The sequence below is a fragment of the Mus caroli genome, unplaced genomic scaffold (assembly GCF_978045245.1).
Source record: "Mus caroli unplaced genomic scaffold, Mus_caroli_1 scaffold_5, whole genome shotgun sequence".
Classification (NCBI taxonomy): domain Eukaryota; kingdom Metazoa; phylum Chordata; class Mammalia; order Rodentia; family Muridae; genus Mus; species Mus caroli.
In genome coordinates this window covers 36,555,088-36,625,951 of record NW_028227260.1, presented here as the reverse complement: position 1 = coordinate 36,625,951, position 70,864 = coordinate 36,555,088, and the positions used below count along the sequence as shown (strand labels likewise).

The 70,864-nt window shown below is 42.1% G+C and overlaps 4 protein-coding genes across 11 annotated transcripts; 3 read left to right on the top strand and 1 right to left on the bottom strand.

Moving 5' to 3' along the window:
• Positions 1–23,083: 23,083 nt before the first annotated feature.
• Positions 23,084–27,087, top strand: Armcx1 (armadillo repeat containing X-linked 1). Of its 5 annotated transcripts, none has more exons than XM_029472946.2 (6): positions 23,107–23,212; positions 23,513–23,565; positions 23,865–23,951; positions 24,072–24,152; positions 24,815–24,913; positions 25,200–27,087. In XM_029472946.2, exon 6 carries the CDS (start codon positions 25,332–25,334, stop codon positions 26,691–26,693), a length of 1,362 nt encoding a protein of 453 aa, XP_029328806.1. In that variant the 5' UTR covers positions 23,107–23,212; positions 23,513–23,565; positions 23,865–23,951; positions 24,072–24,152; positions 24,815–24,913; positions 25,200–25,331; the 3' UTR covers positions 26,694–27,087. The 5 variants fall into 5 exon arrangements, with proteins under 5 accessions (XP_021009281.1, XP_029328806.1, XP_029328805.1 ...); XM_029472945.2 differs by having other exon boundaries at positions 23,513–23,607; XM_029472951.2 differs by lacking the exon at positions 23,865–23,951.
• A 9,672-nt stretch (positions 27,088–36,759) lies between these two features.
• LOC110286170 (protein ARMCX6-like) lies at positions 36,760–37,948 on the top strand. The gene has a single exon (XM_021152639.3). It carries the CDS (start codon positions 36,760–36,762, stop codon positions 37,252–37,254), a length of 495 nt encoding a protein of 164 aa, XP_021008298.1. The 3' UTR covers positions 37,255–37,948.
• A 15,841-nt stretch (positions 37,949–53,789) lies between these two features.
• On the bottom strand, positions 53,790–56,755 carry Armcx6 (armadillo repeat containing X-linked 6). 4 transcript variants are annotated; one of them, XM_021154063.2, is made up of 4 exons: positions 56,637–56,755; positions 56,243–56,335; positions 55,854–55,933; positions 53,790–55,534 (listed from the first exon to the last, which is right to left on the bottom strand). In XM_021154063.2, exon 4 carries the CDS (start codon positions 55,387–55,389, stop codon positions 54,484–54,486), a length of 906 nt encoding a protein of 301 aa, XP_021009722.1. In that variant the 5' UTR covers positions 55,390–55,534; positions 55,854–55,933; positions 56,243–56,335; positions 56,637–56,755; the 3' UTR covers positions 53,790–54,483. The 4 variants fall into 4 exon arrangements, with proteins under 4 accessions (XP_021009722.1, XP_029329222.1, XP_029329223.1 ...); XM_029473362.2 differs by having other exon boundaries at positions 53,790–55,440; XM_029473363.2 differs by lacking the exons at positions 55,854–55,933; positions 56,243–56,335; positions 56,637–56,755 and adding an exon at positions 55,662–55,813.
• Positions 56,756–61,879: 5,124 nt separating this feature from the next.
• Armcx3 (armadillo repeat containing X-linked 3) lies at positions 61,880–66,023 on the top strand. The gene is made up of 5 exons (XM_021153230.3): positions 61,880–62,038; positions 62,571–62,649; positions 63,013–63,074; positions 63,360–63,429; positions 63,714–66,023. The coding sequence occupies exon 5, from the start codon at positions 63,861–63,863 to the stop codon at positions 64,998–65,000; it is 1,140 nt and encodes a 379-aa protein (XP_021008889.1). The 5' UTR covers positions 61,880–62,038; positions 62,571–62,649; positions 63,013–63,074; positions 63,360–63,429; positions 63,714–63,860; the 3' UTR covers positions 65,001–66,023.
• Positions 66,024–70,864: the final 4,841 nt, after the last annotated feature.

Sequence of the window (70,864 nt, the reverse complement as noted above, 5' to 3'; positions counted from 1 at the left end):
ACAAATCTTCTATGTTAGACCACAGCCCTGGGCCCTTGTGACCCATAAGATGGAACCTCTTGATTGTTATTCATAAATATTTTGTTTCTCCTACATTGCTCTGAATCTTTTAAGTATTCAAAACTATCCCACTTTTGACTATTGAAGGTTTGAATTCTACATTTCTTGGAGATTCAAGCATGCCTTTCCTCGTTAAGATGACATGGATTGACCTTGACTCTGGAATCTGTTCTTGTGTCTCATCTTGGCCACTAGGCCTATCAGTAGGTTGAGACCATAGTATAACCTGTCTGGGGCATATTGAATGTAGTGAGAAAAGAAAGGGAATATACAGGTAAGTTGCGGTAGGATCTGACTAGCTATCAGTACCAGCAGGCACTGATCTGCACAGGAGTGGTTAGTGGCTCTAGGGCACAAAAGGGACTATAGGAGAATAAATCAATTTGAGAGTGTTTACAAGATTTAAAATCCTAGCAAATACCCAGGAAGTGATGTAAATTAATGACTCAGATGGTACCTCAAAGTATGGGAAATTGAAAGCTCATATTTAGACATAAATGCCATTAAGGATGCTGGAAGAAGGGATTAAAGGCTCAGATAAGGGACTGCAGAGATGGCTCAGTGGCTAAGAGCATTGCTGGCTCCTCCAGAGGATCCAGGTCCAATTACCAGCAACCACATGGTGGTTCACAACTGTCTATAGTTCCATGGGATTCGACACAGTTTTATAGCCTCTCCCAGCCTTACAAAACACCCGTATACACAAAATAAAAAAATTAAAAACAATAAGTCAAATGATAGAATACATATATAATGTAAGAAAATTTTCCCAAGGACTATTTTGTTTTGGAATACTCCAAGGTCACACTAGTTAATAAAGTTATAAGGATTATACTGGTGAGAGGGGTACCATCTTCATTCATTTTGGACGGGTTGCTTTCTGGAGGTCCAGAGTAGAAGAGTGAGTGGAGGGGTAACAATAGACATACTGATGACTCTGAGCCAATAGATCCCTCAGGGATGTCCTTAACTGTTGAAGGTCAGGTGGCTGTAAGTAATATCATGTCCTGTAAGATCAGATTTAGGAAATCAGGTAACATAACTTGCAGAGACCCATGGGGATGGTTAATAGAATACAGTGCTACAGGTAGATAAATGGGGAATGAGACATGGCCAGTCAATAGGCAGCTACTAACCCACTCAAGAGAAGTTAAAGGTGGTTGGGAGTCTGAAGGAAGTTGCCTAAAAAAAAAAAGAAAGAAAGAAAGAGAAGAAGAAAAAAGAAAAAGAAAGAAAAAAAAGTTAGTCCTGTGTCCAGCTTGTGGTCCTAAGTCATTGAGAGCTTTTGATCTAGATTATACTATTTGAGGGTCTCTCTCTCTCTCTCTCTCTCTCTCTCTCTCTCTCTCTCTCAGCTTTCTCATACAGTGTTTCTCTGTATAGCCTTGTAGCCTTGGCAATCTTGAAACTCACTCATAGACCAGGCCAACTTTGAACTCACAGAGATCTAACTGCCTCTGCCTCTGTCTCCCAAGTGCTGGGATTAAGGGCATGCACCACTACTGCCTAGCAAAGGACTGGCTCTTGATAGCCAGGATGAAATAATTCATAGGAATGTTTCCTCAGTCTTTCCAATAGCCAGGTAAAGGAAGTGCTAAAGAAAGACAACTTTTTGAAGACAAACATCAGTTCTCAATAGCCATGATACTCAGAGACCTAAAATGTCATTATGGTCCCCAGGATCCCATGGGAATATGAAAGCTAGGTATTAAATGAGATCATGCCCCAGGTACAGCTCACAATAGGTCCACTGAGTCCAGAGCTTGACCCAGTGGTTATTTTCTTGATCTCCGGAAATTTAATTGATCCCAGCCCACTGTTCTTTGGCCTATTGGAGCAGAGCTATTTGTAGAGGAAGACTAAGTGACTGCTTTGGAAATTGTCTATGCCTTCCCTGGCCAACTTAGTATTTATAGTATCCTGGAGAAGGGGGTGGGTCACAAATGAGTGCATCATTTAAAGACTAGAAAATATAGAAACACAGTCTCCATTACACTTTCTTTTAATTCACTAGTTTTGTGGCCTGTGAAATGTGGACTGTACCTGGACAATGATAGTAAACTCCTGTCAAGTCAACCAAGTGGTAAGGCAATTCTAACACCATGTCAGATATACACAGTAGTTTTTTTAGAGTAGACTATCTACTCTATGCATATGGTATTCAGCTTTGGTGAAGAAGGTCCTTGTTTTCTTATCCTTATTAGACTGAGCATCAAAACATGTTTGTACTCACACAGAATGAACAACACCCCCTTTCTCCTTTTTCCTCGAGTCTCTACCAACTCTCATATCTTCTGTTTCAGTAGAGTCAGAAGGGGTCTGGGCAATGCTTCAGAAGTGGTGGTAGTTTATTGAGCAAAAATTACACTGTGTTCAAATATTTGAGGCTTTGGCAAGTTAGCTAGTATTTTCTCTTCCTTAAAATTTTTACTTCTTAAATCTTCCTCTCCTGATGTATGAAGTAATACTTGCCTTTTGTGTGAGGAGGTCTTCATGCCATTTGGACACAGTTGCCTTTTGTTGAGATCGGAAGAGACATTTCTCTAGAGCCCGAGCAGTGTGTCAAAGTGTAGAATGTTTAAGGTTACAAGCTGCACTGTGCCAGCAATGAGCCAATGAGCAACAGAATCCACATGGCACAGGCATCCATGTGTTCCTTAGTGTGTGTGTGTGTGTGTGTGTGTGTGTGTGAGAGAGAGAGAGAGAGAGAGAGAGAGAGACAGAGAGAGAGAGACAGAGAGAGACAGAGACAGAGACAGAGAGGGAGACAGGGAGACAGGGAGAGAGAGAGAATGCATGTGGAGGTCAGAGGACAACTTATGGGAATTGGTTCTCTCCTTCCATTATGTGGGCCTACGGACCTAACTCAGGTCAACTGGCTTAGTGGCAAGCACCTTTGCCTGTTGAGTCATTTTTCTGCCACCACCCCCCATGCAAGTTTTAACATTGAGGTATTACATGTCTAAGATGCTCATAAATAACTCAGTGCAGCACACACTCCATTAGTGCCTTTGCCAGCATCTGGTTATCAATAAAGTATCTATTCATTAAATAGTTATACCTTGCAGCTCTACCTTTTTAAACTTACTTATTTATTAGTTTTTCTTTTGGAGAATTTCATGCATGCATGTAATCTAATCTACTTTGGTCACTTCCTCTCCTCATTATGTTCTCTCATCTCCTTCCTATTGCTGCTGAACCCTTTCTCTTCAACATGCTCCCTCTTTATTTTATTAATGTTGTCTTCTTGTAATCCATTGAGTTTAATTAGGTACTTGCATGTGTGTTGTTATTTACTGGAGGATGAGCAATTTACCTGTGGCTACATTACTGAAGAAAATAATTTCTTCTCTCCCAGCAACCATTAATTACAACAACTCTTCCAGGGGGTTGGGCTCATGAGCCTATTCTATATCCATGATGGAATGCTGACAGGCCTAGTATTCTGCAGATAACAACAGCTGCTGTGAATTCATGAGTGAATTAGTCATGGCATGTCTGAAAGACAGCATTTCAGAGCACTCTTCCCTTATATTTACTTTGCCTTCTTTTTTGTGATGTTTTCCAGGCTTTGGAGGTGTTGATAGATATCACCTTTAAGTCAGAGCACAGTAGCACAGGCCTTTAATCCCAGCTCTTGGCAGAGGCAGGTCAGGGTCAGAGAGGCAGAGAGAGAGAGAGAGAGAGAGAGAGAGAGAGAGAGAGAGAGAGAGAGAGAGAGAGAGAGAGAGAGAGAGAGAGAGAGAGAGAGAGAGAAAGAGAGAGACAGAGACACAGAGAGAGACAGAGAGAGAGACACAGAGAGAGAGACACACAGAGAGAGAGACACAGAGAGAGAGAGACAGAGAGAGAGAGACAGAGAGAGAGAGACACAGAGAGAGACAGAGAGAGAGACAGACACACACACACAGAGACAGAGAGAGAGGCAGAGAGAGACAGAGAGACAGAGACAGACAGAGACAGAGACAGAAGTATAGAGAGAAAGAGAGAGGCGCTAGTGGATTTGACCAGTGCTGCATCTCTGCATCGATCATCACCCACTGCATAAAGAAGTTTCTCTACCCATTGTAGTGAGAATTCTGGAATTTTGGGTTCTTTAGAAAAAAACCAGAAATATTGTTAGAATATGTTTTTGTTTTAATCCCAGGTGTAAGGATGTAAATCTGCTTTAAAGCCTGTGATTTGCCTCGTGCTCTAGCAGAGGCGTGGTTGTGCCAGCTGCAAATAGTTTCTGTGATTGTGTGACATTTGGAATTCTGAGAACTTTTCAGAGGGTACGTAAATGCTAGGGCCCTTAGAGGCTGGGTTGGTGGTTGGTGGTCATTCAGGGAGGTTAGTTGTGGTTTGTTAGTAGTCGAGCTCAAAGAAGAAACAAGAAAAAAGGAATTAGAGTCAAGGATTTCTCTCTCTTCCCTCCATCCTTCTTTCTCTCCTATCTACTGAAACCGAGGGGATAAAGGGTGGAAAAAAGAAGAACCCACAATGCAGCTACAGACCCTGAACAAGAGTGTGGCTGTCCTATCACACGAGTATGGAAGAAATGCATGTGCTTCCACTTATATCCACATTCACAAACAAAATAAAAGTTTTAAATATTCTAAAATGAACAAAGGAGCTGAGTGTTAACAATCATCCTTTTCAAGACACAATGTGACCAGCCACCTTTCTGCTTTTGCCATCAAGCCTTCCTCTCCTAATGATATCTTCTCACACTCTTAAGTGAGAATAAAGCCTTTCTTCATAACATTGCTTCTTGTCTAGTCCTTTGTCACAGCACTGAGACAAGTAACTAATATACCAATTGAAACGTGAGACTTGCAGACACTTCTTTTAGCTTTGTATAATCTCTAAAGACAGCAACAAAGTGGTGTGTTTAATATAATGCAAGTATCCTGTGTGCAATTGAAAGTGCACTGAAGCATTTTCCAGCGTATACAAAGTCCTTGGGCGATCTTTACACTTCTCTTTGATATCCTGTAACCTAAATAGCATGATAGAAAGTTAATAAATCTTGTGTTGCATGATAAGAGAGTAAAGGAGGGAAGAAATCTAGCATATTCGCTCTGTCTATAGTCCTAATAGCGTAAGGAAGCTGCACACATAGAAATCAGGGCCCTCATTCTTGCAATTAGTTGTGGTTTCTCTGAGTTCTATAACTACATTCTTTACTCATTCTTTATTGCCTCTGTTCCTGACAAATACCTCAACTGGTATGAATGATTCTTGGCTGGTTCAGATGACCTAAACCTTCATTCTCCACAGACATTTATTAATACATTTGAATTAGATTGCCTGTAGTTGTTCATTAACTTCCTTGTTAATAAGGATCAAGAACACAAGTTCGATCATTATCTCTTGGTTCAGAGTTACCAGGCGTTCAAGGTAGTAGGTGGCAGTTGTAATTGCTAGTTTACTGGATCACTGTTAAGATTGCTGCTGGAAGCTGTTTTCTATGTGTGACCAAGACTTCTAGACCAGCAGGATATAACATTTAGAAAGTAAAAAAAAATTACTAGAAGATCAACAGAGATGATAGAGTTACCATTCCCTGATTACAGGGCCCATGAATTCTGTGTTTTAGACAAACAGCATCATAAATTCAATACTGATTTGGAGCACATAGATCTTCTTGGATAACATTACTGTTGTATGGAATGACCTTTAGGGAAATGCCACCCAGTTTGTACTGTAATTGAATCCTCAAAAGGCCATTCCACTTTGGCATAAGACCACGAGCCTCTTGCTATTCCTCATCTGCTGTAAAGTGAGTTCCCTGATTAAAAGCAATATTATGTTGGATACTATAATGGTGCATGATGTATTTATACGCCCATATATGATAGTTTTGCAGGAGCATTGAAACCAGGGAAGACAAATTCATACGCAGAGTGATTGTCTACTCTTGTAAGAGTAAGAAAAACAAGCATGGTTTTATTTTCAGAATGATGGATGCATTTCAATGCAATAAACCTGTCACCTGGTATCTGGCTGATTATTGTGAGGGAAGGAGCCATACTTCGGACTCATTGTTTGGATGTAAGGATTGGGAACTGAGTAGTATCTATAGCCAAGCCAATCTTTGTGAATAGAAGCCTATGCTGCTGAGCCCATCTTTACCCCAGTGGCAGCTTTGTGAATGAATCTATTGCAAAACCTAGAGTAGCTATAGAAAGAGGCTGATTGATACCAACAGAACGAGTCAGAAAGTCCACTTGACTATTAAGGTCACAAATAACTTCATATCTCTAGCCCACTGAGAAAGGCCTATATATTTACATGTTCCTCAAAATTCTGTTTTGTTTTGTTTTGTTTCGAGACAGGGTTTCTCTGTGTAGCCCTGGCTGTCCTGGAACTCACTCTGTAGACCAGGCTGGCCTCAAACTCAGAAATCCTCCTGCCTGTGCCTTCTGAGTGCTGGGATTAAAGGTGTGCGCCACCACACCCGGCTCCTCAAAATTCTTAGCCACCGGTTTTCTAATTGTGTGTATTTGAAGTTCCTACTGCTTGGCCAGATCATCACCAAAAGCTCATAAATCATAATGCAACAAGCCACATAGCCATTTTTCTTCTCTCTCTTTAAAGACGTTTCATAATTTATTAAAAAATAGTTTTATTAACACTTTGAGAATTTCATACAACATACCCTGGGTGGGGGAGGTAACAGTCATTCCCCACACTTGCCCAGCTCTTTACAGATCCACTCTCTTCACTCTTACCCCCCTACATACCCAACTTCAGGTTTTCTTCTCTTTTAAACCAATCAAGTACAATTTTTATTGCCATTATTATTTTTTTTTGGTGGGGGGATGGTGCCTACTCTGGATTTTGTTGACCTATTTGGGTGTGTGTGGGGGTGTCACACACTGAAGAAAACTAACTCTCCTTCTCCCAGTGGTTATCAACGGCCAATAGCTTCTCAGCTAGTGGTGGGATTTCCTGCTCACACTCCCCTCATGCTGGGGCTTGTCTTGTTTGAGCTTGCATAGGTCTTGTGTATGTCACCAAGGTTACTAGGAGTTCACACGTGCCACTGTCTTGTTATATCCTGAAATTATTTTTCCCTTGAAGTTATTCAACACTACTGTCTTTTCCAATCTTTCGATCTCGTCTTCTGCAATGATACCTGAACCAGCAGTGAGGAGTGTGATAGAGATATCCCATTTAGGACTGAACACTCCACTGTCCCTTTCTCTCTGCATGTTGACCAGTTGAGAATCTGTACGTTAATTGCCACCCACTGCAAGAAGCTGCTTTGATGAGGGTTGAGAGCTATACTTATCTATGTGTATAGCATTAAGTCATTAGGAGTTGTTTTAATACTGTGCCCCTTGAGCAGAATAACAATATTACGTTCTATCATAAGGTATATGACCTATGTAGCCATAAGTTCTTTCCCCATTAATGACAGAAATGAGCTTCATTTCATTAGATTCAGCAGAAAGTGGTTGGTTAACTTCCATAGCATCCATGCCCCTCCTGAAACAGTACATGTCATTGTAGGTCACAGGATTCGAACCTGGGTGAGATTGCCAACTGCCTTTCCCCCTCTGGCAGCATGTACAGCACCTTCCAGCACTATGCGAGCAAACAAGCAGTGATGAAGCCTTTGGTTGAGTACTTTAATTGATATCTCTATGTTCTATGACTCCAATATGTATTATCTTCAGCAATAAGGTCTTTTTTTAAATATTTTTATTACATATATTCCTCAATTACATTTCCAATACTATCCCAAAAGTCCCCCATAGCGCCCCCCACTTCCCTACCCACCCATTCCCATTCTTTTGGACCTGGCATTCCCATATATTGGGGCATATAAAGTTTGCAAGTCCAATGGGCCTCTCTTTCCATTGATGGCCGACTAGGCCATCTTTCGATACATATGCAGCTAGAGACAAGAGCTCCAGGGTTCTGGTTAGTACATCATGTTGTTCCAACAATAGGGTTGCAGATCCCTTTAGCTCCTTGGGTACTTTCTCTAGCTTCTCCATTGGGAGCCCTGTGATACATCCAATAGCTGACTGTGAACATCCACTCCTGTGTTTGCTAGGCCCCGGCATCGTCTCACAAGAGACAGCTATATTTGGGTCCTTTCAGCAAAATCTTGCTAGTGTATGCAATGGTGTCAGCGTTTAGAAGCTGATTATGGGACGGATCCCTGGATACAGCAGTCTCTAAATGGTCCATCCTTTCATCACAGCTACGAACTTTGTCTCTGTAACTCCTTCCCTGGGTGTTTTGTTCCCAATTCTAAGAAGGTGCACAGTGTCCACACTTTGGTCTTCATTCTTCTTGAGTTTCATGCGTTTATCAAATTGTATCTTATATCTTGGGTATCCTAAGTTTTGGGCTAATATCCACTTATCAATGAATACATATTGTGTGAGTTCTTTTGTGATTGTGTTACTTCACTCAAGATGATGCCCTCCAGGTCCATCCATTTGGCTAGGAATTTCATAAATTCATTCTTTTTAATAGCTGAGTAGTACTCCATTGTGTAAATGTACCATAATTTCTGTATCCATTCCTCTGTTGAGGGACATCTGGGTTCTTTCCAGCTTCTGGCTATTATAAATAGGGCTGCTATGAACATAGTGGAGCATGTGTCCTTTTTACCGGTTGGGACATCTTCTGGATATATGCCCAGGAGAGGTATTGCTGGATCCTCCGGTAGTACTATGTCCAATTTTCTGAGGAACTGCCAGACTGATTTCCAGAGTGGTTGTACAAGCTTGCAATCCCACCAACAATGAAGGAGTGTTCCTCTTTCTCCACATCCTCGCCAGCATCTGCTGTCACCTGAATTTTTGATCTTAGCCATTCTGACTGGTGTGAGGTGGAATCTCAGGGTTGTTTTGATTTGCATTTCCCTGATGATTAAGGATGTTGAACATTTTTTCAGGTGCTTCTCTGCCATTCGGTATTCCTCAGGTGAGAATTCTTTGTTCAGTTCTGAGCCCCATTTTTTAATGGGGTTATTTGACTTTCTGGAGTCCACCTTCTTGAGTTCTTTATATATATTGGATATTAGTCCCTTATCTGATTTAGGATAGGTGAAGATCCTTTCCCAATCTGTTGGTGGTTTTTTTGTCTTATTGATGGTGTCTTTAGCCTTGCAGAAGCTTTGTAGTTTCATGAGGTCCCACTTGTCAATTCTCGATCTTACAGCACAAGCCATTACTGTTCTATTCAGGAATTTTTCCCCTGTGCCCATATCTTCAAGGCTTTTCCCCACTTTCTCCTCTATAAGTTTCAGTGTCTCTGGTTTTATGTGAAGTTCCTTGATCCACTTAGACTTGACCTTAGTACAAGGAGATAGGAATGGATCGATTCGCATTCTTCTACATGTTAACAACCAGTTGTGCCAGCACCATTTGTTGAAAATGCTGTCTTTCTTCCACTGGATGTTTTTAGCTCCCTTGTCGAAGATCAAGTGACCGTAGGTGTGTGGGTTCATTTCTGGGTCTTCAATTCTATTCCATTGGTCTATTTGTCTGTCACTATACCAGTACCATGCAGTTTTTATCACAATTGCTCTGTAGTAGAGCTTTAGGTCCGGCATGGTGATTCCACCAGAGGTTCTTTTATCCTTGAGAAGAGTTTTTGCTATCCTAGGTTTTTTGTTATTCCAGATGAATTTGCAGATTGCACTTTCTAATTCGTTGAAGAATTCATTTGGAATTTTGATGGGGATTGCATTGAATCTGTAGATTGCTTTTGGCAAGATAGCCATTTTTACAATGTTGATCCTGCCAATCCATGAGCATGGGAGATCTTTCCATCTTCTGAGATCTTCTAGAATTTCTTTCTTCAGAGACTTGAAGTTTTTATTATACAGCTCTTTCACTTCCTTAGTTAGAGTCACGCCAAGATATTTTATATTATTTGTGACTATTGAGAAGGGTGTTGTTTCCCTAATTTCTTTCTCAGCCTGTTTATTCTTTGTGTAGAGAAAGGCCATTGATTTGTTTGAGTTAATTTTATATCCCGCTACTTCACCGAAGCTGTTTATCAGGCTTAGGAGTTCTCTGGTGGAATTTTTAGGGTCACTTATATATACTATCATATCATCTGCAAAGAGTGATATTTTGACTTCATCTTTTCCAATTTGTATCCCTTTGATCTCCTTTTGTTGTCGAATTGCTCTGGCTAGGACTTCAAGTACAATGTTGAATAGGTATGGAGAAAGTGGACAGCCTTGTCTAGTCCCTGATTTTAGAGGGATTGCTTCAAGCTTCTCACCATTTACTTTGATGTTGGCTACTGGTTTGCTGTAGATTGCTTTTATCATGTTTAGGTATGGGCCTTGAATTCCTGATCTTTCCAAGACTTTTATCATGAACGGGTGTTGGATCTTGTCAAATGCTTTTTCCGCATCTAAGGAGATGACCATGTGGTTTTTGTCTTTGAGTTTGTTTATATACTGGATTACGTTGATGGATTTCCGTATATTGAACCATCCCTGCATCCCTGGGATGAAACCTACTTGGTCAGGATGGATGATTGTTTTGATGTGTTCTTGGATTCGGTTAGCAAGAACTTTATTGAGGATTTTTGCATCAATATTCATAAGGGATATTGGTCTGAAGTTTTCTATCTTTGTTGGGTCTTTTTGTGGTTTAGGTATCAGAGTAATTGTGGCTTCATAGAATGAGTTGGGTAGAGTACCTTCTGTTTCTATTTTGTGGAATAGTTTGTGAAGAACTGGGATTAGATCTTCTTTGAAGGTCTGATAGAACTCTGCACTAAACCCATCTGGTCCTGGGCTTTTTTTAGTTGGGAGACTATTAATGACTGCTTCTATTTCTTTGGGGGATATAGGGCTGTTTAGATCATTAACCTGATCTTGATTCAACTTTGGTACCTGGTATCTGTCTAGGAACTTCTCCATTTCATCCAGGTTCTCCAGTTTTGTTGAGTATAGCCTTTGGTAGAAGGATCTGATGGTGTTTTGGATGTCTTCAGGATCTGTTGTTATGTCTCCTTTTTCATTTCTGATTTTGTTAATTAGGATGCTTTCCCTGTGCCCTCTAGTGAGTCTGGCTAAGGGTTTATCTATCTTGTTGATTTTCTCAAAGAACCAGCTCCTTGATTGGTTGATTCTTTGAATAGTTTTTCTTGTTTCCACTTGGTTGATTTCACCCCTGAGTTTGATTATTTCCTGCCGTCTACTCCTCTTGGGTGAATTTGCTTCCTTTTGTTCTAGTGCTTTTAGGTGTGTTGTCAAGCTGCTAATGTGTGCTCTCTCTAGTTTCCTTTTGGAGGCACTCAGAGCTATGAGTTTTCCTCTTAGAAATGCTTTCATTGCGTCCCATAAGTTTGGGTATGTTGTGGCTTCATTTTCATTGAACTCTAAAAAGTCCTTAATTTCTTTCTTTATTCCTTCCTTGACCAAGGTATCATTGAGAAGAGTGTTGTTCAGTTTCCACGTGAAGGTTGGCTTTCTATTATTTATTTTGTTATTGAAGATCAGCCTTAGTCCATGGTGATCTGATAGGATGCATGGGACAATTTCAATATTTTTATATCTGTTGAGGCCTGCTTTGTGACCAATTATGTGGTCAATTTTGGAGAAGGTACCATGAGGTGCTGAGAAGAAGGTATATCCTTTTGTTTTAGGATAGAATGTTCTGTAGATATCTGCCAGATCCATTTGATCCATAACTTCTGTTAGTTTCACTGTGTCCCTGTTTAGTTTCTGTTTCCATGATCTGTCCATTGGTGAAAGTGGTGTGTTGAAGTCTCCCACTATTATTGTATGAGGTGCAATGTGTGCTTTGAGATTTACTAAAGTTTCTTTAATGAATGTGGCTGCCTTTGTATTTGGAGCATAGATATTCAGGATTGATAGTTCCTCTTGGAGGATTTTACCTTTGATGAGTATGAAGTGTCCCTCCCTGTCTTTTTTAATGACTTTGGGTTGGAAGTCAATCTTATCAGATATTAGAATGGCTACTCCAGCTTTTTTCTTCATGCCATTTGCTTGGAAAATTGTTTTCCAGCCTTTCATTCTGAGGTAGTGTCTATCCTTTTCTCTGAGATGAGTTTCCTGTAAGCAGCAAAATGTTGGGTCTTGTTTGTGTAGCCAGTTTGTTAGTCTATGTCTTTTTATCGGGGAGTTGAGTCCATTGATATTAAGAGATATTAAGGAAAAGTACTTGTTGTTTCCTGTTATTTTTGTTGTTAAAGTTGGCATTTTGTTCTTGTGGCTGTCTTCTTTTAGGTTTGTTGAGGGATTACCTTCTTGTTGTTTCTAGGGCGTGGTTCCTGTCCTTGTATTGGTTTTTTTCTGTTATTATCCTTTGAAGGGCTGGATTCCTGGAGAGATAATGTGTGAATTTGGTTTTGTCGTGGAATACTTTGGTTTCTCCATCTATGTTAATTGAGAGTTTGGCTGGGTATAGTAGCCTGGGCTGGAATTTGTGTTCTTTTAGTGTCTGTATAACATCCGTCCAGGATCTTCTGGCTTTCATAGTCTCTGGTGAAAAATCTGGTGTAATTCTGATAGGCTTGCCTTTATATGTTACTTGGCCTTTTTCTCTTACTGCTTTTAGTATTCTATCTTTATTTAGAGCATTTGTTGCTCTGATTATTATGTGTCGGGAGGTATTTCTTTTCTGGTCCAGTCTATTTGGAGTTCTGTAGGCTTCTTGTATGTTCATGGGCATCTCTTTCTTTAGATTTGGGAAGTTTTCTTCTATAATTTTGTTGAAGATGTTTGCTGGTCCTTTGAGTTGAAAATCTTCATTCTCATCCACTCCTATTATCCGTAGGTTTGGTCTTCTCATTGTGTCCTGTATTTCTTGGATGTTTTGAGTTAGGATCTTTTTGCATTTTACATTTTCCTTGATTGTTGTGCCGATGTTCTCTATGGAATCTTCTGCACCTGAGATTCTCTCTTCCATCTCTTGTATTCTGTTGCTGATGCTGGTATCTATGGTTCCAGATTTCTTTCCTAGGGTTTCTATCTCCAGTGTTGCCTCATTTTGGGTTTTCTTTATTGTGTCTACTTCCCTTTTTAGGTCTAGTATGGTTTTGTTCATTTCCATCATCTGTTTGGATGTGTTTTCCTGTTTTTCTGTAAGGACTTCTACCTGTTTGATTATGTTATCCTGTTTTTCTTTAAGGATTTGTAACTCTTTAGCAGTGTTCTCCTGCAATTCTTTAAGGGATTTTTGTGCTTCCTCTTTATTGTCTTCTGCCTGTTTAGCAGTGTTCTCCTGCATTTCTTTAAGTGTGTTATTAAAGTCCTTCTTGAAGTCCTCTATCATCATCAGGAGATATGCTTTTAAATCTGTGTCTAGCTTTTCCGGTGTGTTGGGGTGCCCTGGACTGGGCGAAGTGGGGGTGCTGGGTTCTGATGATGGTGAGTGGTCTTGGTTTCTGTTAGTAAGATTATTACGTTTACCTTTCGCCATCTGGTAATCTCTGGGGTTAGTTGTTATCGTTGTCACTGTTTAAAGATTGGAGCAGAAGCTGTGTTCCACTCACCAGCAGTCTCTAAATCCTGCGGCGGGGGTCGTGGGTAGCTGACGGTACACCGGTGCTGGTCCAGCCGGAAGAGGCCTGTGGTCCTACTCAGGCCATTTTTCTGCTTCCCTAACTAATGCAGTCTCTGGTCCCGCGTGCAATTGGATTGGAGCAGAAGCTGTGTTCCACTCACCAGCAGTCCCAAAATCCTGCGGCGGGGGTCGTGGGTAGCTGGCAGGTGTCAGGCAACCCTGCGCTCCCGCTACCCCGGCGCTGATCCAGCCGGATGAGGCCTGTGGTCCTACTCAGGCCGGTTTCTGCTTCCCTAACTAATGCAGTCTCGGGTCCCGCGCAATTGGATTGGAGCAGAAGCTGTGCTCCACTCACCAGAAGTCTTAAGATCCTGTGGCGGGTGTTGTGGGCAGCTGGCGAGTGTCAGCAGACCCTGCACCCCAGCTGCCCTGGTGCTTTTCTGAGGGGAAGAGGGTTGTGGCCCTATGTAGGCCGGATTTCTCTCTCCCCAACCAGAGCAGTCTCAGGTCCCGCGTGATTGGACTGGAGCAGAAGCTGTGTTCCACTCACCAGCAGTCCCAAAATCCTGCGGCGGGGGTCGTGGGTAGCTGGCGGGTGTCAGGCAACCCTGCGCTCCCTCTACCCCGGCGCTGATCCGGCCGGGTGAGGCCTGTGGCCCTACTCAGGCCGGTTTCTGCTTCCCTAACTAATGCAGTCTCAGGTCCCGCGCAATTGGATTGGAGCAGAAGCTGTGTTCCACTCACCAGCAGTCCCAAAATCCTGCGGCGGGGGTCGTGGGTAGCTGGCGGGTGTCAGGCAACCCTGCGCTCCCTCTACCCCGGCGCTGATCCGGCCGGATGAGGCCTGTGGTCCTACTCAGGCCGGTTTCTGCTTCCCTAACTAATGCAGTCTCAGGTCCCGCGCAATTGGATTGGAGCAGAAGCTGTGCTCCACTCACCAGAAGTCTTAAGATCCTGTGGCGGGTGTTGTGGGTAGCTGGCGAGTGTCAGCAGACCCTGCGCCCCAGCTGCCCCGGTGCTTTTCTGACCGGAAGAGAAGCAATAAGGTCTTATTGTTAAGTTCTGGGGGGTAACTGAGAGCACTGGCAATAGCCTATGTTAGTGGCCATTTTTTTTCTTTTTGAGAAAAATAAACAACCACAAGCTCTGCTCAAGTTCTGCCCATGATTTAACTTCACAACTGCTCCTCAGAAACCGTTCAAGAACCGATGTCTTATTTTTTTCCCTGTTGCAGTGACAAAAAATATTCTGACAGAAGCAACCTGCCAATGTCCCTCTATTGGCAATAGATATCAAAGATTGGATGGCAAGCACCACAATCCAGGGCTTGTAGCAACCCAAGGAAGGAAGGGTTCGTTTGGATCATAGTTCCAGGTTACAGTCCATCACATCAAGGAAGTGACAAAAGCAGGAACTTCAGGGAACTGGTCACATCATGTTCACAGTCAAGAATTCAGAACAATGAATGAATATGTATCAGCATTGAAATAGCTTTTTATTCAGTCCAGGAACCTCCTGCTAAGAGAATACTACTACTTACAGTAGGCAGGTCTTCTCACTTCCATTAGTGTGATTAAGATAACCCTGCACAGACATGCCCACAGGCTAACTGGATCTACACAATCTCTTATTGACATACCTTAACAGGTAATTCTAGGTTCTGTTGAGTTGACAATCAACACTGACCACCTCAGGACCATAATGTTCAGGTCTTACAGTTATGGGTGGTACTTCAATATAATGAAGAACTATTTATAAACTACATAAGACTTTACTCTTCCTAAACCAATGAATTGTACAGAAATCTCCATGAGGCCAGGTGCAGATGCACATTAGAGGTGAAGACCATGAATATTTGAACAACTTTCTCACATAACATTTCATTTCAGGATCTGTTGGAGACCAATCCTGATATATATCACCTCAGTACGTCAGAAAACATTCAGTTCACAATGGACAATTCAGGTCGCATTGTAACTTGGTGGTCCATGATTTGGCGCTCCCTTTCCATTAAGGATCAGTGACAAATCAGACTCCATTTCTTTAAAGGAGGGTTGCCATCTGCAGGAGGACAACAGGGTTTTGCCTGAAAGCTGCACTGTTGTACATGGATAAGAGATTGAAACAATAACAAAAACCACCCACAAAACAAAAAGAAACCCGAACCCAAACTCTCCATCTGACACTGAAATTTGCAGCAGGACTCAACCTGCTGGATTGTAGAGTTCAGGTATCAGAGTAGCTTGCATCACACTGTGGACCTGATGTCCATCTTTCTTTTGTGGGCCACACTAAAAATTAACAGCCCTTTAAGGTTAAAGTGACTATGTAACACATCCATATAAGGAATATGCTACATCAATAATAAAAATTAAACCATCAGATGCTGTCCCTCTGTTTCAGTTGTAGAAGCTGCCATGTTCAGAAGCCCATTATTCACCTTAAAGGTGACAATTTCTTATAGTATGTAATGACTGGATCACTAGAAATTTTGCCAAGTTCAGTCCTTCATATGCAAATGCTGTTTCTGCTTTTTTTCTTAAGAGAATTAAACCTTTACTCCCATGTTTCTCAAATTAGTCTGGCTGGGTTGGTTGCTTGAGAGGGTTAACTCCAGCATTCAAGAAGAGGCTGGCAGATCTCTGTGAGTTCGAGGCCAACCTGGTACACAATAGCAAGTTCCAGGTCAGCCAGAGCTACATAAAAAGATCCTGTTTCAAAATCAACCAACCAACCAGTCAATTAAGCAAGCAAGCGAACAAATGGTGCTGGCCAATCTTATGCCAACTTGACACACAAACTAGACTTATGTGAAAGGAGGGAACCTCAACTGAGAAAATGCTTTCATAAGATATGGCTGTGGAGCATTTCCTTAATTAGTAATTGATGGAAGATGTGTGAGCCTATTGTGGGTCGTGTCATCCATGGGCTGGTGGTCCTGGGTTCTATAGGAAAGCAGGCTGAGCAAACCATGGGAAGCAAGCCAGGAAGAAAAACCCCTCTGTGGCTTCTGCGTTAACTCCTAACTCTAGGATCTGTTTGAGTGCTTGTGTTGACTCCCTGAAATGATGAGCAGTGTAATAGAAGTATAAATGAAATATACTCTTTCCTTTTCAACTTATTCTTGGTCATGGTCTTTCATCACAGCAATAGTAACCCTAAATAAGACACAAACAAACAAAAACAAAACAAACAAAAAAAAGCCAGTGCCTTTTCAGTTAAGTCTAGCATCTTTGCTTATTGATTCCTCACTTTGGCTTATCAGCATAATGTCATCAACATGATGAAACACTGTTGTATGTTTTGGAAGAGAAAGGAGACCAAGACCCTTGCAGATTAAATTATGAAACAAAACTGCAGATCTCATCAATCCCTGGAATCAAGCAGCTAAAGTGTATTTCTGTTCTTTGACAGGTAAAAAGATTATTTCTACTAGTCTTTTCAAGCTATCTTAAAAGAAAATACCACTTTCTAGATTAATAGCTACATACAAGTTTCCAAGAGATGTGTTGATGTCCTCAATCTATGTGAGCAAATCTTAAGCAGCTGCTTCATTTGCAATCATCACTTAGTCTAATTTACTAAAATCTACTGTCATTTTCTTGAAGGCATGTTTTCTACATAGGCCAAATAGGTAAGTTAGGTGGAAATGTGTTGGGAACCACTCACTACCCATTCATCATATCTTTGATGGTGGCACTAATTTTTATTTTGGTGTCCTTGTTTGGTGTTCTTCCTTGTTTGTTTGTTTTTTTAAGATTTATTTATTTATTTATTTATTTATTTATTTATTTATTTATTTATTTATTATATGTAAGTACACTGTAGCTGTCTTCAGACACACCAGAAGAGGGCATCAGATCTCATTACGGATGGTTGTGAGCCACCATGTGGTTGCTGGGATTTGAACTCAGGACCTTTGGAAGAGCAGTCAGTGCTCTTAACCGCTGAGCTTGTTTTATTATTTTATTTTAGAAGACTGTTACTACTGAAGGTTGTTTGAGTTTAAAACTTTATTCTATTTATGAATAAATTTTCATGTATTCATCTCAGCTGAAGGTGAAATTGTGCAAAGTCTTGAAGTCATCTATTGTGTTTGAAGGTATTAGAAGTTATACGTCATAGAAAATGTAAGAGAATTAAAAAGAGCTGGTCATTTGTTTTAAAGCATATTTATGATGATGATGATGTGTGTGTGTGTATTATGTGTGTGACTCAGGAGTACATGTGCCACGGCATACATGTGGAGATCAGAGGACCAATCTCAGTTCTCTCCTCCACCTTTACATGAGTTCTGGGATTGAACTCAGTTCACAAGGTGTATGTATGAAGCAAGGACTCTAAGCTATCTACTTTCTGTTTTCTGAGAAACTTGAGGAAACTCTGTAAGTAGTGCAGTAACAGACTGTTCTGAAAACAGAAATTGGACATTAAAAAATTGTTTTGCCTATTTAAAATATGATTTGATTAAAAAAAAACTTCACTAGAAAGACTCACCTCCTTCTTTTGTACATGGCTGAAAATAAAGTTAGTTATTTGGGACTCTTAATCATAAAATTCTTTCTAAATTAAAAGAATAAAAATTCTAAAAGTTGAATGACATGGGTCTTAGTTTCAGTCTATTCAACATTTATCCAAAGCTCATAAAACTTTAAAGAGAAAGTACAAAAGAGTTCTTAAGATCTTGATCTGAAGAACTAAATCAACTACCAGATGCCAAGTAAGGAAATTTTAAAACCACAAATAAAAACGTTGGTTAGATACATCCTAATGAAATTCCTTAGGTTCACAAAAATATAAATCTCTGTTAAGTTTTCAGAGACAGGAAAAAATGCAACTTAAAAAAATAGCAAGTAATTTGTAATTGGGTTTCTTATATAACAAATTTTATGCTGGAAAATAATGAAGCAATTACTCTTATAGTTCTAAAGAACAACAAAAAAGATTGTAAACCAACTATATTGTAAACAGTCATGTTTAATAGTAGTATTCTATGAAGTTTGGTGCAAATTGCTGAGAAAGAACTTCTAGAATTATGGTGACGTTGTTATATTCAAGATAAGTTAGAATTGAAGTTACGGTACAATGGAAATCATATTGGAAGACATGCCTTGGACAGAGAAATGCCTCAGCAATCAAGAACTCCTAATGCTCTTGCAAGGACCTGAGTTTAGTTCCCAGAACCCATATCTGGCCACTCACAATCATTTGTAAATTTAGTTCCAGGGATATCAGAGACCTCTGATCTCTGAAGGCACCTGCAGTAATATATACATGCACATTCATATGCACACATACACGCACACCTGAGCACATACACACATCACACATACACACTTAAAAATAAAAATAAATCTTAAATCATATCTTGCTGTGTGTTGGGGGTAGTTATAGATAGTGATTACATTGTAACATTGGGAAAATATATTTATAATGCTTCATGAAAATATAATTGTAGCTACCAGTAAAATTGCAGTGTAAAATCTTCCAGTGGCAAAATAGAAAAAAAAATATGAGGAAGACCCCAAAAGATGTAACAAAAATTTACACAAAATACAAAACATACAGAAAACACAACATATAAAAGCAGGGATAAGGCTTCAAATATGCAATTATAATTAATGTGCATGACTGAATCCCCCAACTAAAACACAGGACTTTCAGTTTGAGTTTAGAAAAAGCTAAACTTTGTAGTTTTTACAAGACAAATATAAAAAATAGACACAGAAATACAAAAAATGAAGAAATGGAAAAAGACATAAGAAACACGAGAATTTAGTCAGGAACATTAAGTTTAGATAAATTTAAAGCAAAATGCATTAAATGATACAAATAAAGTTGTTTTATACTTAAAATATTACGATTCAATAAGACTATCTAACAGGAAACTTTGTTAAATACCATAACATTGGAATGCACAAAAATAGTTCTTAGGCGCGCAGCAGATAACAACAATCTGGAGTAGTAGCTAATCAGCTATAGAAAAAATGTTAGCTTGGGAGTAAATTATAAAATCTATGTTAGCCATTTTATTTTATTCTGTGATATATAACATTCATAATCATTTGGCCAAATGTGTTTTAAAACTATTTTTTTGTTGTTTTTGTAGTGTAAGTCTTCTGGTCAGCTTCCCACAGTTTTCCTTTTTTTTTTTTTTTTAAAAAGAACTTATTTTATTTATATGGCATACTGTAACAGTCTTCAGACACACTAGAAGAGAGCATCAGATCCCATTACAGATGGTTGTGAACCACCATGTGGTTGCTGGGATTTGAACTCAGGACCTCTGGAAGAGCAGCCAGTGCTCTTAACTGCTGAGCCATCTCTCCAGCCCTATGAAGAACTCCTTTAAAAATTATTTATTATTTTATCTAAGTACACTGTAGCTGTCTTCAGATGCACCAGAAGATGAGTCAGATCTCATTACGGATGGTTGTGAGCCACCATGTGGTTGCTGGGATTTGAACTTGGGACCTTCGGAAGTTGCTCTTAACCACTGAGCCATCTCTGCCCCCCCCCCAAGTCTTCTTGAATAAACTGTTATCCATGATGCATTGTTTTCTGATTTTTCAGTTTTGTTCATTTCTTCACAATGTTGTTCAGCAGATCTCTAAAACTTACTCTTTTTTTTTTTTTTTAACCTATTCAAGAACAATGTTTTCCCTTCCACTTGAGCCCCTGTCAATCTTTTGGTGCCTATGAGTTTGACTATTTTAGACACTGCCTAGTGTGGAATTCCACATCATTTGTACTTTTCAAGGTAGCTTGTTTCACCTAACATGGTCTTCCTAAAAGCCATCTATATCATTATATACGGCAAGAGTTTCTTTTTCTCTGAGGCTAAATACCATTCTCTCGTGTTGTCTATTCTACACTTTCTTGTCTCATTAACCTGTTAGTTGTTTCTATATCTGGGCTAAGGTGAACGATGCTGCAGTGAGCACCAGGGTGCAGCAGGTATCTCTTTGCAATTTCTCTCTCTCTCTCTCTCTCTCTCTCTCTCTCTCTCTCTCTCTGTGTGTATAAAACCACTAGAGCATATGTGTGCTAGTTAGTTTTTATCAACTTGACACAAATCTAGACATATCTGGGGAGAAAGAACCTCAATTGAGAAATGTTCCATCATACTGGTCTATAGGCAAGTCTGTAGGGGGTGTTTTCTTAATTACTGTGTGAGTAATGTAGGGTGAGTGGGGGCATCCAGGGCTCTGTATCTGTGTGTGTGTGTGTGTGTGTGTGTGGGTATTCAACCTACCATGGACCAAGCCAGAAAGCATCACTCCTTTGTGCTCTGATTCAGTTAGTTCTTGCCTCCCAGTTTCTGTTTTGAGCTTCTATCTTGGCTTTCCTCAGTTCCCTGAAAATTCTTCCTCAAGTTAGTTTTATTCAGTGTTTTATCACAACAATAGAAACATAACTAAGACTATATTTACTTGCATTTTGACTGCTGGAATCATCTTTATATGGATTTCCATAATAGTTGTGCCATTTTATATTTATATTTTCCATCATAGTATTGTACGAGGGTTTCAATTTCTCAACATTCTTGCTAAAAGTCGTTTTTGTCTTTTTGATAATAGCCATTCATACTTAAAATGAGATGATGTCTCAGCTTGATATTGAGCATTTTTCATATAATCTGTTGGATATTTCAATCTTTTTAAATAAAAATGTCCATTCAGATCCTTTGTCCATTTAAAAAATTGGATTATTTATTTAAAATTTATTTTTCCTTATTGCTGAATTGTTTGAGTTCCTTATGTTTTCTGGCTATTAATCTCTTATAGAAAGGCTTCATTTTATAAAAGAAATGTCAGTTCTTAAATTAAAGTGCATGCTTATTGAAAATACTGTATCAAATGTCAACTTTTTTCCTTTAGGTTGTTCAATCTTTTATATTTGCGCAAAGAAATTATTAAAAGTGGTTTATGGTAGTAAAGGCATTATATCTTTTATAGCTTCCCTATATTTTTGCACTTTTGTGCATATTTAAAGAAAATTAAATTAATTTACATAGAATGAATGACTATGAGGGGAAATCTATCTGTCTGTTTATATTTTTCTGACTATCTGGGATTTTATAATTTTTTAAGGATCTAGTAAGAGCTCTGATTATTCTCCTTATTAAAATTGAACATATGTATGCATATAGTCTCAACACAATGTCAGGCAACAGTTGGCCAGGTGAAAATGCCCACTCTAGGTTAAGTGTGGTCAGTGTTAATAGGCTGGGGAATACATGTGACTGAGGGGGCATCAGTGTGACTGTGAACTTATCCACAGTGACTGTGAAGTAAGGTTAGGTTCTACTTAGATGTCCTGGGTTTGAGGAGGCCAGAGAGACCCTGCAAGCTATTTTCCTCAGGCACTGAAAACAGCAATATCAGCAGCAGCACGACTAAGGGAAGAGAGGTAGGTGGAAAGAGGAAGTTCTTCTATGCAATGCTTAGATACTTTTTGGGAATTTGGGGAAAGACATGAAGGAACCAAAGATATTTACTTAGGGTTGTTATATGAATAAAGGTAGCATATACTATTGTGGCTATGCGTGTGTGTGTGTGTGTGTGTGTGTGTGTGTGTGTGTGTGTGTGTGTGTGTGTGTTGAGCAAAAAACAGCTGCCTGGATACAGGGATGAGAGGCTGTGGAATGTAGGAGCGAGGCACATTCCTCACTTCTTGGTAGGGCAAGGCAAATGTCTCCTCTCACTCTCAGCTGTCTCCGCTTTAGTAGACTGGAATCTAACCCAGAGGCAGGTGTTTAGAACAGCCATCAAATCTTTCCTGCAGCAATCAGTTAAGATTCTGGGTCTTAACTACGTCTTTTACTTTAATTAAATAAGTTAGGATTAATTGTGTTGCTTCTATTTTACCAAGTTTGCAAGTTAAATCAAAAGTAGGAAAAAAATTGCAGTTTGAATAAAATGGTTCAAATTAGACAACTGGTCATCTTTTTTTAGAGTGTTCATTCATAAAACATGCAAAAACTCCAGCTTTCTATTTTCAAACAAGTTAGTGCGTTATGGTAGCAATTATTTGTCTGTAATCAGTAGAAATTTGTGTGTGTGTGTGTGTGTGTAACTGCAATTACTAAGGTCCACTGGGTTTTCCTTTTCCACTTAAATTTTTCTCCACACAAATGGAAAACATAATTTTATATTCTCAATGTAAAAGCAAGGCTGATTTTTTTTTTCCTTTTTTGAAATCCTGTTTGGTATCAGAGCGCAGGGAAGATGCAGGCTCTTCCCAGCTGAAAGGGAAAGGGGAGAAGAGAAAAGCAGCTGGGGTGGGAATAAAGAACCGCCAGAATTGTTCCTAGAAGAGGAAGAAAGGACCAATGTGGTATCTCTGTTGTTAACCATAGAAAGGCAAATTCCAACCACAAAAGAAGCTCCTTGTGGTTTGGGGATTAACAAAGAGGAAAAAGAATGGCAGGACCTGGTAGTGTAGCGGGGAAGGCAGGGGAAAGGCTGCCTCCTGCCGCAGTGTTGATGGGAGTGGCAGTTGGAATCCTGATCTCACTGGTGACGTGCCCCTCACGTGAGCCGAAGCCTACGTGTGCAGACCTCCTCCTAATTCTGGTCTACCTTAGTGTTTGCTCTCTCTGTTATTGTTGAGAGCAGGCAGGCCTGCTGCGGAAGGAAGAGGAAAAGGTAACGGCCTGGATGCCAGCAAGTCTATGCATGGATGATGCTTGGGGGATCGCTGTTAGCCGAGATATGGGCGACACAGTCTGCTCTCTTCATGCACTTGCAATGCCTTCGGATCCTCTTGGGGGTGGGAGGCGGTGAATCTTGGAGGGGGAGATTCCAGGAGAGACCCCGGATGAGGTTTGGGGCGGGAAGCCTTTGGCATGTAAGGGCCTAGAATCCGGAGGGACAAGTATTATGGGTTGGTGCATGGATCCTATGAAGACAGAATTTTGAGGTAATGAGATATCCTCTGTCATTCAGTAGGGTGCAGCACCTTTTGGAACAAAGAAATAATCAACATCGAATTTCTGCATGTCAGTTTAAAGCTGAGACTGTCTGCGACCTGCATATAAGTGGTAGCTGGGGAATTTATTATAACTCGGGGCCATTATTGACTTTGGCAGTCGACGTGTGCGTCGTTCCCTGCTCCCACCCCAGGAAAAAGGACTGTTCTCAGAGTTGTACAGGAAAAAAAAGGGGGGCTATCATCGGGGGTTGGGCTGGGTTGGGGAGGACGGAAGAGATATGTGGTCTTCTTCCGTAGCTCGAGTTTTCCCGTACTCGCTGGGCCCGCCCCCAGTGCTGCGCTTCCAAAGGGGTGTGGTTTTTGCAGGAAAAATGGCCGACCACCGCAAGAAGGAGTGCCGGGATGTAGCCCTATAGCACCGGGGCGTTGTCAGCTGAGTCCAGAGAACTGGGGGTAGGGTGAGAAACAAAACCATGAAATCCATCTGACCAACCAGGTCCCTGGATTTGGGAAAGCTAGTATTTGGGAAAGTATTTAGGTGGTATATATTTTGTGTTCTGTGTCTCTGCTTAGGTGCCTGTATCTGTGGCTCTCGCTCCCGAAGACCAGACTAAACCGAGAAGCAGGGAAGGGAGGAAAACTTCCCAGAATCAAGTAGGTCCAAGGAAAAAGTGTGATGACACTGTTTGGAGGTCGCTGGGGTAGACGATAATGGTGACTATGAACTCGAGTGGACAGACTCACAGACCTTCTCTGCACCCCCTCTCCTGGTACTGTGTTGGAGATGGGGAGGACATTATTTTAAAATACTGTATGGTGCAGTCTTTGTTGCTTTTAGTCTAATAGGAACCCGATTTGTTGGTCTTTAGGTATGGAGAAGTCAGGGGCTTAGACGAGGGGGTGGGAGGGAGGAAAGAAATTTCTCAGAGCAGTGGAAATTGATGTAATTATTCAATAGATCGTGGAGGCTGTCTTTAAGGTAGTCCAGTGGGCAGAAGTCAGTGAAGATGCACTTAAAAGTCTATCTGATTTCTAGGTACTGCTGTCTATTTCTTTACAAGAAAGGGTGTGTAGTGTCACCTAAAGGGTGTGTAGTGTCACCTTTGGATGAAGTGACAGACAGGGTAGTGGGGGGCAGGAAGACAAGATGAGACAGGGGACTGATCATCCAAGGAGGAAGGCAAATAGAAGGTAAGAAACACTGTAGTGAAGGACAAGTGCCTGGGAATTGAGATGGATATATGTCCTGCCTTGAGGGTGATTTATCTGGTTCTTTTGAATTCTCAGCTCAGACTTCTGTATCCTTTTGTTTGTAGATCTGCAAGAGGCTGGAAAGGAGGAAGAAACTTCTTGGATCTCTGAGGGTATATGTGAGGGTGTCTCTGTGACCCTGACTCAAGACATCTGCTGCAAGGGTAAAGATCAAAGTGTGTGTGTGTATAATAAATTGAATATAATATAAATATATTCAATTGGACATTCTTGGGATGGGTGGAAGAACATAAATTTAGAGAATCTGGCTGTTTGGAAAACTTCCAAAATTGCTTCCAGATAAAGGGCAGGAATAATGATGAGGAGACCAAGCCCCAAATGTTAGCTAATATCTTTGTATGTTTGTAGGCAAGTGATTAAGTCTATTTATGAACAAAAGCACAATTGGAGAAGTCAAAATTTTGTAATCTTCCTTTTTTTTTCTCCTAGGTATCGCTGTATCTGCTGTTGTAGCTGCCTCTAACCTGCAGAATCTGAAGACTTTGCCCCTGACCTGAGAATATTCTGGACCAGAACAAGTCAGCTCTGTGTCCAGCTTAGGAGATTCACCCCAGCTGTACGATGGGTCGCACCCGGGAAGCTGGATGTGTGGCTGCAGGCATGGTCATTGGGGCTGGTGCCTGCTACTGTGTATACAGACTGACCTGGGGAAAAGATGAGAATGAGAAGTTGTGGGATGATGAAGACGAGGAAGAGGAGGAAAAGTCTTGTAGTGGCAAAACTGAGAAAGAACTTAAGACTAATGTTGGGGTAGGGGCGGGAGGCAAACCTCAAGGTGACTCAAAGTCCAAGGTTGAGGTGAATGTGGGACCTGAGAATGGTCCAGGTGTAAAGAAAGAAGTGCACCCAGAATCCCAGAGTGGGGGTGGCCTAGAGGCTAAGGCCAAGGCCCTTTTCAAGACTCTAAAGGAACAGGCACGTGCAAAGGCAGGCAGAGGCATAAGGCTTCCTAACATCTCTAGGAATAGGACCCTGACATCAAGTTTGCCCTGCCCAGGAGGCAGGGGTGGAGGCTGCCACCCAGGAAGGACTGGTTCTAGGGCTAGGAACAGGACAAGTGGGAAAGCCAAGAGAAAGAACCGAAGCAAGAGCAACAAGGCTCCAGCCACAGCATGGCCTGTACGCAAGGGCAAGTTCAGCTTTCCCTATAAAATTGATGATATTCTGAGCTCCCCTGATCTTCAAAAGGTCCTGAACATCCTAGAGAGAACAAATGACCCTTTTACTCAGGAAGTAGCATTGGTCACACTGGGTAACAATGCAGCATATTCATTTAATCAAAATGCCATCCGTGAATTGGGTGGAGTCCCTATTATTGCAAAACTGATAAAAACAAGAGACCCCATTATTAGGGAAAAGACTTACAATGCTCTTAATAACTTGAGCGTTAATTCTGAGAATCAGGGCAAGATTAAGACTTATATCAGTCAAGTGTGTGACGATACCATGGTTTGTCGCTTGGACTCCGCTGTCCAGATGGCTGGATTGAGACTCCTTACCAACATGACTGTAACTAATCACTACCAACATTTGCTTTCCTATTCTTTCCCAGATTTCTTTGCTTTGTTATTCCTGGGAAACCACTTCACCAAGATCCAGACTATGAAACTGATTATAAATTTTACTGAAAACCCAGCCATGACAAGGGAGCTGGTCAGTTGTAAAGTACCTTCGGAATTGATTTCTCTGTTTAATAAAGAATGGGATAGAGAGATTCTTCTTAACATTCTTACCCTCTTTGAAAATATAAACGATAACATAAAAAGTGAAGGGCTTGCATCCTCCAGGAAGGAATTCAGCAGAAGCTCACTGTTTTTCTTATTTAAAGAGTCTGGAGTATGTGTGAAGAAAATCAAAGCATTAGCAAACCATAAGGATCTGGTGGTCAAAGTGAAAGTTCTAAAAGTCTTAACAAAATTATAATTTTAGATCTGTTCTAAACAACACTGATGTGATGTTTCTTAAGTTTGCACGTGGGAACAATGCATTTTGTAAATTCTTAGGTTTTCATTGCGCTTGTGTAGCAAAGGGATCCTTTGAGCTGCTATTTAGGAATAGTGAACATCACAGATTATCAATAGCCATTGATGCTGGCTTTAGATTGAGCCACTTTAAGTATGCCAAATATATATTAGGGCTTGCACAAAGAAAACATTTATTAATTCAACTTGCTATCTAGGTTGAGATATTTTTATTGTTTAACTAAACTGACAGTGAAGTAACTATATGTCATAAATAAGCTATACTTTTGTATTGATTTAAATTTGTTCATCTAAGAGTTGTGCTTTATCAATAAAGTTATGTTTAAGCAGAAGGAACAAAAGCACTGTCTTTGTCCTTGGGTTCAGGATCTGTTTGGAGACACCATATCTGACAATACTTAAATTTAAAGTCTGTGTATGTTTATAAAATCTATAAGAGCCCTCTTGGCAGTACTGGTGCATGCCTCTAATCTCAGCACTTGGAAGCCAGAGGCAAGAGAATCCTTATGAGTTCAAAGCCAGCCTGGTTTTCAGAGCAAGTTCCAGGACAGCCAAGGTTATGCCGAGACACCGTCTCAAAAAACCAAACAAATCTGGAAGAGTTTCTAGGCACCAGTGAATGCTTTAGTGCTTAGAGGCAGCAGAAACTATGGTATACAAAGATGCCTAGGGAATCCTTTTTGGAGAAGGGGAACTTAAGGAGGCAGTGTTTGAAGAATAAGATAACAAAAGACCAGACAGTTATTAAGGGTAGATTGGTGGAAGAAAAGCCTAGAGATGTGGATACAGCTTCAGAGAGAAGGTTGATGAGCCTGTGTCAGTTTAAAGAGGAGACCCTTATATAATAATTCATAAAAGTCAGTGAGACTGACAGGTTACTAGGAAGGATTCTTACAGACAATTGCCTGAACTGTCACAGATCACCAGAACTACAAGCATGTACACATGCTGCCGAACCTTACAACTTTAATCATCGATGCCATGAATTTTTGTTTGAAGCCATCAGTTATGATCTTTATTTAGTCTTTACACCTTTTCCTTTGCTTCAGACTCTTTGAATAAGCCCATGGTTTAATGTGCTATGTGGATCTGAGTCGTAAACCTCCCTGTAACTCTAAAACAAGAATCAGGTTTTTTTGGTTAATTTCTCTCTGTGTGTTTCGTTTTTATTTTTTTAATTTCAGATGATGGTAGGATAAGCTAGATCCTGGTAAGTGCTGAGCGAGACAGGTATGGGGCAAGACCAGTAGGCCACTTCCTGGTGTCCCAGTATTTCCCCAAAGGTTGCAGGTCTGGATCATTTTAGGAAGGGCAGGATCTTGACTGTGACTGGTCTGTAGAGCTCATGGGTCATGTCAGGGAGAAGTTAGTGTCTTCTCTTTTAGGGATGCTATTAAGACACCCAGAGGATATCCTGTCATTTTGATTTCCTCATCAAACACATTTAGGATCTCTGTCAGTCCAAATGCGATCAAAGATAATTTTGTAATAACGGAGCTCAGTTGGTTATAAATCATCCCCACCTTCCCAAAGCATAACATATCAAAGCTCAGGAAACAGGTTTTCTTTCTTTAATTCATATTTCATCTGCCTTGTTTCAAAAGAGACTCCAGCTGGGCAGTGGTGGCGCACACCTTTAATCCCAGCACTTGGGAGAGGCAGGCAGATTTCTGAATTCAAGGCCAGCCTGGTCTACAGAGTAAGTTCCAGGACAGCCGGGGCTATACAGAGAAACCCTGTCTTGAAAACAGAAAAAACAAAAAACAAGAGACTCCAGTGTGGGGCAGACAATTGATGTAGGTAACATACATTTTATGTTCATGGCTCTCTGGTTTTGCTTGGTTCTGTTGAGAATGTTTTTGAACATATTGATCACATAAGACCGTTTTTCTTTATTTCTTTGAGTTCTTTTGAGACAGGGTTTCTCTGTGTATCCCTGGGTGTCCTGGAACTCACTCTGTAGACCAGCCTGGCCTCGAATTCAGAAATCCACCTGCCTCTGCCTCCCAAGTGCTGGGATTGAAGGCCTGCGCCACCACTGCCTGGCAAGACCGGTTTTCTATGCTGGCAGTTTACATTCCGTTTACACCACATCCCAGGCTGCAGTTTGTTCCTGGTTTGTCTGTTTTAAGTTGTGGCCCTTCGTTGTCTTTAGTTGAGAGCAGTCTCAGCTCTATTGCTAGGTCCTGTGTGTGCTCAGGCTGAGGGCAAGGTGGGAACAAGAAAGGGGTACTTCCTTACAACTGACAGGCTTCACCTTCTCCACTGGGGCCTTGTCAGGCCTGTGTTGAGAGCTTGGGCAATGTGTGTTCTTGAAGATGGGTGTGGGAGGAGTGGGAGGGAAGCAAGGGGTGCAAGCCCTAGTGGAAGGGAGGGGTAACTTTGTCTGCAGAGCTCATGCAAATGAAATTCGATCCCCTGTTGAGAGTGGGCTGACCATTAACATCCTGAAAGGTGAAAGAGGAGCTATAATAAAGCCAGCTTTGTTTGAGCCTGCAGCCTCCTCCTTTACTGAGCCTTGTTGAGCTTGCAGAGGCCATAGCATGTTATCAAACAGGGTGCGACCTCCATCGGAAAATAAAATCCATTTAATTTATTTATTTCTGTGAGAGGTAGAAATAATAAGCACAACCGGTTCTTAATGGTTCCTACTTAGAACATGTTCTCCCTAAGATCAATGGAGATTGCGATCAAGGATCAGAGGGTTGTTTATTTACAAATCTGGCATTTGAGTGATTTAGATAGATATTGCTCCCATCAAAGTAAGAGGTTTGGTGGAAATCTGCTTCATTAACTTTATGGTTTTTTTTTTTTCTTGGAGAAATGATCAGTGATTGATATTTCCTTATTTTCTCTTCATGACTTCTAGGTTTTGGCCATATAAAATATGAAGTATAAAATATATTGTTTTTTCATAAATTTATTTAATATTTTTATCTAAAATATTGGTGATGGGGCCGAAGAGATGGCTCACTAGTTAAAAACACTGGGTGTTTTTCTAGAGGACACAGGTTTGATTCACAGCATCCATGTAGTGTCTCACAACTATCTGTAACTCCAGTTCCAGGAGACCGGACATCTCCTCTAGCCTCCATCAGCAACAGGCATGCATGTGATGCCCAGATAGATATGCAGGTAAAATATTCAAACACATAAAACAAAATAAATGAATCTAAAAAAAATCTTGGTTGTATCCAATCATGTATATTAGGAAGTCAACATATATTTCCAATACAATTTCCCAGACAAAGGTGTTCCTTTGTGGACACATGTTTTATATTTCATCAGACCTTGATTATTTATGACATGTTACTCTATTCTATAATCAAAACATTTTTGTTTGCTACTGTTGAGGCACAGCAACGTTCTATTGTTCTATCTTTTACTACATAGCTTTATTTCATTAAAAATTAATAATCTGGGACAGGCAGTGGTGGTGCATGCCTTCAATTCCAGCACTTGGGAGGTAGAGGTGGCGGATTTCTGAGTTCGAGGCTAGCCTGCTCTACAGAGTGAGTTCTAGGACAACCAGGGCTACACAGAGAAACCCTGTCTCAAAAAAACAAAACAAAAAGCCAAAAAATTAATAATCTGGTGGTTTCTTAGCTCAAGACTCGAAAAATAGAAACCAAAAGCTTACCTGGTGACACCGTAGTGGGATATGCAATTTGGGAAAACATGAGTAAAGATAAATGGGGACTAAGGCAAGGCTGCATGGAAAGCAAGCATAAGAGTTAGTCACCATCTAGACACAGTTGGTTTAAAGCATGGTTTCCAAGAATCTAAGACTTGGCATGCATACTTGTGCAAATGTGTGTGCATGTGCAAGTGTGTGTGTGTGTGTGTGTGTGTGTGTGTGTGTGTGTGTGTGTATTTGATATGTGGTGCTGGAGATCAAACCCAGGGCTTTTGATAGGGCAGGCAAGCACTTTGTCACGGAGTCACTTCTCTAGCCCTCTGTCAGCTTTCATGAGCAACTGGTCTCTTGATCAAAGTCTGCCTTATAGGGCATTAACTCTTTTGTATGTCCATAGGGGAGATCATGTTAGTTTGTGCCTCCACTACTCTCTCCCCATTAGATGACACTATATCATGTGACTCCTCAAGGTGTAGCTGGAACCAGAGTGGCAACGACCATGGTTCTTAGAATGTACAAGCAGGATGAATCTTTGTTCTCTATCTTCTGGACAGAAAATAAACAGTTAACCAGGATCAGAGGTAGAGTCAAATGGGTCTTGGATGGCACATAAATTGAACTAAGTAGGAAATGTTATACTCACAATCATGCTACTGCATGAACCACGGGAAGAGATAGCCAAATTGTGTTCTGGGAAACAGTTTTATTGTATGTATATAACAAGGCCCAGGGGATATTAGTCCTTAACGATCAAATTCCTCAAGATCCAAAGAGTGAATATTTTGGTTTCTTTGCCCTCTAGTTAAACACATTGTGGTTGGGTATTTTAGACTAATATGAAGGGATTGCTAGAATAAGAAGGGATGGAAAGGCAAGGACTTGCAGCAGTGATATATGGTTAGTTGCGTACATGACAGCTTGCACATATGCCTCTGCTGGAAATTGACCAGACCACATGGCTGTTTCTTATTTTTCTTTCTCTCAGTCTTCTACAGGCCTCTCCTGCCACATTATGTGTCCACTATGAAGGGTTCCATAAGGGACCACAAGACGGGATCCACTACACTTTGGGCTTTGAAAATTATTTAGTTTGTAAAAGTGGTCTGGACCAAAAATTTGGAGTCAGCAATTGAAGTACTCATCTATACTCATCTATGCCCCCTCAGGAAGCATTATAGTACATGTGCATATCAATACACTTGAGTATTATAAAATTTGGTGCCCAGTCCCCTTATGCAGGATATAATACACATATTGTCAATATGTGCATTATAAAGAATAAACATTATAATAACTATAAATCATGTTAAATCTTGAAGATATAAATATTTTCATATCATTTTTATCAATATTAGGTTGTGTAGCTTGATTTTCAAGTACACAGTGATGTCTCTATATTGATATAGAAAGATCTCTCATCAAAATATTCCATTTTATGTGTGTGGATGTTTTGCTTGCATATATATTCCTGCACTATGAGTGCGTGGTACCCATGGATTCCAGAAGAGTTTTCAGATTTAAAATGTCCTGGATTGAAGAATTTTGCAAGTAATGGAGACTGTTTGTCTGTCTGTCTGTCTGTCTGTCTATGTATGTATATCTATCTATCTATCTATCTATCTATCTATCTATCTATCTATCTATCTATCTAAGATATTGAAAGTAGGGCCTCATGTATGAGAGGCAAGAGATAGAGTTATGTTTCCAGACCTCTTTTGAAATTCTTACTTTGAGATAAGATCTCACTAAGTGGCCCGAGCTGATCTTGAATGCAATCTGAAGCCCAAGCTGGACTTGAACTCATGAGATAGTCCTGCCTTAGTTTCCTGAGTAGTTAGAATTACAGTTGTTTTCTCTCTCCTCCTTCTGGGTTTCCTTCATGCATAATGTTGTCTGTTTGATGGGTTACTCAGCCTTAGTTCGGGTTCCTCTCTTCTTTTTGCTGCCTGTTCCTCAGAGTTCATACTTTCTATTTGCCCAGCCCTACATTCACCAAGTCTTTTCTTTGGTTAGCCCTCCAATGACGTTTTTCATTGTAACCATTGACAATTTCAGTACCAGAATTACTTTCCTCCCTCCCTCTCCTTCCTCTCTCCTTTCCTGTTCCTCTCTTGTCCCTTCTCTTCTTCCTCCCTTTTCAATTTCTATCTCAGTCAAATTTCCTGGTTTGCTGAAAGCATTCTAATGGTTTCCTTTCTTCACGGTTGTCTTCACTTCTTTGAGCATATTAAATTCATGGATTTGCAGGCTTTGTCTAACAAATCCAATGTGCAGGCTTCCTCCGGAAGGTTTGTATCGGTTTATTGGTTTTCTCTGTAAAGTCCAGATTGTCTCATGTTTTCATGCCTTACAATATATTTTTTCTTAAAAAAAGAACCCCCCCCCGAAAAAAAAAACCATTATGATTATTTTGTCTACTGGAAGTGAGACTCTGCTATTTGTTATGGTGATTTTTGTTGGTGTTGCTACTGTATTTAGCCATTTTATTAAATCAGTCTAAAAGAATATGTTCTTTTTTGTGACAGTGGCCACTTTAATGCATGTTCCCTGAGTTTAACAGTAAGCTACCCAGTCAATCGAGATTTCTTTCATGCAACCAAGTCAAAGCAAATCAAAACAAAATGTTCCATTGTTTTCAAATGGGCCATGTGTGTTGGAGGCACACTTTAAAACACTTTTGCATAATTTACAACTTTTCTTTCGATTTCACTTCGTATATATTTCACAGTCTACACCTAAAGGTCAGTCAGAGGTGAGAGAACCTAGGGTCATGTTGTTAGTCTCATTAGGTGGCTCTGGCTGGCAGGGGTGGGGGTGTGGGGTGGGGGGGGTGGGTGTGGGTGGTGGGTGGGTGTTTCCTACAGAAAGCAGGCTGGCCTCAAACTCACAGAACTCTAGCAGCTTCTGCTTGGAGTGCTAGCACTAAATACGTGTGCCCAACAATGTCCTGTGCATGCATTGTGGATTTCAGAAATAGTTTGACGCTTTACCAAGGTCATCTTCTTCAAAGCATCGTATTCTCCAGAATTTCTTCTCAATTGATGCAGTGTGCTTTTTAAAATCTTCATTGCTGTTCTACACCCCAGGCATTAGTATGTAAATACATTTGCCTTTGCACAGTTTTCAACAAATATCCCTAAAGTAGACACTTCATTCTTGGAAGTGTTCTGAATTCAGTAAAATAAATGCAAGCCCTTTGAGCAGGTTCTTGAGAGAGTCACCAGAATCTTAGAAAGCCATACTCATAGATCCTTATGAATATAGTTTGTTCTGCTCTTTTTTTTGGGGGGGGGGCTAGGAACACCAGCAGAGAATGTGAGTGGTCTTCTTTAAGGTTACCTCAGAGGCATGGGTGAGCCTGTGGTTAGATGGACTGTCACGAAGTTCTTTTACTGAAGTTTAGCTCTTCATTCTCTCTTGATTTCTCTGGCTGGCATAAAGCTGTGATTATTTTCTGCAGTTCCAATAAACTTGTTTCTGAATGTATCTTCCATCTACCACTGCTTTTCCTGATGAGTGGGATTTAAGAGAATTTGATGCTCACATCTTCTTTCAATTATTTTGATTAACAGCTGCACTTCCCTGTGAAAGAATTATTTATTGCATGTGAGACATCTGTGGTTTTTGTTGTCTGTGTTTTGGGAATAGTGAGCTCCAAGCTATAAGCTCTTCCAATGCCTCAGGATTTCCTTGAGAAAACAACTTCTGGGGCTGGCCAATTTCTCTCGGTCTGATGGCAGTCATGCTCAACCTTTTGCTATAGAAAACTAACTTTTTTTGTGTTTTTTTTTTTTTTTTTTTTTGTTTTTGAGACATGGTTTCTCTGTGTAAGAGCTTTGACTGTCCTGTAACTCATTCGTAGACAAGCCTGGCCTTGAACTCACAGAGATCCACCTGCCTCTACTTTCCGAGTGCTGGGATTAAAGGCATGTGCCACTATGCCTGGCATGTACTAACATTTTGGCAATACTTTATAATTGTCATTTTTGTTTCTCCTTGTCCAAAAACATGAATGAATTTTTTCCTCTTGTTTTCAATGAGAAAACACATTGGTTTTTTGAGGTAAAATCAATTAAAGTGTACCTTCAATACTTTCCTTTAAAGGGAAGGAGGGAGGGAGGGAGAGAAAGGTTGAGATTCTGTGTTATCATGAACTCTTCCACTCTTCTATAAGAATGGTTGTTGTCTAGGAGTTTTTATTCTCCATCTAGTTCATGCCCAGGATCTATCAGTTTGCCAAAATTATTGTTGAAGTACTCCTACAGTTATTGGCTCCAGACATTTCTGTTTTAGGCAAGCTGCTTGTGACTGATTTTGTCTGTTCCATCAAACCATCAAAGTGTCTGCCAGCACTGGAGAGACAGAGGCTGCTGGGGGTGGAAACTGGGAACCAAGAACTGTAGAGAAGCAAAGTTCTTTGATCCAGCTATCAGCTCTTATTGACCTCAGTGACATGATTTTTTTATAGTCACATAAAGAAGAAAGGGACCATTCTCGTTCTGAGCAGTTTGTTATGAAAACGAAGATTGTCTGGGAACTGAAGGTCAAAGCTGGGCCACAGACGCCTACACCTGGATCAAGCTCATTTTAGTCCTGTAAATGATGCACAAGGTTGAGGGGGCAGAGCTGGTTTGGAGAACCTGGGGTTGATATGTGGGAAATGTTCTACAAAGTCCTAAACTAGTGAAAGGTACGATCTGTAGCTTTTTAAGTTCAAAACATTGATGCTTTTCACACCGATGCTGCTTTGTGTGTGTCTGTCTATAGAGGGCAGCACAAACCAAGAGAAGGGAAGAGGAAGTCATTTTTAGGATGTTTGATTCTAGCTAATGAAGTTTGGGTTCTTTTAAGGCAGCATCAGGCTTGAATCAGCCAGAAGTCCCAGGGCAAAGTTAAGCACTATATCAGAACCCATTATTCTGCTCTCGCTCCCAGACAATCCTTAATCCTAGTCCTCTTTGGTTCTGTGAGCACAGGGCCAGCATCTGTGGAATAGAAACGAAGGTTGGGAAAGAACAGAATAAAACAGTCCAGCAGTTGTGGAGGAGTATCTGGGTCATAAACTGACTGGAAAACGAAGTGAATAATGTGCTGAAAACCTAAACAGCAGACGATATTTCCATTTTATTTAGACTACACAGAAAGTAATGGGTTCCCGTATGATATTTTGGCGTACATCGCTTTACCTTGTTCATATTTGCCTTCCATTCAGTTGTATGAGTGCACTTTGGTTGGACAAAATAATGGGCTTTAAAATTAACTATATCTTCATGCAGGTATCTAACATACTGGACTTAGCTGGACTCTAGACAGAGCATTCTTGAGACTTCTATGTCAGTGCATGCACCCAAATTGATTCTTTCTTGTCTGTTTTCCTGTAGATAACCTAGGAAAGGAAGGAAATCCCTCAATACAATGTGGTATCCCAGAGAAAGCGTGGGAATTGGGTGGGACAAGTCAGAATATAGGATCTAGAAGCAGCACCGTTTCTGCTTCTCGCAGCCTTTGCCTTCCGTTCCCAGCACGCTGTTATATTTAACCAGGAAAAGCAAGGGTTATGTTTTCAGGGAAATTTCAGAGAGAAACATTTGGAAATTCTAATTGTGAAACAAAGGAAGAAAGGGAGAAAGGGAGGAAGGCAGCGAGGGAGGGAGAGAAAGAGGGAGGGAGGGAGAGAGAGCTAGAGATAGATATTTGGTGCTTCTTGAAAGATGCACAGTATCATGGCAAAGCTGTGTTGCTCTTAGGGCAGAAATTAAGAGACTCTGTTCAGAAGACACTCATGATAATATAGGACATACAATACAATGACTAGAGAACTTTGTCAAGACTGAGATCCATTGTGAGTTTTGATGGGAATGGGATGTTCTTGGTTGATGAACTACAGAAAAAGGGTGTGCAAGCCAGGTCGTGAAGTGGTAAGGGTATTCATTCACAACTGCAATAAAGGAGAAACCAGTTAAGAAAAGACCAGAAGAGTGGAGAACTTCAGACAGGGCTGAGGAAAAGCAGTAGTCTTAACTCAAGATTCAAAGAAAGCTGAAATCCTGAAGATGAGGAAGAGTTAAAAGATATGTGAAAAGGTATTAGAAAGTCACAAAGAGACTGTCATATCCATAAACAGGAATCACGCTTTGATCCACTGAAAAGTTGATATTTGGAACTTTTTTTGCAACTCACTCTATAGACTCGCCTGGCCTTGAAATCACAGATATTCACCCACCTCTAAATTCCAAGGGCGAGGATGAAAGATGTGTGCCACCACTATCAGGTTGACAAAAAAATATGTTACTTAAATTCTTGACCTGATCAAGTGTGCTTCCCTTCAAGAAGAACAAGAACAAGAAAAAGAACAACAACAACAAAAACGATGTTCACAGAGAACACAAATGCTGGCTTTTCCCTTAGCCCCAATGTCAGTAAGCATTTGGCCAGCCTCTCAGTGGTTGGAAACAGGAGTCCCACCACCCATCCCACTGTGAGGGAGAAGGCTCTGTTTGTCCCTGAAAACCCAAACAGCAGCCTTGAAAATCAGGGCCAGATTAAGATGTCCATTGATGAAGTGTGTCGAGAGACACTGTTGTGTTGCTGCAAGTCTTTTCTGCAGCAGGCAGGATTAAGTCTGCTAATAAGCATGACAGTCGTTAATAACATGCTTGCCAAGTCTGTTTCAGACCTGAAGTTTCCTTTGCTATCCGAGGGGAGTGGATGTGCAGAGGTGCGGGGCTTGGAAGAGCTGATGAGTTTGTCTGAAAAGCCAGTGCTGGTGGGGGAAGCACTGGCTGCCCAAATGCTCTCCTCATTCCTGTGCCTCTTTACCAGAAGTGGGAGCAGAGAGATGCTTGTGGAAGCCATCTCCCCTTAAGTGTCTGTCTCAGAAAGAATGAGACTGAAGCCACCCGGAGCCTGAGCACTTTCCTGAGGGCAAAGAGGCTGCAGTGGGTGCCACTAAGGATGCAGTCTTAGCCAGTCAGCTCCTCCCTGGGTGAGAGTTCCTTCCAATGTCTAAATGGAGGTCTACACTCTGACTGACCAGGCAGGGCTCTGCCAGAGCAGTGGGCAACTTCTGGGTTTTGTAGTGTGCAGGTAAAGTGCATTGTAAATTGCTGCCTTGCAGCCTTCTTCATGTGGTAAAGGGTAAGGGGATGCCTGTGGCCACTAGCTGGGGATGACTAACAGCAAATCACAGCATAGAGGTGAAGGGTAAGGGGATGCCCGCAGCCACTAGCTGAGGATAACTAACAGCAAGTCACAGCATCAGAGTGAATGTTGTTGTTGCCTGTGGTGATCTCCCTGTCTAAGCGCGGAACCACTTATCAGAAATGACACCCATATGAGAGCTTGCGCCAAACACCCTTCTCCTGCTGCTGCTGCTGCTGCTGCTGCTGCTTAGGTAGAAGTAGTTCCCCTTTCCTCTGTCCTACACTAGCTGATGGATGGCTAGCATGTTAATCAAGAGATACACTCCCTTCCTTCCACTGTAGTGACTGACCCCCTTATTCCCCAGCCCCCTACCCTCATCCCCATTGTGTATCCTCAATAAACTGTGTGCTTTGATTGGCAAGACAATTAAAAAGGGGCACTGGCCTCCTCTTTGACTTTGCGGCCTGCACAAAGAAACATGGAGACAAAATGCACCACAGAGTCCAGCTCTCTGGGCCCCCTGCTCCTTGAGGACAGGGCTCCTGCTCCCTGAGGACAGGTGCACTCACCAGGGCTCACAGGAGGCAGGGGCAGAAAGGTACTGCTATGCTTAGGAGAGGTAAGGTTCAAGAGAGGGGCTCAGGGAAGGGGTGAGGGCTGGGATACCATGAACTGTGCTTACAGAACGAGATGACAACTCCCTTGGAGCAGGCACCTCGCGCCCCTGAGCACAGGAATCCCTTAAAGAAGAGGTCTTCTTGACTGGCCTCCTTGGATGAAGGCCCTAGTCTGTGGCATTTATCTGTCTACCTATCCTGCAGTGGCTCTGTCACCCATCTGTGCCCATCTGATGAAGGGTTCTCCCAGTAAGGATTACCACTTGGCTGACTCCTGCTTCCTTGACTTGCATATGTCCCCTTATGATGCTGTCAAAACCACTTCCTGCAGCCTTCCTTCCTCAGGATCCCAAGCCCTGCTTACTGGCAGGGTGAGAGGGTTGGCAGCTGCTCCACTTTTGGGGGACCTGCATTCTTCCCTAGCCCTTCCTAGGGGTGCAGCAGTCAGGAGGAACTCCCCTCAAGGATAGTGGGCAGGATGCTGTCAGTGCTGGTCCTGACCTGCCTCCAGAGATACATGCTCTGCCTCTGAGAGCCACACACCCATCCGTGCAAGGGAGGAGGGTGGACCCCGTGTGTTGAGTCATGCACACAAGCCTGCCAGACTCCTTCTTCCCTCACACAGCAGTTCCCCTTTGCACACCCTTCCCAACTCCCCTTAGCTCCTGCCTCACCAAGGCTAACTGCCCTGCGTGCCTGCCATGTGTCAGGAGTAGATGCCTTCCCAGAGCCATGACAAAGCAGGAGACACACCTGCTTCCCATGTGAGGGGCTGTTGTTGTTGCTGCTGCTGCTGCTGCTGCTGCTGCAGAACAGGTGTCATGTACTGGTCAATGTCCTTTGGGTGCTGTTCTGAGTCACTGTGCCCTGTGCACTGGTGCTCTGTGTGCACAGTGAGCTGTCTTCTGCCCGCTCTCCTCCATGTTTCTCCAGAGCTTTCATTTCCTCTTCTGCCTCCACACACCATTTAACTTCCATCCCTCCTGCTTGTTGTACCCTGTTTCTGGTACCATTCCATAGTGACCAGTAAGCTGAGGTGCCTGCCAGACCCCTTGGACAGACTCTGAGAAGTTGTCCGACCAGGTGTGGATACTGACCATCCTAGTTTCTGGAAACTGGATGAGACCAGTGTCCTGTGATTATTGCCACAACACACAGCCACCGGGGCTTTGTGCTCAGTCTTGTTTACCAACAGCCACGGTTTGCTTTCCCTGCTTTGAGTCTAGGTAGGAGACCAATTTCAAATGGGGTTTCCGATCTTAGGGGGTGGGGCATATGAAAGGAGGTGTGGAAAAAGACCACTGCGATGTCCATCTTGTTGGTACAAGATCAAAATCGCTCTAGATCATGACCAGTACCTATCTGATGCTGGGCTTTGCCACTACGAACAGTGAGCTTGAACATGCTTGAGCTGTCTTTTGTGTCATGGGAGCCTTCTGGTTTCTGAAAGTGCCTTGGAATTGCTGCTTCTTCTCCTGAGTACCTTTGTGGGTGATGCCAGAAGGTGCTGGTTCTTCACACTCATTCTGAAGCTCTCCCCTGCCTCCTGTTGTCCCTGGGGAGAGTGTGCTTTGAGGCCTCTCCCCATAGTTCCCTAGAAACAGGGGCAGAAGGATTGCAGCTTTGGCATTGGCTTTTCTACTCTGAAATGGTTGCCCTCTCACTGAACCCTTTTGTGTCACAGTCAGAGCAGTTTTGCCTCCACAGCACTCATCTTTAAGTGCCTCTCAAGGACCAGTATTGCCATCACCGAGTCAGAGTCAACCTCTGTCCTTTAGCAGTGTTTGATGAAAGGCCATTGGGAGGTTCAGCAGCAGCCAGCTTTGGGTTGAGCTTACTCCCGCTTCCCTTGTGGCGCTGTGCTTGTAAGGACGGTTTCTTTTGTGACTGTTCACAAGCTTCTGCTTTACAAAGCCTCTCACGGCTCACTTCAGCCCATGAGAAGGTTACTGACAACAGCACTGCTACTGACTTTAGCCACATACACAATTGGGCTTATAGACTGAGGCTCAGAAGGAAATGGAGCCAGTGTTCCTCACAGTCCTGCAGAAGAGGGTCTTTCCCCTCCTGTACTAGATGTGGCATTTGTCCTTCCGGATCTTCCCGACCTTCCATTTTCCTCCTAAGTGTGCTCCAGGCTTGGAGCTTTATTTTCCTTCATTTCAGAATTTGGGGGGGGGGGTGTGTTGCACTGTGTGTGTGACTTTTGATACTCTTTGATTATAGAATGTTCCCACCTTCTTAGTTTTTTTTTTCAGCTATCTTGTACCTTCTTATTTCAACTTTTCATTTATGGATCTGCTCAGACATATACTGTTAGGTCAGGCATGGCAGCACATGTTTGTAATCCCAGCACTTGGGAGGTGGAGGCAGGCAGATTCTGTGAGTTTGAGGCCAGCCTGGTCTACAAAATGAATTCTAAGACAGCCAGGGTTATGTAGAGACACTTGTCTCAAAAAGCAAGAGAGAACAAACAAAAGTAAAAAGATGGGCTATAACAGTATGACAAGTCTTCTTTTCCTTCATGGACATTTGAGGTCGCTGCTGTCACTAATTGTGTAGTCCACTCATATCCTGCGGTGGCATCTTTATCCCCCAAACCCAGCATTTTGTCCCTGGCTTCCTGATTCTTTTCTGAGGAACCCTCCTTTCTCCTAGGTTACTCTAATTGGCTTGAGGAGCCTCAGCTTCCTGAGTGGCCTAATGCAGGTGGCATGTGTTTTGGTGAGGGGGTTCTTTTCTGTGATTATGCACAGGCCTCGGCCTAGGTACTCGCTCAGCCTGTGGGAAGCTTAGGAACCCTCATTCCCTTGACTTTAACATCATGGGAGATTAGGCACTGGTTTCTTCCCTTTGTCAAAGACTTAGATCTTCAAGGCATATTAAACTGTAGAATAGAGTGCTATGCTGCCGTCATAAACATCATATATGCTGTTTTATATTCTAGTATATGCAGTTATATAGATTTTAATGTAATGTCAAACATCTGTGAAATAGTCCCAAAAAGGGAACTTAGATTTTTTTTAAATGCTGCTGGTATATTCAAGCAGTAAAGGAAAATCTTACCAAGACCCTTTCCTTTTAAAATTTGTACTTATATATTCCTTTCCCATTCAAAAATAAATTTACTAAGCAACAATTATTCTTGGTTGATATAAAAGCTATTTGTGTAACATTATTCTGTCATTGGGTTCTCTCCGTGAACTCATCATTTTTACTGTTTTGCCTCTTTATTCTCTCCGACTTATGTAGATAAACATAGTTTACAAATTATGGCAGTTTTATCTTTTGCTATCCAATCATTCATACATAGTTCATTCCTTTTACTTATCTCTTTGCACTGTCAAGGACCTCCAGAACAATGATATTGATGATATAGTGAATATTCAATAGTGAATATTTTTCTTCTTTCCGATACAAACAGGCTGTGCTTCAGTGAATGGTTGATGTCTACTGGAGGTGTGTGTGTAAGTAATATGTCATATACTTATACAATCAAATTTATAAAACAGTAAAAATGTGTGTACTAGATCTCCGTATATCAGTCTACACAGTTATCCAATACCTTATGTTGAGTGAAACACTCAATTTTCAGAAAGATAAAACAAATTGCCATTTATATAATTTTAAGTATCTGAAAGAATACTATATATATATATATATATATATATATATATATATAATACTATACACATATTTTTAGGAAAATTTAAAATGGCCTACTGAAAGACATGCATCAATTTTTCAATAGCATTGGCATCTGTGAAGAAAATCATAAAATGTAACCCTAACAATGTATGTAACTCAATTTTAGTAATTATGTTTGGATATTATAATGAAGTAATACAGTATATTAATATTCGTGATTTATTAGGTTTGATTTATATTCATATCACCACAATTTTTCCCCTTTACTCCCTTTTAACTAAAAATAAAGATACATTGTATGCCTAATACAAAAAGAAAAAGAGTGTCCTTGCCTAAATATTTCAAGAAAAATTTCAAAAAATTAACATTGAAAAATAACCCTAAAAGCTTCTCTGGGTAGGAGGAAAGTCACTTGCAAATCAGATTGGCATTATACTTCCTAGTCATAATACTGATTATGAAATGTCAACACATGAATACTTTTATTTTTGGTTGTGAGCCTTTAATGACTAGGCCATCTCTCTTGCTCACATGAATTCTTTTTTTTTTTTTTTGGTTTTTCAAGACAGGGTTTTTCTGTATAGCCCTGGCTGTCCTGGAACTCACTTTGTAGACCAGACTGGCCTCGAACTCAGAAATCCGCCTGCCTCTGCCTCTCGAGTGCTGGGATTAAAGGCGTGCGCTACCACGCCCGGCTCACATGAATTCTTTTAAATCCTTAAGAATATGTCTCCTTCTAGTACTCTATCCCTAAAACTGCTATTGGTTAGATTACTTGATAGCAATCAATCTGTTTTCAGGAGGCTTGGTGGTAGAGCACATGATTAGCATTCATTAGATCTCTACAATCTATGGGCCCCAGTAGGGGAGGGCATTTAGGAATGGATGTACCCATCAAATGTACATCTTATGGATCTTCACTTAGGAAATATAGGAGCATGTGCTCTGAGATAGTGAGGTATTATTAAGTCTAAGATAAATACAGAATATAGGAACTAGTAACCACAACAAAGACAGCAATAATTGTTGTTCTTAAGATGCGGGCCAAACCTAACCTTGACTAACCTGAACAAAGTAGAACAAGATGACAAAAGACTTAAAGGATGAAGTCATGAACACTTGAGGAACTGTGATGTTGGGAAATGACTTAAAGACCAGAAAACTAGAATAAATAAAGGCAAATAAGGTCATACTTGCTACTATAAGCCTGGTCAAATTCCCAGGGAAGTCAGAGGTCCTAGGGAAAAACCTATTATTCTTTTGTTAAATGGCCATGTTGTCCAACTGCTTTCTATATATATTTGTTTATACCCAGAGATTATTGCTTCTACTTTACTCTAAGAAGCTTTAGTGTGTCGTGTGCAGTGTGCAGTGTGCAGTGGTCAATGCAGGGATTCACAACTGGCAGAAGAACTGCGAATAATTTCACTGTTGAGTGCTCAGGCATAAACGAGTCATCTTTATCACACTTCTCCCTAAGCTCAGAAAACATCACAGATGAACAGAGGGGGCAGAGAATGGGGAGGAGTTCTGTGAAAGCTGCCTTCTGGATATGGCATGCCTGTTGCATTCACAAACAAAATGAGGTTAACCTGTGCTTATCTGCCCAGGACCTGCTCAAGAGCCAAGCCATTGACCGTTGAGCATGGGTGGTGGTGGTGGGACGTATGAGACTCCACTTCCGGCAGAGGAGCTACTGGTAGTTAATGGCAGGTGGGGGAGAGACGAGTTCCTATTCTTCAGGGTTGCAGCCACTGGAAATACCCCTCCCCACCTATGCTTATGCATACCAGTGTGCCATTACCAAAAAAAAAAAAAAAAAAAAAAAAAGACATGAAGAGGAAAGGGGACTTGTTGGGAATAAGGAGGAGGAGTGAGAGAGGGATTGGGGTGGGTAATGGACTATGTGAAAAGTATCATATACATGTATAAAATTGTCCTAGAGCAAATAAAAAGTTTAAAACCACACATTAGCATATAACAGAAATGAAACAACTAGAAGGGCCTTGGAGAACACTGGACAGTAATGGTTCCCAGTGAGACATGCCTCTTTCCATACCACCACTTCATCTGCTCCCAGGTAGATAAGTTTAAACTTTGGCAAACATATCCCACGAAGTGGCGTGAATAGAGAATTTTTAGTGAGGCGTTCATTCACACGTTCTCCTCTGAAGCCATCATGTATGGAGCTGCCCACGGTTGCCTGTGGCTTATGAAGCAAAGCAGAACAGAAATGATCTATTCTGAGGACACAAATACAGAGTTTTCAGATGAAATAAGGGACATGCAGTTAAATTTGAATTACAGTTGAGCATCAGATAAATTTTAGCCCCGCTCCCTGTATGTGTGTGTGTGTGCGCGAGCACACACACATGTGTGTATGTGTGTATCACAGATGGATGTGTGTAATGTGCTTCAACTTAAAATATTAATTGTTCATCTGGAAATTAATTTTAATTAAACATCTTTTATTTCCACTTGATAGCTATGGCAGTCCTAGCTGCAAGAACAAGTCCTAGTTTGGTCTACCAGCTGACTCCAGCCATGGTAGTGACTTCAGACAACAGCAGCAGAACTAACAAGGTAAACCTGCCACAAATTACTGATCCTTTAAGTAAAAAGCAATTAAGATGACTGTTCAAAGCCACTGGGTTTTGGAGTGGTTCTTATGTAGCAATAGATAACAGATACACCAAGCAAAATTGTGCTTGTTGTCAAAAGTGCAGCTAATTAAGGCAGAGGGTCAGTTCTGTGTTTGATCGAACATAAAGAAAAATATCTATTGAGTCTTGAGCGTGGGAACAGTTTTTCTAAGGGTCATAGTATCCTTGACTTTGGAGCTTAGAATATTTCCAAGCAACTATTGTAGACTGAACTAAAACAAAAGCCAACCACAGGCATTCCAAGGATCTGACCATGTCTCACAGGATGGGGCAGGCTTAAGAAACTCGTAAGTTACTCAGAGAGATGCAGATAAATATCCTTAGGATACAATGCATTCACACTCCTCTGTGGCTGATTTACACAGTGTGTTTGGCTTGTCCTTAGCAAAAGTAGAAAACCAGAGCACAGCCACAGCGCTCTGAGGACAGTCATAAGTTACAGAGGGCAGATAAAGATAATCCTCCCACAACTCAGGAAAGACTTAAGTTCTATTTGCTGCATTTCCTGAGTAACTGTATGCTTAAACTAAAATAATAATAGCAGATGGTGTCTTGGTCAAACTGGTATCCCCAGGAGTCTTAAAATCAAGGAGATCTTTGCCCTTCAGATGGAAAGAATGCGCTGAGCTTTCTTTCTTTCTTTTTTCTTTTTTAAAATGTACATATGAATGCAGCTGAGTTCCAGTTTACTTCCAGTTACTAAAAGAAACAAACTTTCTCCTCTCAACTCTAGACACTGGTAATCATGAAAGTTATTTAGATGGCTATAAATGTAGCTATATAATTCAGCTCATTCTTGAGCCACGTGATGCTAGAAGTGGAACCATCTTACATGTCTTAGAAAAGTATTTCCAAGTCCCCTCTGGGGATAGTAGTTTACACAGGCATAGGATTTAATGAATGGAGGCTGACACAATATGAGATACAGAAGATAATAATTGATAAAAGAACCACCCCCCTCACCGCAGAATGTTTATCACTATTCCACAAAGTACAAAAGAAATACATTTTGTTGGATGCTTATGAAATAAACTAAATTGTATATACATTCAAGTTCAATTTAGCAATCATACTTATTTTAACTGACCACTTCTTTTGCATGACAAAAGTTACCTCTGTCTTGCTGACTACTGAATGCCAAATTCTTTGTGTAGTTCCTGAAATACAATAGTACTCAAAAACATTCGTTAATGGCAAAGAGACCCAAAGACTTAAAGTCAAACATTGGAAATCACTCTGTTAAGAGAAATGAAGCGGAAAACAAGCTGATGTAGCAATTCTGTTAACCAATAAAGTCGATATTAAGCTAAAATTATTCAGAAGAGACAATGAAGGTCACTATGTATTAACGATGGGAACAATTCATCAAAAAGTTGCCACAGGGGTTAAAAGCATAGACTGCTTCTGTAGATGATCTGAGTTCAATTCCCAGCACCCATGTTAGGAGTCTCATGGCTCTCTGTAACTCTAGCTATAGGGAGTCATACACATTTTTCTAGCTTCTACGGGTACCTGTATTCATATTTAAACGTGCATGTGTGTTTGTCTGTGAATGTTGGCGTTTACTTATGAAAACTGAAAGGGGACCAAAAGAAGGAAGTAAGAAACCTTAAGCGGGAGGAGGCAAAAGAAGATAATAGAATATAGACCATGAATGCAAAAGGGAAGACTATTTTGATGGAGTAGGAGTAAGAGAGCATGAAAATAGGTGGTGGGGGAGGGGACAAATAAGAATAAAGTATCATTGCATTCATGTATGAAAATCCTTTGTATGCTAGTTTAAGAATACATTAAATGGTGAAAAAATACTTGTCATTGTATGATTAAATAAAAATAATAACACAAATACCAAGAATAAGAGACAAAGAGAAATGATGATAGTACAAATGAAAAATGTATATCTCACTTTTATATTAGAAGGTCATTAACTCTACTTCAAAATATTAACATTTCTGGGCATAGAGAGATAGTTCTGTGGATAAAGTACTTGCAGTGCAAGCCTGAGTGCCGGAGTTCTGATCCCTAGAAGCCATGTGAAAGCCAGGTAGATATCGTGGTCACCTATAGTCCCAGCTTTCAAGACAGGGAATTCCCAGGAAATGCTAGGCAGAGTAGGCAGAATTGGCAAGTTCTGGGTAGAGCAAGAGAACCTCAATCAATAAAGTGAAGGATAATCAACTAAGACACCCAATATCAAGTTCAGGCCTGCACATGTCCTAGAATGTTCTTGAACATGCACATGTTGGCATGCATACATGTATGCATGCACATTCCACACATACACATCTCCCTCCACGACTATTAACCTTTTCTACAGTGATTGTTCTATTTCTACAGCATCTTTAGTTTATACCCACAGGAAGTCAGTAGCATCTTTTCCTCACTTTTGTGACAACTAACAAAAAAAAAAAATACCCAGACACTAACAAATGTCTCCCCACAGAAACAAAATCACCCACAATTGAGCACTGCTGCACCAAAAGGAACTAATTAAGTTCAGCAGAGTTGACACTCCAGATAGTGGTATCAAGTCAGGTCCATATTTTAAATATTGCGGAGCATATTTTACACTTTGATCTTTGTAAAAACAGTGCACCTTTACTGTTTCTGTTCTGTCAACTGTTACGTCCCAAGTCAGAATTTCAGACGGACCAGTGGACAGTGCAAGTGGGGAGAAAATATACTTGTGATTCTGTGCAGCCAGAAAATGGAGAAATCAGTCATAAACAAAATAATCTCTATTCCTGTGTTCTTAGGGCTTAATATACAGCAGTCAAAAGAAACAGGAAATATAATGCAGTATGATACCTGCTATGAGAATTAAGATAGGAAGAGTGCTTCTAATAAAATTGCAGTGGGTGGCTTAAGCACCTTTGATGTCATCTTTCTTGCTTTTAGTTGGCAGAAACTCACTTGCAAGCACAGGAAGAAGCTGTTATGATTACCTCTGTTCCTGTACCTTGTGGTAAGAAAGCTCAGGAAGATTGGCAGAAAATATGGAGGGGTTTGCCTTTCTGAGCCTAAATAGAGGTTCTGCCCGAATGAAGCCTCTCACCACACAGTGTCTCCATAGGTTTGTAAGCTGGTTTTCCGCTTCATAGCCTGTTCGGTTAATTTCACAGAAAGTATCAAGCTGCCCTCTCTGAACCAGCAGTGAGACAATTTCAGGGGCCTGAAAATGAGAGAATGCTTGTACCCTTCACAAAAATAGTAGTTAATAAAAAACCCCAAAGACAATAACAACAAACGAAACCGAGAAGCACACACCCAATTAACAGCAGAAGCTGGCTGGGCTCTTCTGCATTGCACGAAACAATAAATTAGGCTAATTTAGACATCAGAGAGGTCATAGTTTTGGAAAGTAATCTGTCCCAGAATTTCAGATGGACCAGTGGACAATGCAAGTGGGGAGAAAATACACTTGTGATTCTGTGCTGCCAGGAAATGGGGAAATCAGACTAGAAGGACTAGCAGGACCCAACAGACCAGCTTCAGACTAGCAGGACTGAAAACACTACGTTTCAGAAAGCTTAACTACTTGGTATCAAGGAAAACAACTCTGGCCTTTGTCCTTCATGAGCCTTCTTCAAGTACCTTGTTCAAGAAGAAACAGTGCTTCTGGAAAGTAAGGAATGATGATGGGACCCACCCGACCTAAGCAGAGGTCCTACATGAACAAAGGAGAGGGACATAGGAAGTGAACTGTCGATGTAAAACTTAGCTGAAAAGGGTTGCCATAAAGTACATGAAAACTGCCACTGAGTAGCGTACACAAATGATGTAAGTAAGCCTGAGCTCAAAGAAGATGGTAAGATAAGGTTAAGATGGAACCTTTACAATCAGGCCTTGGAAGGAAATGTGGAAAAGGAAACTTAACAATCTCGGAAATGACAGAAGCACAAGGAAGAAACAAACTACAGTAAAAAAAAAAGTGCCAGTTAGTACATAAGCGTGTGTGTGTGTGTGTGTGTGTGTGTATGTAACAAATTTAAAGAAAAAGAGGACATGAGTTTGAAGGAGAGCAAGGGGTGCTGTGCATAGAAGGGTGAATAATGTACTTATAATCTCAAAAATTACTTAAAATATACCAATTAGCATAAATTTTCTGTTAATACAGGACTAAGACCCAAACAAATGTGATTATGGCTATACAGCAAATAAAGTAGTGATAAGCTTGATGGAGTGAAAAATCATAAATTAAAGATTAAAGAAAGAAAATGATAAGAATTAATTCCAACACACTAATTTTATCTTTAATGATTGGGGCCAAGGGATGCCACCTATAGCAAACAAACAGAAATAAAAATAGGAGTATATGGAACATTCCAAAGATAAGCACTAAGAAATAGAAGTTTTAAATTTAGACTTATTTATTTTATCATTTTATGTGTAGGAGTACTTTGCCTAAATGTATGCCTGTGCACCATGTATGTGCTCGGGCCTTAGATCTTCTGCAAGTGGTTGGTTGTGAGCACCTGTGTGAGTGCTGGGAACTGAACCTGCATCCCCTGCAAGAGCAACAAAGGCTTTTCTTGACTGCTGAGCTAATTCTCCAGCCCAAGACATAGAATTTAATCAACAAAGACTAAATGAATAAAAAGAGACTAGAAAGATAGAAACGTGTGAGGTCAGTCATTCATAATAGGAAACAAATATCCACAAATAATCGAGTCACCACATAATTAAGAGACACTAATGCAATAAAATACCTTTCAGCTATTAAAAATCAAGATGCTTGCACAGTGGGATGAAGAATGGCAAGCTTATCCACATATTGTTAAGTGTATGTGTTTACCTGTGTGTACGTAAAATGTTTATGTATATATGCTGTGTCTCTGGATTAATATGCAAGTCATGGCACAACAACATTTTCTCTTGTGGAAAGAATTGAATATTGCCAAAGGAAAGAAAATGGGAGATTTAAATGTAGAATACATTATGGGGGGGCAGATTTTGAGTTATTAGGATGGATTGTAATTGGCACACTTAGAGCAAATAAGGATATTCTCAAGACTCCCTCATTCTGGCCATCTGAACCACTGAAACAAGGCACCCCAGAGATCTAGACTTCCAAAGCAATCTCAAGCTGGGAGAAGAAAAAGACTGACGGAAGCTTGATGCCAGCCAGAGAGGGAGGAAAGGGATTTCACACATGCTCACAATTTGCCAGACCACCTTACAAGAGAGACTGGACTCCACATAATGGTGGGTCAGAGACATTGATGGGACCACGCCTTGACGAGGACTGCTTAATTATGCATCACTTGCCTTCTATTTAAACCTTAAAGACCCTGAAGAAAGATTTGGCACAAGATCCTGTAGGTCTTTTGGTCACTCTTCCCAATGTGCCCACTCCTGTTTCTGCTTTTCATTATCATTTGGGTTCTTTTAATTGGTTTATTTAGGGTGGGTGGGCAAACCTAGTTTGTTAAGGCTGCCAGGGTAGAAGCTCTGACCCTAATGTGGGTAACAAATGGATTGTGTATTTAAACAAAAATCACATTTGAATTTCAAATGCAATGGAACTGCGACCTGTTGTTGCTCAACTTTGTTTATATCATGTTCTGGGAGATGTCTGATACATGTCTTGTAATTTGGTCATCCCATGGATATTTCTCTTTGTTCTGATCCTCTGAAGGCTGAGATAAGCATATAGGGCAATATCCTGATTTCCAGTCTTGCCTCCTATACTCCTGTTCCATCTCATTATTCATCACCAAGCTTAACTAATTAAAATCGCAATCTTACATAAAGAGAAGTAAATCATCGCCTGTGTATATCAGTCAGAACTTTTGAGGCCTCAACAGTAACTTTTAAAATCTATAAGCCACCAATTGGGAGTTTTCCTAACTTATAAAACCTGCCATATCTGAAACTAGCATTGGCACTCTCTAATGGATGTTTATTGTCTACAAATCACAGATAGTAAGAATTCATTATGAAAGGAAATTTCTATAAGAGAGGAACTTTATGGGAAGGAGAGAGGGGGCAAAAGGAAAACCAGTGAATCCCATGTCTCTCTCCTGCCTTCAAAACAATTCCTAAGTGCAAACCTTAGTGGGCGTAGGTATTAGATATGTCTATATGGGTTTTTGCAAATTCAAGAGCTTCATGGCTAAGTTTTTCTATGGCCAGAGACACAAACTACAAAACTTCGAAGTCCAACATGGGAACCGACAGCTCAAGCTTCGAGACATGGCTGGGAAATGCTTTTGCCACCCCTCTCTTCCCTCTCTATTCGAATTCACAGATAAGGAAGTTGCCAACCTCATCTATTGTCCAAATTGAGGGCCTGGATGATGTTCTGGATATGAGCTTCCATTTTGGCAGTCTTGGTGAAACAAAACATTTATTCTAGGGAAGATGGTGTGACATGGTTATTTGGAATGCTTAGTTGTAGTGATCGTATTCTATCATTAGCAGTGACCCACCAAATAGATACATGCAAGAACAAAGAACAAGGAAATATTGATGGCTATATTAATTAAGACCTTGCCTGTTTTTTTTTTTTTTTTTTTTTTAAGATGATTCAGTAAACCAAATGAGCTAGGTTAGGTTACTCAACTGCCAGAGAAGTTTGGTGGAGAGAATGTAAATGAAATAAGATGAAGGGGAATTTAGGGAGAATTGTGTGCTTCTGGGAAAAAAAAAAAAACTACTTGCAGAATAACTGCGCCAAATAAACCATTGCTACGTCTTCCATCCACTTTGAGTGTAGCCAAATGGTTATTGAAACATTTGGCCATTTCTAGTTTGTACCTGCCATTCCCATCATGGAACAATGGAAAAAGAAAACATATACAAGCCAAAGTAATACAGCGTTAGAGGACACATTAGAGAATATATCAACATAGAAAAAAAAAAGTTGTAGTTAATTGTACTGGTCCTTTTTTTTCCCAAAAGGAAGTCATTTTTATGGAAGGTTATAACAAAAACACATTTGTTTACATCCCCCCAAATGCTTTCTTTATCTCTGTGGCAACGGCATGTCTGCAGTCCTGCTTGCTTTTCCAGGGAATGGAGTGGAGAGGCTTCAAAGCACACTCTCCCCAGAGACAACAGGTGGCAGAGGAGGGCTCTAGAAGCAGCACCTTCTGGTACCACCCACAAAGGTACTCAGGAGAAGAAGCAGCTCCAGGGCTCTTTCAGAAACCGGAAGGCAGTCTGCAGCAGGCTCCCATGACAGAGAAGACAGCTCAGGCATGATAGAGCTCACTGTTTGTGATGGGAAAGCCCAGCAGTAGATCTGGAGCGATTTTGATCTGAAGGTGGGCATCGCAGTGGTCTTCTTCCATGCTTCCTTTCATATGCACACCTAGACCGGAAGCCCTATTTGAAACTGGTCTCCTACCTAGGCCCCACACCTTGACTTGTCAGGGTGTGAGGGAGCAGACAAGAAAGGTCTGCATGCCCATCCAAGCAATGTTTATAATAGGGCACTTCCAGCAAATGAACAGGAGGTGGCGACGTGGACCAGGACCATGCAGTGGAGATGCTTCTGAACCAGGTGGCTTTCCTGGGGCACAGCTGCTCAGAAGCTGTACTAGAAGCCACTGAGGCCCTCCCGGAGTTAGCAGGCATCTGCAATCCTCAAGTCTCAAATGCTTGGGAGATGCTGGACCACAGCATGAGATCCAGAACTTGAAGTTCTGTGATGTGCAGAGGAGAAGGAAGAAGGCACATGCTAATTTGGGCCAGAAGCTTAAGCAAAGACAGGAGCCTGTAACCATGCCTCTGTGCTGAGCTTAGAGGCCTAGCAATGAGTTGTCACTGAAGACAGCAACTGGCAAGGCAGGCTGGACGAGGACAATAGGATGCAGGTGTGTACATAAAATCCTCCTTGAATGTACATCACCCAGCCAAAGAATGGATCTATAGGTTCAAAGCAGTGAAAGCAACCAGCAGCTGTTGGTAAATAAGACTGAGTTCCTCAGCTAGCCAAGGGGGCCTGAGGCACAAAGCCCTGATGGCTGTGTGTTGTGGCAATAATCACAGGACACTGGTCTCATCCAGTTTCCAGAAACTAGGATGGTCAGTATCCACACCTGGTCGGACAACTTCTCAGAGTCTGTCCAAGGGGTCTGGCAGGCACCTCAGCTTACTGGTCACTATGGAATGGTACCAGAAACAGGGTACAACAAGCAGGAGGGATGGAAGTTAAATGGTGTGTGGAGGCAGAAGAGGAAATGAAAGCTCTGGAGAAACATGGAGGAGAGCGGGCAGAAGACAGCTCACTGTGCACACAGAGCACCAGTGCACAGGGCACAGTGACTCAGAACAGCACCCAAAGGACATTGACCAGTACATGACACCTGTTCTGCAGCAGCAGCAGCAGCAGCAGCAGCAACAACAACAGCCCCTCACATGGGAAGCAGGTGTGTCTCCTGCTTTGTCATGGCTCTGGGAAGGCATCTACTCCTGACACATGGCAGGCACGCAGGGCAGTTAGCCTTGGTGAGGCAGGAGCTAAGGGGAGTTGGGAAGGGTGTGCAAAGGGGAACTGCTGTGTGAGGGAAGAAGGAGTCTGGCAGGCTTGTGTGCATGACTCAACACACGGGGTCCACCCTCCTCCCTTGCACGGATGGGTGTGTGGCTCTCAGAGGCAGAGCATGTATCTCTGGAGGCAGGTCAGGACCAGCACTGACAGCATCCTGCCCACTATCCTTGAGGGGAGTTCCTCCTGACTGCTGCACCCCTAGGAAGGGCTAGGGAAGAATGCAGGTCCCCCAAAAGTGGAGCAGCTGCCAACCCTCTCACCCTGCCAGTAAGCAGGGCTTGGGATCCTGAGGAAGGAAGGCTGCAGGAAGTGGTTTTGACAGCATCATAAGGGGACATATGCAAGTCAAGGAAGCAGGAGTCAGCCAAGTGGTAATCCTTACTGGGAGAACCCTTCATCAGATGGGCACAGATGGGTGACAGAGCCACTGCAGGATAGGTAGACAGATAAATGCCACAGACTAGGGCCTTCATCCAAGGAGGCCAGTCAAGAAGACCTCTTCTTTAAGGGATTCCTGTGCTCAGGGGCGCGAGGTGCCTGCTCCAAGGGAGTTGTCATCTCGTTCTGTAAGCACAGTTCATGGTATCCCAGCCCTCACCCCTTCCCTGAGCCCCTCTCTTGAACCTTACCTCTCCTAAGCATAGCAGTACCTTTCTGCCCCTGCCTCCTGTGAGCCCTGGTGAGTGCACCTGTCCTCAGGGAGCAGGAGCCCTGTCCTCAAGGAGCAGGGGGCCCAGAGAGCTGGACTCTGTGGTGCATTTTGTCTCCATGTTTCTTTGTGCAGGCCGCAAAGTCAAAGAGGAGGCCAGTGCCCCTTTTTAATTGTCTTGCCAATCAAAGCACACAGTTTATTGAGGATACACAATGGGGATGAGGGTAGGGGGCTGGGGAATAAGGGGGTCAGTCACTACAGTGGAAGGAAGGGAGTGTATCTCTTGATTAACATGCTAGCCATCCATCAGCTAGTGTAGGACAGAGGAAAGGGGAACTACTTCTACCTAAGCAGCAGCAGCAGCAGCAGCAGCAGCAGGAGAAGGGTGTTTGGCGCAAGCTCTCATATGGGTGTCATTTCTGATAAGTGGTTCCGCGCTTAGACAGGGAGATCACCACAGGCAACAACAACATTCACTCTGATGCTGTGACTTGCTGTTAGTTATCCTCAGCTAGTGGCTGCGGGCATCCCCTTACCCTTCACCTCTATGCTGTGATTTGCTGTTAGTCATCCCCAGCTAGTGGCCACAGGCATCCCCTTACCCTTTACCACATGAAGAAGGCTGCAAGGCAGCAATTTACAATGCACTTTACCTGCACACTACAAAACCCAGAAGTTGCCCACTGCTCTGGCAGAGCCCTGCCTGGTCAGTCAGAGTGTAGACCTCCATTTAGACATTGGAAGGAACTCTCACCCAGGGAGGAGCTGACTGGCTAAGACTGCATCCTTAGTGGCACCCACTGCAGCCTCTTTGCCCTCAGGAAAGTGCTCAGGCTCCGGGTGGCTTCAGTCTCATTCTTTCTGAGACAGACACTTAAGGGGAGATGGCTTCCACAAGCATCTCTCTGCTCCCACTTCTGGTAAAGAGGCACAGGAATGAGGAGAGCATTTGGGCAGCCAGTGCTTCCCCCACCAGCACTGGCTTTTCAGACAAACTCATCAGCTCTTCCAAGCCCCGCACCTCTGCACATCCACTCCCCTCGGATAGCAAAGGAAACTTCAGGTCTGAAACAGACTTGGCAAGCATGTTATTAACGACTGTCATGCTTATTAGCAGACTTAATCCTGCCTGCTGCAGAAAAGACTTGCAGCAACACAACAGTGTCTCTCGACACACTTCATCAATGGACATCTTAATCTGGCCCTGATTTTCAAGGCTGCTGTTTGGGTTTTCAGGGACAAACAGAGCCTTCTCCCTCACAGTGGGATGGGTGGTGGGACTCCTGTTTCCAACCACTGAGAGGCTGGCCAAATGCTTACTGACATTGGGGCTAAGGGAAAAGCCAGCATTTGTGTTCTCCGTGAACATTTTCTTTCTTTGAGTGGAAACACACTTCTTCAGGTCAAGAATACAAGTGAAGGATTTAAAGCTCTGTTCACCCCATATGTTTTTATGTTCATAAGGGAATGGCCGCTGCTTGATTGGGTGTGCTCTGTTTGCCTTTCCACCACCTGACCGTCTGTCCTCAGTCCCACCTGGGGCCCCAGGTTCATCCCAGTCCCCATCCTCACTCCAGGGTCGAGCCATTGCTGTGAAATCAAACCAATTGTCTGCCTCCTCTTCATCCAGATCCTGTTCATCATCCCATTCATCTTCCTCCTCGTCCTCCAGCTCGTTCCCCTCACTTCTTCCCATGGTCAGTTTGTACATGCAGTAACAGGCACCAGCTCCAATCATGAGTCCGGCTGCCATCCAACCCATTTCCCGGGCCCGACCCATGCTTATAGATGTGTGAGCCTTGTGGCCAGAAAGTAGAGGGCCTTTCTTCACCTGATTGAAGAGAACGGTCAGGGGATGTGTGGATTAATAGGTCAGGCTAGTAATCTTCAGCCTCTCCTAGGCTTCTGCGATTCTTGTCATGAATCTAAGCGTGAGAGAAATGGCATTAGAGCTCTGAGCTGTGACTGGGTTAGTACCTGCCCAGACAGGTAGGCGTTCGAATTCTCCCTGAGAAAGTTGGATTATTAGGGAATGATCTCATTGTTCTTTACCTCCTTCCCATATCTACCTTCAGGATCTACCTTCATGCTTCCAGGATTCTCAGAGATAGACAGTAGACGATGCTCTCATTTGATAGGCAGGCAGGTGAAAGAAACAGATAACCCTCATGTAGGCTTCTTTACCACCGCCTCCTTTTCTCCTCCTCCTCCCCACCCCCAGAACACTCATGTTTTCTAACTAACCTCTACAAAAACCAATTGAATTCCTTTTTTCTTCTGGTGTCTTCTGCTGTATTCCCTCCACGGAGATAGGTGGACCGAGTCTGGCAGAAGGACAATCGAAAAGCGATGTCAGACAGCAATGGAGAATTGAAAGTGTAGTTGGACAGATATAACTACACCGATTGGTGCTTTTCTGAATTTGATATTTTTGAGTAAAATATTATTTCTCACACCCTCCCGACTTTGCTAACGAGGGCCTCCCCGCCCCCTCCTCGTCCGCCATTTCCCCAGCAAAGGCCGCCACACCCCTTTCCCTGCACCGAAATGGGAGGGGGTGTGGAGAAAGAAGGGGCCAGGAGAGGGCGACTCGGACCTGACCCGCAAAGATCCCAGCCCCCCTCATCTCCTACCTTTAGGATCAGGATGAATCCCACCTTCAAACCTGCAGCAAGGTTCCAACCAAGGCGGTTTGCTTCTTCCCAAGCCTAGGCTCCAGCGGAGACCTATAACAGACAGGGGACCGAGGGCACGGAGTGCTTGGTGGACAGACCAGCACCCGGGACGCGGTGCCTGGATCGGTGGTTCTTTCTTTGCTTGGATTTTGTGCAATCGCAGTTCACCCACCTCACCCCAACCTGAAGCCTGCCACTTCTCCGTACTAAAAGAACCGAGGGTGAGATGCGGGTCCAGTAGATATTTAAAAAGTAGGTGAGAAAGGGACATAGCCCATATTCGCCAAACTTGGATGCCAGGTGCTCTTGGCCCTCTCCCACCCACATCGCCTTCCAAGCAGCTTCCACCGACCTGCACGGTCCCAGCGAGTTTCCTTCTCCTTCACGCGCTTGCAGAGTAATAGGGGGTTGGTACCCAGTCAGAGGCGACTAACAGGACTTCAGCTCTAGGCGGCTCTTGGTCACGTGACAGCCACGTCACCAGTAAGCTCTAGCCCCCAATTTCCACTCCCACAAGCAGTGCGGCAGGAGCCAGTAGGCTCTGTACCTCCCCCAATACTTGGGGCCCTGTTAGCCTTTTTCTGTATAACAATACCAGAACCCAGAAGTTATGGTTTCTCTATAACGTTTGAGTTTGACTTTCCCGTATTATTGTGCATTTACACTTTCTTCTTCGGGGAAATGCCGTATCTATTCGTTGGTGTTCAAACTCCTGCATCCCTTTCTTTAATTTCCATCCCTCTCTATTTTCAGTCTCTGCAGCAGAATTGGAGAGAGGGGTCAGAAAAGGAAACACAGCTAGGAGAGAAATTTGTATTAACACTTTTAATCTAATTATGTTTTATTGCCTCTTTCCTACTTGATAGACTATTATTTTGTAATCATAAGTCTAAATAAAGCTATTTCCACTTGGATATATAAACACATCCCAACCTTTTAAAATGTATGTTTAAGGAAATAATTAAGATTTTCCAGTTACTAGCAAGACCTCATTGATTTGGCAAAGTTAATTTGTCCAGTGTTGAAAATATTTTCTTCTAAATTGCAGCTTTAAAATAACATCTTACAGTTTGGAACATAGTTTCACAAACAAAACCAGCATACTTTCAATATGATTGATGAAACATATCTGTAGCGAGGTCAGGATTCAACTTTGGATCATTTTAAATGAGTGAGCCATTCATTTGTCCCTTTCTTTAGCCAGAGGGAACTCACAGGTGTCAGGTGACTGAGTTCTGGTACAAGGTTCAATCAGGACTTTCAGACTCACCCACAAGATAGATTGTATGCAGTCATCAATTTAGATGTTAGACTTTACAAATTAAGAACGTCACAGATTTGCCTGCATTTCATTCAAAGGGATTTAAATTCCACTCTGGAGTTCCATGAGGCAGCCTATAAAGCATCCTGTACTCGAATAATTAGAGAACTCTCTGTTATCCCATTGATGAGAGTTCTAGCTAATAGGGGAGATTTCATATCACCATAAGACGAGTGAGGTCTCCTCACTTCTGCCATGCATGTCTGAGATCACCACATGAATGGCGAGTCTTCAGCATTTCTTACTGACAATGGGAATGAGGGACTTTGGATGACTGTAGATTATAAGAACACTGGTGACAACAGTTTCTTTTCCCTCTCATAACTAGAAGAACAAAGTACAGGATCCCAAGTAGTCAGTCCCCAGGAGATAAAGACCTTTCTTATAAATTCGTTGTACCTCCCTTATAAACCCCTCAGAACTCAGGGGCAAAATATGCAGGAGTAAGTCCTGTTCACCACCTGTTCACTGCAGGGAGTCATACTCTAAATATAGACCCCCAGACTGCCTCTTTCTTAGAATGTTGAAATTTGACACGGCAGCCAGAAGCCTTCCCTGTGAAGGGCCTCTGTGTAGAGGAGGCCCTTGCAGGAGATGAGCCAGGGAGTCCATAATGCCTTGTTGGCAACTATCAGAAACTGAGAACATATCATTGCTCTCTGGTATTCCTAAGCACTAGACTCACATAACAATACCATATCCCATTCATCTCCTCTACTTCCTTTGGTTTGGCCAATGTACTCTTATGCTGCCATTTTATGATCATGTAGTTTTCTCAGGTGACTGAATTCTGTCTTTGAAAACTTTATATGAACAGAATATTCAGATTCAACTGTGCTTTCAGATTTTGGCCGCTATGAACTTCCACAAGATACTCTTGTTATTTGGAATATATACCTTAGGAAGAGTGAAGAAATAGTCCGAGCCTGGTAAAGGCAGGCAATTCTGCAATGTGAATTCATTTTCACACCATTTTGTCAAGTTTCAAGGACAAAAGCTTTATGTCTGCCTAGCCTCCTTGTTACAAAATCTCTCCCTGCTTTGGTATCTCATCCAGTCATTTCAGTGTATAACACAGAAGAAACACACCACCAACTTCTCAGTTTATCAGAACTTTCTAGTTTTATCCACTCCCTGCCTAAAATCTCTTAAACGCCAGGAGCATTAACCCCCTCAGATACTGTATGTCTTTGTCACTTTAGTTAATAGTTCTTATCAACAAAAACAGGAGCTATGATTCAAAAGCCACTTTGTTCTCCATTATAGGTACTCACAGATTCTTTTAAAAGGACATATTAGACATCTGATACACCATCTTAAAAGAAAAAAAAAACCGGAAAATGTTTAAGCAAATCCCCATACAAATTTGTATAATGATTTCAGAGCCTGTAAAAACAAAGTGAAGGCAATCAAGTTACTTCCCAAGGAAACTTTCTGCTGGCCACACATAACACATGATTTAGAAAGTACCCCAAAATAAAAAATGGACCAGCTTTTGGTAACACTATGCATTATGGAGGGAAACAAAAGAGGAGGCTGACATTGCAAAAGCTAGAGCACTTCTGATGCTGTGTTGCCTTACTGCAAGCAGCTTATCCAAGACGGGTTAGCATAAAGAACAAATGCTAAAGAGTAAGGGCAGCTTTCAGGGGTCTAAGTAGGAGAGACTGAAAGATTGTTGTTTCACACCCATTTTCAAGGTTTCTTCCTCCCTCCCTCCCTCCCTCCCTCCCTCCCTCCCTCCCTCCCTCCCTTCCTTCCTTTCTTCTCCAGATTAAAATTTTAGCAAGAGAGCTTGTGTTTGATGTGTTCTGGGCAAAGTACTCCTGTTTTTGCTAGGGAAATGCAGAGTATGTTAATAGTGAAATGCAATGCCTTTCTTTAGTACGCAATGTAAATTGTTTGAAATGGTGATTTATTTTGAGTTTTTTTTTTCACTTTAGTTTTTATTCATGTGCATGTATAGGTTCCTATTTTTAATATGGTACCACATGCAGTGGAAGTAAGAAGAAGGGGTCAGATCCCTGGAACTGAAGGTATAAGAAATTGTGAGCCACTCCCATGTGGGTGCTAGAAACTGAACTTGGGTCCTCTGCAAGAGCAACAAGTGTTCTTAAACACTTAGCCATATTTCCAGCCCTAATGTATAGTGTCCTTTACTTATTTTGCATAATGGACCTTTGTTTAACTGTCACTGAGATGTTGGGAACCTGCCTACCACCACATGCCTTAGTTGTAATTTCTACATCACCCGATCATTAGATAGGTACAGCATAAAATGGTAATGCTCTATGTTGCCTTTTGATCTAAGGCCACCTGGCTTCCCTGATAGGATTCCACAGGGTGCATACACAGTCCAGGGTGTTGTCTTGAGTGTTGCACTATCTACCCCAGATTTTGTCTGTAAACCGAGAGCAGATGCTCTGTCCATGATAGACACTCATTCAAAGATACACATAAATCCAGATGCGAATGTTCAGACTCACCAGTCTTTGCACTCTCTCCGTGTTAAACAGGCTACAGTGAATGCTATGTTCCAATAGGAGTAACAACTGGATAATTTACCGTGAGAAATCCAAGTGTCAGGGAGTAGAAGGGATTTCTGTCTGTCTTACCTGTTCATTCTCTTCCTGCAGACCAGCTACTGCTTGGGAAGTTACAACTTCAGAAGATTGCTTGATAAACCTAGAATCAGAACACAGACATTAGTTTATCTTCAGAAGTGACTTTTAGCTGAGGAAGTTGGAAGTAATTTCATACATTATGGGGATGGATTTGCTAAGGATGAAACGTTCCTTTCACCTTAGGCAGCATTTCCTCTCTCAGCCAGTGCTTGGGTCAGAACTAGCAACGGTTTCCTCGGATGCCCCCTTTGCCCGGGAATGTCTATTTGTTACACCTGTCCTCTAAATCCAGAGACAGATCATTGATTTGGTTCATTTTACTAAGTTCGAAATCCTGTCTCAATTCTGCTTTTTAGAAGCTACACCAACAAACAACTTCCTGGAGATTAGCTTGTTCCTAAAGCTGTCTGGACTATTGATGGACTCCCATGTCTTCTGTGGATTTTGAAAGTTCTACTTAGATACCAACCTTGGAGCTAAACTCCTAGGAAATTCCTCCACCCCAGAAGCTCATGTTTTGGAAAGCTGTGTTAGCACTTTGTCTCCTGTTATTTGTTTTTGCACTATGCATTAAGTTAACCTTGTATGGCAGCCAGTGTGTGAAAACAAACCTGGCTACCTTAAACAATGAGAGAATGTAATTACTTTATTCCTTTTTCTATGTTTGAAAGTTAAAATTGCAAGGGAATTGTGCTCGTCAAGCCAATTAGTATGGTGGCTTCACACTAATTGCTAGATGCCAAGTTCAGTCAAGTTTGCCTTGGTCTTTGTGCTCCTGTAATACTATTTCATTTGCAGATGCTCTCTTTGTAGTCCAGTATATTTCATAATGTTCTTTGCATATCACTTGTGTATCAGTGTGTCCCCCCCTTTTTTTTTAAATCACACACACACTTGATTTCCCCTGAATCTTTTCTGTTCCTGGCTTTGGAGAGTCCAAGCCTCCTCCTGGTTAACTTGTGCCCTTCAGTGCCTGTTGCTTAATCACAAGGTTTACATATTCTCAGGCGGGCTGCTTAGTTCATTCATGGTGTGCTATGTTCATTCAGCTGTGTTATGTGATAGGCCCCAGAAGACATTAAGATTCCTGTGAGGAAAGTGGGTAACACTTTCCAACAAGTGAGAACCGTGGGACTTTTAGAGACCATCACCCAACATTGATCTCCCATCTCTATCCTTATTTCCTCCCCTATGGAAAGATCATTATTGCATTTCCCCCCTCAGAAGTTGCATGCAGGCGGTGAGCAGGGGAAGCCAAGGCGGAAAAAAAAAAAAAAGCATCATGAGAGAAAAAGATACACTCTCCTTCCAGGCTTACTTTTCTGGTAACTCCTCAGGACTAGGACTATATTTCAGAGGAAATGGTAGATATTCATAGTTGGGAGGAGGGAAGGTAGAGGGAGAAGCTGCTATCCCAGGAGTCTAGGGAAGAAAGAGTCAATTAAAAAAAAGTACAAGTGACCCGTAGCCCCAGGGGAGGATGCTGTCCTGTTTTGGTAATTGGAGGAAGGGAAGCAAGACTAGAGGAAGATGGGATTAGCCGCAAAGAAGAGTAACAAGGCCTAGTATGGGGGAGGGAAAAGAGGGGGGCGGGTCCTCTTCTGCCGCACTGCTGGTGGGAGGGGAAAGTGGGGATCCGAGTTGGTGGATTACGTCGCTCTCACGTGACCAAGAGCTGACGTGTGCAGAAGTCCTTCTTGTCCTGGTCGTTGTTCCCGTCTGAGTACCAGCTCCCTATTACCCTGAGGGCGGGCGAGTGCAGCCGAGAAAAGAAGGAGGCGGAAAAGAAATTGTCCCAGATCCCTGCAGGTCAGTGCCTGGGATATTCCATAAAGTGGGGGTGGTGGAGAGTAGAGGGCGGAGGCCGTCGCAGGTCCAGAGCCGCCGCCGTCGTCTCTCCCACTTGCTGCCCTCTTTCCAAGATATAAGTCCCGCCCGCAGCCCATTTCGATGCTGCAGAACAGTGAGTAGAGGGGTGTTTGGGCAGGCGTCCAGAAATCCGGAGATGGGAATCTGCTGGGAGCGGAGGCCCGCAATCCGGAAAGGGAGTTGTGGCCTGGGTGTTGGCCCCTGGTCCACCAGGACTCTGCCGGAGGGGAAGAACTGGACATTGGGTCCGTGGTGGGGTACAATGTGATGTGTCAAGCCGGACCCTGAGCCGGCTATCGGGCGGGAAACCTTTACCAACCAGGCCTCCGAATTAGGAAAGAGTTTCGTTCTCTGGGGACTGGTCCGTCCACCAAGCACTCAGTAGCGGCTGTTTCCCGTCTTTCTGCTTGTGGTCGTGTCTTCCTTACCACGGCTCTGGGCTAGTGGGTCCAAGCCTCTCCCGGGTGGCCAGTCTTTCCGTAGGTTGTGGTACAACGCCAGGCAAGAGAAGAGGAAGGAAATTAACGAGATCGGTGAAGGTCGAGTTGAGGGTAAGACCATCTGGGGACCCTAGGAGCGGCGGGGGTAGAAAAGGGGGGGGGGGAACTAGAAACGGTAATCTAGGTTTAGATTTGAGTCTAAATATGTTTCCACACTCCCCGAACTGTGGAGAAATGGCGTTCTCTCTCTCTCTCTCTCTCTCTCTCTCTCTCTCTCTCTCTCTCTCTCTCTCTCTCTCCTCCCTCCCTCCCCCTCTCTCTGTGTCTCTCTCTGACTCTGTGTGTATGAATGTGCTCTTGGGGGTGGGGGGCGGGGGGCAGGATGACAGAAGAAAAACCTATCAGATAGTTTGTTCATAATCCTTCTCTCTCAACAGCACTTAGTGTCCATGTTTTCCATCTGTCATCCTGCAGGTCTGCTGTAGCAGGTGGCACTGCTTGAACCAAGGGAGGAACTTTCCCCCGGATCAGTGGAGGTCGGTGTGGGCGTGGGGGCAGCCTGGAATGGGGGAGGGGTTAGAAATCAGCTTGGGTTTGGCCAGGCTCACTCAATCCTACTTTGTTTCCTTTCGTCCACCCATTTCAGACTAGGGAGGGGGGCACAGCATGTGCGTGTTTTGGATGGCACAGTGAGATTTAACCAAAATCTGACGCCCTGAATGGTAAATTAGGAAAGCATCAAATACACACTGGATGCGTCAAGCTCTCGGGTTTTTTTTTTTTTTTTTCTTCTTCTTCCACTTCTTCTGGTATCCCTGCAGATCAGAAAGACTGTTGGGCGTGGCATAACTCACAGGAAAGGAAGAAGGGGCAAGCTGCTGTTTTAAGGAGGTCAGTGCAAGGGTGCTTATCCCATGGGGTACCCCAGGAGCTTGTGACAAACTGAACGAGAGCCCAGAAATACTTATGGATGCCATTGCCTTTATGCATAGGGGCAAGAGTGAACTGGCAGTGGGGTGGGGGAGAGTGAAATGAGGGAGATAGAGGTTTTTGTCAACAACCTATATTCCCTATCCAGCATTTGATTACTACTTTCTTGCCCTACTGGGCAATTATCTGCATGGAGCAGCACAAAGAGAAGAGAAAGCCAAACCCTCTTTTCTTCCATTTTCTAGGTTTACCTCTGAAAGCAATTACTGTGGCCTTGAAGTGACTTGAAGAAGATCACTCTCCACAGGACTGCACTCAGGCCCGAAGGCCTCTTCCCTTATCTTGAGTGACTACTCTATTTCTTGGTCCCTGCCGTTGCCAGGGACGATTGCATGGGCTACGCCAGGAAAGTAGGCTGGGTGACTGCAGGTCTGGTGATTGGGGCTGGAGCCTGCTATTGCATTTACAGATTGACCCGAGGAAGAAAGCAGAACAAGGAGAAAATGGCTGAGGGTGGCTCTGGTGATGTGGATGATGCTGGGGACTGTCCTGGGGCCAGGTATAATGACTGGTCTGATGATGATGATGATAGTAACGAGAGCAAGAGTATAGTTTGGTACCCACCTTGGGCCCGGATTGGCACTGAAGCAGGGACCAGAGCTAGAGCCAGGGCAAGAGCCAGGGCTACCAGGGCTCGAAGAGCTGTACAGAAAAGGGCTTCTCCTAATTCAGACGATACTGTTTTGTCACCTCAAGAGTTACAGAAAGTACTTTGTTTGGTCGAGATGTCTGAAAAGCCTTATATTCTTGAAGCAGCTTTAATTGCTCTGGGTAATAATGCTGCTTATGCATTTAATAGAGATATTATTCGAGATTTGGGTGGTCTCCCAATTGTTGCAAAGATTCTCAACACACGAGATCCCATTGTTAAGGAAAAGGCTTTAATTGTCCTAAATAACTTGAGCGTAAATGCGGAAAATCAGCGCAGGCTTAAGGTATACATGAATCAAGTGTGTGATGACACAGTCACTTCCCGATTGAATTCCTCTGTGCAGCTGGCTGGACTCAGATTGCTTACCAATATGACTGTTACTAATGAGTATCAGCATATCCTTGCTAATTCCATTTCAGACTTCTTTCGTTTATTTTCAGCAGGGAATGAAGAAACCAAACTTCAGGTTCTGAAACTCCTTTTGAATCTGGCTGAAAATCCAGCCATGACTAGAGAACTGCTCAGGGCTCAGGTGCCATCTTCACTGGGCTCCCTCTTTAATAAGAAGGAGTACAAAGAGGTTATTCTTAAACTTCTGATCATTTTTGAGAATATCAATGACAATTTCAAATGGGAAGAGAACGAGCCTGCTCAGAATCACTTTAGTGAGGGCTCCCTTTTTTTCTTCTTAAAAGAATTTCAAGTGTGTGCTGATAAAGTTCTAGGAATCGAGAGCCGTCATGATTTCCAGGTGCGAGTCAAGGTTGGAAAGTTTGTGGCCAAACTGACTGAACGGATGTTCCCAAAGAGTCAGGAATAACTTGGTGGCTTTGTAGTGTAGCAGCAGCACACCTTGTAAACTATTCTTTTTCTCCACGTTGTTTATATGGCAAAGGAACCCTTTCAGCTGCCAATTTTGAATGATGAATATCATACTGTGTCATCGATGCTGATATTTAACCAAGTTTGTCTTCAGGTTTAAGTTTAATGAATGTACATCACTACTTGTCCTGAAATATGTCTCATTTTATTTTGCTGCCCACATTGAAACATTTTTACTGTTCCCTCCCCATAAGTGACAGCGAACCAATTCATCCTAAGTAGGCTCCTTTCTGTCATTATCATTGATTTTATTTGTGTATCTTCAATAAAGTTTTATGTTAATGCTGGAAAGAAACAAGGGAAGAAGGAAGAAACTATTCTGTCTTTTGGTTTATAATCTAGTTGTAGAGACAAGAAACATACAAAAAACCCCACCCAAACACCCCCACAAAACTCAAGATTATTTAGAACATACATTCTGACAGATGTGTGCCTTCAGGACAAAGAGGGGGCAAAGGCTTTGGTGGCTGACTACATAAGTCAGGTTAAAGCTTCAGGGAGGACAGAGCCATCGAAAGGGAGCCCCGAATGGGGTACAGAAGTTAGTTGCATTCCATGAGACCAGAGTCAAGGGGAAATGATGTGAGAAAGACATTAAGTTAGGGGACTTTATGGTAGTCAAAACAGCAGCCTTCGAGTGTGGGGACTAGCACTAAATAAATCTAAAAAAACATGTGAAGTGCATTGCAGAAGGCTTCCTGAATGTATTTTTAACTAGAAAAGAACTGAGGTCAGTATAAATGTCCTCCCCACACAATGTGTTATCAAGGAGAGTGTAGCAAAATGGACCCTTTCCAACTCTGGTGGTGGGCATTTGGCAATACAGATCGTTAAGCCTTAAAATAGGTAAACCTTTTGTCCTGAGGGGATAACTGAATAATTGGCCAGAGAGCATTATGTGCAAGCCCGCTCTTGTCAGCACTGTCTTAAGGTAGTAACATGGGGAACACCTTCAGTGTCCGACACTCTGAATTGACTAAATAATGTCCATGCTGTGTGAGAAATGTGCTGATGGAACTCAGTATTGCTAGAAAAAAAGATAATCATCACACATTGTTAAGTGAGCAAGGTAAGTTAGATATTCAGAATATGATTACATATTGTGTGTGTGTGTGTGTGTGTGCGCGCGCGCGCGCGTGGTTAAATCATGTTTAAAATGACACTAAAATCTATGGAATTATATCTACCCAATAAGTACTAAGAGTTATATTTGGATGAAAGATAATGAGTGGTACTTACTTTTTGTACTTATTATTCATCTATGTTTTCTTGTTTATCAAAGAATGTTGGTTCTCTTAGGAAAGGTTTGGAAAAGGGGAAGTACTGGAGGGCAGCAGCTGATTTAATCGAATGTGTACTGAGTGGAAAACCTTTAGGCCCAAACTCAGGTGGTTTGAAGTTTCCTCTTCCGAATGATAGAGGATGGTGCTGATAAGGCTGTTTGGGAGGTTTATATGAGAGAATTTCAGCAAAGTCTCTACATTATTCTGGCATATAGCAGCAGTTACTTAAGAAATGTGAGTACCTTTAAGTACCCAGAATGTAGTTTCGATGGGTTTTGGTTGACTTTTGTTTTGCTGGGGCATTCTGCTATGTTTCAGTGTCATTTAATAAATAATAATAATAACAATAATAATAAAGGTTAACATTTATTAAGTGATTACTGTGTAGAGTTCTCTTATTCCTGCAAGGAAACTGTGGAAATCCTTTCTCAGGTGTTCCAGGACTGAAACTATTACCTCAGTCATGATCTCTCCAGCTTTCATGGCATTTTTCTTATTAATGTGAGGAAGCTATCCTACTTTGCATGTAAAACCAGAAAATGTTGCAGTCTTCTGTCTCGTTATGATCTAGTTTGGACTCCAGGTTTTCACATGTGTACTCTGATGTCTGGAGTAGGACCAGGGACTGCTTGTCTTCAACTTGAACGATAGCCCTACTAAGTCATTCATGCATAGGAACTCATTTGATAGCACTATAAAGGACGATAGGAAATGGTGTGAGGTTTTTTTTTTCCTTGCCCCTACTAAATAAGATAAAAAGAATGGCTATGGTGTGGGGTAGGGGCAGATCTATTTAGATAAATGGAATTTGAGGTGTTTGTGTGATAATCACATACCTCATTGTCATTTGAATGACTTAATATTTTCTGCCAAGATGTCCAGGTTGCAAATAAGAACTTGGGAGACCTGACAGGGGTTAGACGAAGACTCAGGACAAGGGCCTGGATGCAGTCCCGAGAGGACTGCCTAAAAGAACTAGGTAAGCAACTAGCAGCTGGGGAGGGATGCAAATTTACTCATCCTGTTATAAATTTTTTTATAAAAAAATAAAAAAAAATAGCTGCTCCTTCGAGATGCTTGAGAAAATAGAGGCTTTGAGTACAAAGTTGTCCCTTAACTCCATTATATAGAATGGGCACACATGGGCACTCCGATCAAGCCATGCTGAGCTGCAAAGGACAGTAAATCGAGTAATGAGAAGCTGCAGGGTGGTAGGCATCTGCCCCTTTACTTCATGTGTCTCCTGCTGCTTCCCTCCTTCCCTCTCTCTCTCCCTCCCTCCCTCCCTCCATCTCTCCTTTCCTCACACTTCAGTCTGTTTCCTCTTGGGTACCCTGTTCCTCTCTGCTCTTCGGGGGTGGTGCCTTTAATTCTGGTGACACAATGCCACCCATGAGGGGTGTGTGCTTTATGTAGAATAATAATTGTCATGATGTGGCTATAAAGTAATTCTGATTTTTTTTGCTTGTTTTTGGAACTCTGCTTGAACAGAACAAATGCAGGAGAGATATTCTTGGCTTGTTGTTGCCCTGTATGCTCCTCATGTATTTTTTATGTTTCCTGGTACAATTTAGGTTGAGTAACATACTCTATGGACAAGAGCTGAGCTAGACAGGTGTGGGGCAAGGCTAGGCCACTTCCTGGTGTCCCAGTATTTCCCCAAAGGTTGCAGCTCTGGATCATTTTAGGAAGGGCAAGATCTTGGCTGTGACTGGTCTGTAGAGCTCGTGGGTCATGTCAGGGAGAAGTTAGTGTCTTCTCTTTTGGGGATGATATTAAGACGCCCAGAGGATATCCTGTCATTTTGATTTCCTCATCAAACACATTTAGGATCTCTGTCAGTCCAAATGCAATCAAAGATAATTTTGTAATAACGGAGCTCAGTTGGTTATAAATCATCCCCACCTTCCCAAAGCATAACATATCAAAGCTCAGGAAACAGGTTTTCTTTCTTTAATTCATATTTCATCTGCCTTGTTTCAAAAGAGACTCCAGAGTGGGGCAGACAATTGATGTAGGTAACATACATTTCATGTTCATGGCTCTCTTGTTCTGCTTGGTTCTGTTGAGAATGTTTTTGAACATAGTGATCACATAAGACCAGTTTTCTATGCTGGCAGTTTACATTCCGTTTACACCACATCCCAGGCTGCAGTTTGTTCCTGGTTTGTCTGTTTTAAGTTGTGGCCCTTCGTTGTCTTTAGTTGAGAGCAGTCTCAGCTCTATTGCTAGGTCCTGTGTGTGCTCAGGCTGAGGGCAAGGTGGGAACAAGAAAGGAGTACTTCCTTACAACTGACAGGCTTCACCTTCTCCACTGGGGCCTTGTCAGGCCTGTGTTGAGAGCTTGGGCAATGTGTGTTCTTGAAGATGGGTGTGGGAGGAGTGGGAGGGAAGCAAGGGATGCAAGCCCTAGTGGAGGGGAGGGGTAACTTTGTCTGCAGAGCTCATGCAAATGTAATTCGATCCCCTGTTGAGAGTGGGCTGACCATTAACATCCTGAAAGGTGAAAGAGGAGCTATAATAAAGCCAGCTTTGTTTGAGCCTGCAGCCTCCTCCTTTACTGAGCCTTGTTGAGCTTGCAGAGGTCATAGCATGTTATCAAACAGGGTGCGACCTCCATCGGAAAATAAAATCCAGAGGGATAATTTATTACTGTGAGAAATAGAATTAAACACACCAGATTCATAGAATCTGGGGCTCTTAACATTCTTTCCTCAACATAATAAGATCTAGGTCAGAATTGAAATCATCACAGAAATGTATTGTTTATTTGATACTTATGGAACTTACCCAACTTTGATAAATACTGGTACAGTTTAAGTAAGACAGCCTGGTGCACCATATCTGAGATAGACACTGCCTTGTTGCTAAATCAAGGAAGTGTGACTAAAAGTTAAAGTACAATTCCCCTTGAACATAATTATAACTTTTTGCCTGCCTACATGCTTCTGCAGTAGAAGGAAAACATTAGTGCACGGTAGTTTCATGACAAAATAAATGAAAAATATTGGCTGCTAGAGATTCAGGAATACATATTCTCTTTTAGCAATGCATCATAGCTGGATAGAACTATTTGTGCTTCCGTCCTTTGCAAGCTAACACATGGCACCTTCTGATATCCACGGAGGAGGATTTCAGATCAATCCCAGCACAGGGGCTTCTGGGTTCTATGTCTGAAATGCAGAGTGTCTTCAGCAATATGGAACTTCCTTCCATCCCTGGGAGGCAACTGAGGACAATAATAGCATTAAGCCTGTAGTGTTTGGAGGACGTTCATGGACAGTGCTTCCCAACAATTTAAAAGGGCTTCTCAGACCACATATTGAGGTTTTTCTAAGGTGGTCTTTGGTCTTTACCTTTCTAAGGTAGTCCTTTTCAGCCCAGATGGGAAAATTTGATTCAAACCATATTGTATATTTATACATAGACTAACTTGTATTATAGATAGTTTAGGTAGTTAATAGTAAAATTCCTTATGATATTTTCAGACATTCCTATTAAACCTCACTATTTTCCCCACTTTCCCCTTCAGACCACTTGCACATTGCTATTCCCCAGTTTATTGTTCCCTGTCCTCCCAGCAGTGATTCTCCTTTCTTTTCTTGGTTTCAGCAGTTACTCCATGGTACATACTCACATCTGAAGATTTGGAGCTAGGACCCTCCAATGAGAGAACATGTACTGTTAGTCTTTCTGGGCCTGCTTTACTTTACTCCATAGGTTTTTCTTTTTCTAGGAAAATTTCACGATTTCATTTTTCTTTATAGCTGAATAGAATCCCATACTGAATATGCACCACATTTTCAGCATCCATTTGTCAGCAGAAAGACACTTAGGTTGTTTCTATTTCGTAGCTATTGTGCTTAGACAAAGAATGAACATGGCTGAGCATGTCTGTAAACATCTGTGGAGTAAGACATTGAGTCCTGACTGGGTTATATGTTAATTTATATTTATATTTAGCTTTTGAACATTTTCTACATTGGTTTTTTTTCCCATTCTGACTGGGATAAGATGAAATATCAACATAGTTTTAATTCTTATTTCTCTCTTTGCTAGGGACGATGGGCCTGTTCTGATCCAGGTCCTTTACATTCATATTTCGTCTTTTGGGAACTCCCTGCTCAGATTTAAAAGATCCATTTTTGAATGGATTTTTGACCCTTTGTTTTTGTTTCTGAGCTCTTTATATAGTCTGGATATTACTCCTTAGTCAGATGTATAGCTGGCAAAAATTCTTTCCCATTCTGTAGGCTTCCTCTTCACCCAATTGATTGTTCCTTTAGGTGTGCAGAAGCTTTTCAGTCTTATGAAGTTCCACTTGGAAACTGTTGGGCTCAATTCTTTGGCAGATGGAGTCTCATTCTGGAAGTCCTTTCCTGCATCTAGATCGTGTGTGGTGCTGCCTATGTATTACTTGAGCACTCTCAGGGTCTCGGGTTTCACATTTAAGTCTCGGTTTCATTTGGAGTTAGTTTATGTGCAAGGTGATAGATGCAGGTCTAATTTCACTCTTCTG

Excerpts from the sequence above, each read along its gene's own strand:
- LOC110286170 (XM_021152639.3), top strand. The coding sequence starts at position 36,760 with ATGTTCACAGAGAACACAAATGCTGGCTTTTCCCTTAGCCCCAATGTC.
- Armcx1 (XM_021153622.2), top strand. The coding sequence starts at position 25,332 with ATGGGTCGCACCCGGGAAGCTGGATGTGTGGCTGCAGGCATGGTCATT.
- Armcx6 (XM_021154063.2), bottom strand. The coding sequence starts at position 55,389 with ATGGGTCGGGCCCGGGAAATGGGTTGGATGGCAGCCGGACTCATGATT.
- Armcx3 (XM_021153230.3), top strand. The coding sequence starts at position 63,861 with ATGGGCTACGCCAGGAAAGTAGGCTGGGTGACTGCAGGTCTGGTGATT.